At 45.6% G+C, this 72,089-nt stretch overlaps 2 protein-coding genes across 2 annotated transcripts; both read right to left on the reverse strand.

Moving 5' to 3' along the window:
- Positions 1–2,456: 2,456 nt before the first annotated feature.
- LOC134512479 (protein ELYS-like) lies at positions 2,457–20,418 on the reverse strand (the record flags this gene model as incomplete). The annotated part of the gene is made up of 24 exons (XM_063327855.1): positions 20,298–20,418; positions 19,325–19,578; positions 17,784–17,964; positions 16,768–16,975; positions 15,935–16,051; positions 14,883–14,967; positions 12,958–13,105; positions 12,175–12,307; positions 11,906–12,087; positions 11,463–11,524; positions 10,502–10,630; positions 8,663–8,753; positions 8,485–8,574; positions 8,182–8,322; positions 7,304–7,408; positions 6,439–6,532; positions 5,427–5,550; positions 5,249–5,305; positions 4,225–4,371; positions 3,946–4,133; positions 3,632–3,776; positions 3,406–3,537; positions 2,669–2,816; positions 2,457–2,581 (listed from the first exon to the last, which is right to left on the reverse strand). Coding segments are annotated over exons 1-24 (3,207 nt in total), but the record flags the coding sequence as incomplete, so codon positions are not given.
- An 11,589-nt stretch (positions 20,419–32,007) lies between these two features.
- Positions 32,008–53,452, reverse strand: LOC134513189 (protein ELYS-like; the record flags this gene model as incomplete). Its single annotated transcript, XM_063329460.1, has 24 exons — positions 53,332–53,452; positions 52,359–52,612; positions 50,550–50,730; positions 49,534–49,741; positions 48,701–48,817; positions 47,650–47,734; positions 44,499–44,646; positions 43,716–43,848; positions 43,447–43,628; positions 43,004–43,065; positions 39,984–40,112; positions 38,149–38,239; positions 37,971–38,060; positions 37,668–37,808; positions 36,790–36,894; positions 35,921–36,014; positions 34,849–34,972; positions 34,671–34,727; positions 33,743–33,889; positions 33,464–33,651; positions 33,150–33,294; positions 32,923–33,054; positions 32,220–32,367; positions 32,008–32,132 (listed from the first exon to the last, which is right to left on the reverse strand). Coding segments are annotated over exons 1-24 (3,207 nt in total), but the record flags the coding sequence as incomplete, so codon positions are not given.
- Between the last annotated feature and the right edge of the window lie 18,637 nt (positions 53,453–72,089).

The raw sequence follows: 72,089 nt of genomic DNA on the forward strand, positions 1-72,089 counted from the left end.
ATGCTGTGAACTCTCTGTTCTCCCTGAACAAGCTGGAATTCAAACTATTCAGGCAATCTATCAGAGCTGCGTTCGTGCCCCACGTCGGGCGCCAATAAATCTGTCGTGGTTTTGGCCGAATTGGCCAATGGCCGGCGACAGATGCTCCCCCCCAACCTCTCGTACACGGAGAGGAGGAGGAGAGGTAGAGAGAGATTTACGAGCTTAGGAGAAACTAAACTGCTTTCATGAAATCCTAATAATAAAATAAAAAGGGAAAGAATGAAATAGATATAGTCCATACAAAACTGGACGAAGCTCCCAGGATGACGTCACCGCACAAACCTCAAATCTCAAATTCTCCTAATTCCGAGTGTTCCTGCAGGCAGGCAGGTGACGTTACAGAAGGCCTAACATAGCCGTTTAAGACCAAATGCAAGTCTGCCATTCTGATTTGCAGTTCCAGTTCTCAACGTAAGCAGTTTGAGCAAACTCTATAAAACTGCAAGAGTAATCACGGTCTGTAAAGCCTTTAACTGGAAAAATCACTAACTACAGCCCACCTTACTCCATCAGTCCACGTGGGGTTCGAGTTCTCCTTCCTGGAAGATATTCTGCGTTCCTTTGCTCGTAGAGGAGGGCGAACTGATCATCCCGGAGATGCAGAGGGAGCTGCTAGGGGTGCGGTGCGAAGGCTGGGTCTGAGAAAGGACTCAGGAGGAAAAAAGACAAGATCCTGGGAGGGCACGTAGCCAGGACAGCTGACCCAAACTGACCAAAGGGATGTTCCATACCCTCTGCCGTCTGCTCAGCTACAAAAGCTAAGCGAGAGGAGGAGGGCTGGGGAGCATTCCTTATTACAACGCTTGTCTCTGAAAATTACTCTGAGGTGTAAAAAGCTCTCCGTCTCCTTCAGCTGCATCACATTCAACAATGTTTATTGACAGTCAAACAACATGCTGACTATGACTCTGGAGAATCCTAGCTGTACGGACGATCGCCCGATGGATGTCCTTCACTTTATCCTGGCGTTGCCGGTGCTGCTTCTGAGGTTGGTGACTTAAGCGCACTATCTTCCACCACCTACAGTTAAAAAAAAGCCTGTTAATGCAATAGTCATTACCAAACAGACTGACTTCACACTCACACAGATGAAACTGAGGACAGTGAAATGCCGCTTTTCCTTTCAGATCACTGCTGGGTGTAAAGTCAGAAACATACAGTGTACTCTCTGCTACCGATGACAGCCTCTGTGTTTAAGGGACGGAGAAGAGAGTGTTCAGTGTACGCCATCGCGTGCCCCGTTTCTGGTATTTCTGTTCCTGACTACGATTTGCCACCACTCCTGGACAAAGTGAGCAGTTTTACAATGCGAGCTGTAGCCACAACTGGCAGAAATCATCCCATTGCAGTACTTCCTGCACTGACGACAAATGCCCACACGGCGACCCACTCTGCATCTAACAGGGTAAAAGGCAACGATGAGAGAAAAGCTGAAAGTTCCAGTCGGCAACACTTTGTCAAACTGGCCAGCCCTCACATCCGACAGCTCAACCCTGCACTTCAAGGAACCGCTTGGACTGCCTGAGACAGCACAGTATATTCTAAATAGCTCCACCTCGTCTTTTCCCGTTCCCTGTGCTGAGCAAGTATTCGTTCCTTCTAGATCCACGTGAAGATACTCGGGGTTTTACGGTGAGAACAAAAGCAGTAACCGTTACTTATTTCCAGGGACTCGGATGGTCGGGATAATTGAATCCACGTGTAAAGACCTTTGCCCAGCCCTCTAAGTTGCAGTGCTAGCCAACAACGGCAGAAGGAAGCAGCCCCTCAACAGCAGTCTCCATAGAATCAGCTTATTTTCTTGCCTCCCGCCTCGTCAAAACTTGCTAAAGCGATATATTATTAGCAACACGCCATGCTTCAAAACTAAAGTCAAGAAATACTAGTCTGCGTAAACTTTCCTTTTATGCTTACAAATCTACGAACAAGAAAGCAGTAAGGAGTTTGTCCTAAATTCAGTGAGGGCCCACAAGCCAAAACCAGGCGCTTACATCTACATCAGTACCCACCAGTTATAACGAAAGCAGAAACACCTTCACTGCACTGCTACGGGAATGACTGCGGAAGCTTTGTGACCTGCTGCCTTCTTCCCAACCCAAATTTTCCATTGACTCCCATGAGGGATTTGCGTATTCCCAAGTCCAGCCCCGTCTTCTCTACAGTGTTGTCCTAAATCCCAAAGCCGAGACGAGCTGAATAAGTGAATGCATCTAAGGTCTCTTCTTGTTCCTGTCTCTAGTGAGGGACTGGCGGGTGCTGTTGAAACCCAACTGCTTGCTCTCCTGTTTGGATCTCAACAGGTCCCATTTTAGAAACATCCTCAATTTTAGAAACATCCTGCTGAAGAAACAGCACGTTTAGCAGCTATAAAAACGACAGCATCTTTAAAATCCACCTTGTGAGAAACCGGTTTTCTCCTTCATTCCTGCCCAGGATTCTTTAATTCTGGACAATATTTTCGCCAGAAAATTTGGTCTTCGACGCACATTTCCTGCTTTAGCTTGTTTTCTTACTGGAGTTAATGGCTTTGGTCTTGAGACTGGAAAGCAAGAGGGGGAAAATTTCAGCCTGGTGTCATCCAAGTGACAGGGAATTCTCCCCTCTATTTCCCCCCGCTACAAGTTACCTTCTCTTGAGGCCAGTGCAGGCAAATGGTAAAGCTTGGCTCTCTCTACGGCCAGCTGCCTTTCAATTCGTGGAAGGATCTTGCCATATTGGGCTAATAGAGAATTTCTGGCAACTGCTCTGTCGGTCAAGCGATGATCGCCGTCGTTCTGATGAAGGAAAAGCGGAAAGCAAAAGCTTAACTAATTACAAGAAGTTCCTTGCACAGACCTCTCCGTGCTATTTCGCATTAGTGAGCAGATTTCCTCTACGGGTGTGGGAAAACACCTCCACTGCACAGAACAGCGGCAAGTTCTACCCATCCGCACACACCGATTTCACCTGGTACTTTTAGCAAAGTGGAAGGAAGACTGGAATAGCAACAGAGCCTACAACTTGAAGTTAAAACAATGCTGGCACTCTGCAGAACCTTCTTCTGATACGCCTGTTATCACCTGCGATTTTCTGATATCACCTGCAATTTGCAAACGACTTACTACATAGCAGGCTTTCCCTTGTTCTTCCTGAAACGCCAGTGCCCTGAATATACGGGACAACTGGAAATTACCCTGGACAACATGATGTGAAGATTAAAACAAGCAAGAAAAAGCGACCTACGCACACCACCTGGCCGCATGACAGTTTTCAAATGCAGGACCTACGACGTCCAAACTACCTTAGAAGTTTGAGTCACTGGAAAACTATGATTCCAGAAAACAGCAAACGCGTCACAAATCCAGAACACAAGTTCACGCTTACCATAAGATTGACATTCATGGATTGATTCAGCTCTAGTGCTGCAATGTAGTTGGCACGCTGCAGATGGTAGACTAAAAGGAATTCTTGATTCTGAACACCAGCACTGGTCCTTAAAAACTTCTCCAAACACTCCTATGAGAAAAAAAAATCATTCCAAAAATCTGTTATGGCTCTGCCTTTTCTCTTTTCAAAGAGACGATGAACATTTTTCCTTGCTCCCACTTACTTGTTCGGTGTCTGTGAAAGGCAGCTTCAGCAAGTCTTCCATCAGGCCCATCTCCCGGCACATTTCGTACATGTGTTTTAAGAGGTCTTCTAAGTTTGCCTGAGCGGCATGTTGGTGCAACAGACCCCAAGCCTCCACCATGCACCTGTAATTAATGTTTCAGACGTAAAGGGATGTTAATAGCATAACCAAAGAGATGCCCCAAGAGTCTTGTACTCAAAGTTTAAAGGAAACTTAGGGGATGATGATTTCTATTCTTTGTTCTCCATTTTCACAAGATTTGCGTGACAAAATGGTGGGGTGTATTTCTTTACCTATTGGAGAGCAACACAGTGAGGAGAAGCTGCACTTCCCCGCTGCTTGCCGTGGGTGGCCTCATCAGCTGGATGTATCTGAGGGCTTGCCCATGCTCCCCTTGGCACAGGAGGGACTGAATAATTCTCTTGTGCTGCCATGACGCGGTTTTGATTGTAGCGGGATGAAAGAGCAGGGCCAGTGAATTCTGTACAAGTTAGAGATCGGGTTTTAAAATCATTTTCTAGATTATAGCTTTGTACTGCCATGTATGTCTAACTCAACTCTACCATACTTACTTCGTAATCATTGTGATCTAGAAGCCAAAAACCTTCAACAAGCTTAACAAGTCCCCAAGGCATGCCAAAGGCAGTTGGGAAGGAGTCGATTGAAGTTTCTGTCTCACTCGGAAAGGAACGCTTGATATCCAGCAGCAAGTAAATTGTCTGACATCAGGTATCTCATTAAGGCTAATCAGTTTGTAAGACCAAAACTTTATCACATTACCTTTAGAAAAACATAATGAAGTAAGAATATAAAAGTGGTAGGAAGCAGAAAATACATTCAAAACATTGGAGCATCCAACGCTCAATTATTACAGCAAATAAATTCCACAGTTGGGTTTTTCCCTCATGTCCAGCGTCTATAAAACAGTGTAAATTGTGGCATCCTTACAGTACAGCTCAGCTCCAAATGATTAAAACTGGATTTAAACCAGTATGCGGGTCACTCATTGGTAGCGTCATTTTCTCTTTCTGACGTCTGTTTCTAGAAACATCATCTAACAAGACAGCTCCAGGCTATAAGCGTTTCTAAGCCCCTTGCTCTCTAGGCTCCCCTCGCGGGTTAGGCAACAAACAGCAAAAGCAAGGCTGTGTATTTCAGCAGCTTAAAAATTAAGTTTCTGCCTGTGATTTCAGCAAAAATCCGGTACTGGTAAACCACTCTTAGAAATCCTTTTGCTCTGAAACAGAAATTGTTTTATAACCCATCATGGGTGTTTTAGAAAATTTTAAACGGTGTTTAAATTTGGAGAAAAACTAAGGACATTTTATATCTTCAACCCTTATTACTAAAACTGTTTTCTCCCTATCGGAGAAGACTTTTGCAACAAAACGTTTAAGAAAAAAGTCATCAAAAATCCACAGTACAAATAAATAAAACAGCGCTTCTGTCTACAACTTAACGCTAAACTAAATGTTTTCACTTGCATCGTCTTTGAAGCATAAATGAAAAAATGTCATGAAACAGGTCGGCGACCAACACTGAAGAACATTTATGTGCATCCCCTGGAGGTGTAATAAAAATAACTAGAAAGGATACAAATGCGTGTTTGCAGTTTTCTTCAATGCTTTCTAGCAAATAGAGATCCAGCAGTGCCTGAAATGAAAAATTAAAAGTTCTGAAAAAACGCCTGTCTTCCCTAAATCATTGGCTTTTGGGTGGGGTTTGGCGGGGAGGGCGGCCGTTTGTTGTTGTTCTCAGTGAACTGGACACTCACATGCAAACTGGCAGGCGGGTATTTCCCAGTTCCTCCTGCATCTCTCCGCCACAGCTTCTCCACTTGGTCTCCTAACTGGGAAACCATTCCATCAACCATCAAGCAGTCCGAGTCCCATTTTCCTCTGGAACAAAAGGTAGCAAGGATTTGGACAGAGTTAAACACTAATTCCGGCCTCCCGGTGTAACGGCTTTCCTCCAGTCTTCTGCTGACTGCAGCCCTGCCCTTTCATCTCCCGATGGCACAAAGCAGAAAAAGGACACTAGAGGCTCTGCGCTTCGAAGGAACACACGAGCCTGTATGTAAGTTACTTGAGAAGTAAGCCAAGGAAGATGAACTTTGAAGTCAATACCTCCTACCCTGCAGCTTCCACCTTAACTCACCTTGCAGCCTCTTGGTCACAGTGCCATCGCCGAAGCTTGGTCAGGTCTTTATTCAGTTTTCAGTACAATTTCCAAAGAAAAACCTATTATCGGCTAATCCAAGGCATGCCGCCTATGTGCTAGGCAGCTAGTCCAGGAAAGAGAGCTGACGTTAACAAGTGACTTCTATCCGACAGCCAGGAGAGTGCGAGGCGTGCCAACTCCATGTAACTCCAACCATCTTATGAAATCACACCACGTACTTGTGAGAAGGGGACTTAGGCCAATACAGTTATGACCCTCTATTGGTCATGTGGTCATAATCGGTCATATGGTCATATGGAGGTGACTGATCCTGCCCTAATCACATGGCCTTTTTCAGTAGTCAGAAATTATACACATTAGCCAATGAATAAAGTAGACTCCCGAAAAATGATGATACCAACCAGTGGTACTAAGCAGAGGTAGATAGCAACGTTTTAACACAGGAAAGTAACCTCTCTGTTCAACAGAACACACGTGTCACTGAAGTCAAGAGTATTGCTGGCAGCGGCATTACGATAGCCCATGCAACTGTTGAGATAAAAGCCATTCCCTTCCACTTCTGAATTTGCCGTGGAAGTGTTCTAGAGTCTTCCTCTAGCTCTTACCTTGATAAACGCTCAAGTTTCTGTCGCTGACCAGTATAGTAGCTCTCAATCAGAGGATAATTGTAGAAAGGTCTCGACAAACGCGTATCGTCATCTACAGGCAACAAAGTAGAAGCAAGTTAAAGCAGTCATATCACACTTGTAAACGAAAATTTTTGCCTAAAGAGACAGAAGATCGTACAAGCCAAACATCAAGAAGCCTCCAACTCTGAAAGAAGCCAATCCTCTTTCTGCCTTTGCTAAAAGAGCTCTAAGAGACAAGACTCAATTCCTTCTTGCCCCATGTGCCGTTTCAAGGTTACAGTTCACGCAGCATTCACAACATGTAGGGTAAGCTGAAGTTCACTATAAAAAAAACCACCCAGTTCTCAAAGGGAATGGTTTCTAAACATGCCGCGTGAGCATCTGTGAGACAATTAAGGCTGACAATGGAATTTCTAATCCATCCAACTAAAGAAGGATTTCCAAGGTGTACTTTCTCCTCAAGCAACTGATAGAAAGTTCAAAACATGCAGGTAATGCTCTCACTGTAAAAACAAGCATTCCGGTACTTGTTGTTTAATAGTACTTTGTTTAAAATCTCAAGTAGTTCAAGCTGTGGACACAAGCAGCGCCGTGACATCAGGGGTCCATTGCTATTCCTAAAATCCACCCAGGAAAGAAACTGCCTGCCTCATTCTACGCCGTGTACTTGACAACCAGGCAAAATCTCAACTTCACCCACAGAACTTCAGCACACCCTGCCACTGAACCAGCACGACTTCTTCCTGACGAAACCGTTACAAAAACATGGCTAAGCATGCGTTCGTGGGAGTCACTCACTGGATGGTCGCCTTGCTACAAACGTATGACAGGTCACGCTTACCTAAACCCTCTGGAAGGAGACCGGATCGACAGAACCAGATGACCACTCGTGCATACAAAGAAATGAGGCCGGTTACCGCTTGCTTATTTGTCACGTCTGCAAAACCTGAAAAAAGGCAGGAGATGATTAGCGTTATGCAATTCTGTTCATTTTCACAAAACTCCCTTCATCCTACTAAACCAAAAGTATAAAAATAGCACATTAGAAATCTTTCTCTTTGCGTTTTTCATGCTGTATCGCTTTTTATTTGAAGAAAAAACCCACTATCACCACCAAAACAAAAAGCAACCCCTATAAAGAACTAAACTCACTAAAGGCTAAAATAAAAAAAAAAAACAAAACCCCAAAGCCTGAACTACTAAATGCACGCAGGAATAAGACATCTGTTTCTCACGTAGCAGAGATTCTTCTGATAGCAAAGGGATATTCTTTTCTTTTCTCAATAGGCCAAGAACCATTTCTAAGAGAAAAAGCTGTAGAAACTCAAGTAACTTACTTTGCATGTTACTCGTTTACGCTTCCTTCGTATTGTTTAGCAATTTGCAACACGGTGTCTGCATGCAACTAGAACTTGCTAGCTAAGAACTCAAAGGAATAATTTTCAGCAATACCACATTCGGTTGCTGTAATTTCAGCCCAGTTGCCTACAAAGCTTCTCTCTGGATGTAGCCTCCCCCACCCCCTTGCATGAGCTCCACCATAAACTGTTGCCCTGAACTCCATGCGTGTTTTGTGGTGGTCCCAAGCGCTCAGCTTTAAGCCCCTTCTCCCAGCTAAATGTGACTGTCTTCCAATCCTCAAAAACAACAAAAGCCCATGTTGCCACAATTCCAAATCTTAATAAAACATACCAAAGATTTTGTAGCACTACTACAAACCTTTTCCAGTAAGCTCTTGTGCTTCTGTGAGAAAACAGTTTAAGACCGTGCTAAGGTTGCTCAAAAGCAACTGGCAGCGCTGGAGAGACCGTAATGTCTGGGGGTCAATGAAGTTGCAAGAGCCATCAAACAGCGGAACACCTTTTCAAGAATAAATATTAAATCGTTAGCCGACAGAGCAATTCCAGAGTTTCAAGGCGCACTTCAAGGACCGCGTGCAATATCCTATAGCGGCGTATTACTGAGGAAGCTCAATCAGAAAGAACGACTTTAGGTTTGCGGAATGACTACACTAGTACTCACAGATTTGGTCAAATTCTTCCTTTGTAGAGATCACTTGGTTCCATGTCCACTCAAGAACAAACCGTAAATTACCAGCAGACCTTGGCTGCTCTGTAAACAAAGAGAACAAAAAAGAAATGAATCAACAGGCTCCAACTCAAAGAGGTACCACGTAAAAAAACAACGTTCCAAGTATTACCTTCAGATATCCAATGTTTAATGCATCCAGTCAGAAGTCCCACAGAACCTGTCTGGACAGCAGCTGACAATACTGCTTCCAGCTGCTCCTCCTAAACGTAACAGACAAACTCAAATGAGAATCTTACCTACTTGCACCATGTGAACCATCAACAGTAAATGTTTCTTTCTAACTGTATACTCATTCAGACATCACAAAGTCAATCAGGACACAGGCCAGGAATGCCACGTCCTTTCTCTTAATTCCAGCCACAGGCTGGACTGCTCACTGCTCTGAGGAACACATTAACACACTTCTCCTCTGACATTTCAACTTACTGCAGCCTAATTCTAATCTTTCTTCGCATGCCTCTGCATTACAGTCTTCACGTACTGAGTTCCGACTTACTACGTCCAGAAACATCCTCTGCTAATACGCGTTACACATCTGTGCAGATAAGTTTGCCTTCAGGAACTCAGGAAGGGGACAGGACAAACACAACTGTGCAACGTTTGCATGGAAACAGTGAAGCTACGGCCAAGCAGCTTTCTAGACCATGAAGACATGAAGCAGTTCTGACACCCAAAACAGTACGTTGGAATTTTGTAACGTGACAGAAAAGAAGCAAAACATTTACATCCTAATGGCTTAAATGTTAGGCTCTTCAAATACTGTATTATAGTGTAGTGGTAATCCTTACAAGGATAAATCACAGGTATGCACAGACGCGCGATACTAAGTAGTAGCTTATCTCAGCTGGTGTTCTCGTACTTCTCTCAGGTGAGAGGACCCTTCATAAGTTTTTACTTTGGTTTTTGGGATGGGATTTGGTTGGTTGGTTGGTTGGGTTTTTTTAAACACATTCAAAAGTATCTTTCCCCTCTAGGCAAAATCATGACATTCAAAGCGACTTCTACACACGTAGAACACACATGTGATATTGCCATCTTTTTCTGAAAACTGGTTTCAGACAAGGAAACACACCATTGGCCAGCTTGCCAAGAAATGTCTTTGAGCTACCACACTGTGCAGAAGCGTTCATGTCCTAACACACGTCCACAAATGTGGTGACGAATGCAGGAGACAGGAAGAGGAGGGCAGCGGGAAGGCTGCTCTCCCCTTCCTGCTGATCGCTCCAGGGAAAGGTTGGTGCATTGCAAATGGAAAACCTATGGCAGGGGGAGTGAAGTCACTGTGGTGGCATAAAGCACATAGAAGGTAGCGAGTGTCATGAGATAAAGGTGATTAAGGTGTTGCAGCTGCAAGAGGGCAGTCTCAGAGCAGCAAATTGGGCTACTGCAGCACAAGGCAGAGGCTACAGAGGTGAAGATCCGCCCGGAGAGGATGCAGAAAAGCCTACCGATGAAGGGAAAACGAGGGCAAGCCGTGAAGAAATTGCCAGGGAGAGCTGACAGCAGTAATCCTTTACCACAGCCCACTTCCTTGGAAGCAAATGATCACGTACAGTGACAGTGCAGCAAGCCGACGTCTGCAAGAGCTCGCATCCCAGTGAGACGCCCCCATCGTCGGCTACTGCACTGAACCACTGCTTTGAGAAACTGACAGGGATGGGGGTTACTCTGGGGGACACATGCGTTATGTTGGGCATGACCAGCACTGACTGCACGCTTCCTTGTGCGCATCTGTGTGTGGCACCGAATTAAGAGAGGGGTCTCTAAAGACAGATCTCTTAGGGCTGTTCCCAGTCAAAGTCACTACTTTGGATCTAAGGATACGGTTACTTCTGCTAGCTCAGGTCAACGCCTGTATTTCAAATTGGAGTATCGTGTCTTGTAGCCCCTCCAGCCCTGTCAGACCAGATGGATGTATTTCCCCCTTGATTCCCTCATAGGCACTCACCTGACTCAAACTGGATGGCTGGACATCAACTGGTCTTGGAGACAGCAAGCCAGCTACAAGACACCTATTGTAGCTCTCCTGAATGGCTTCCCATATTGAAGGACCAGATTTCTTCAAAAAATTCAAGGTCTGAAACATCGATCGAAAACCACAGATTAAGACAGCATTGTTATTCCGTCACTACGCTTCTGGATAACCTCTAAAAGGAAGAATCTAAATGTTCACTGACACCGTCAGACAGCCTGAACCACTAAGATGCTTTAGGTTAGCAATCTGCGTAATTAAGTCTTTTCTACCTTCTCTGTCTATACACAGGCCTTGCTCTTTCCCTCAACACTGACACAAAATACATTCTATGTAAGCTAAGCTAACATGCAACTTCACGCTTTGGAAGATCCTTTCTATGCCTATTCGTATGGAAGCCAATTCATGTTGGAAACATTTAGTGAGCTGAAACTTCACTCAAAATTATCTGTCACAATCTGTGCCGTGGCTCAGAAGTTATAATTTGGCCGAGTTTGGGCGAAAACAAAATTTTCACTCCTCAAACAGTTATGTGATTTTTCATTTTCTCCATTCCCTCCTTTTTCAAGAGAATCAGGGATCAAAACTCTAACTCAAGACTATGCAGGCAGTTCGACTGAGGGGCAATAAAGAAGTAACACCTTTCCCCGCCTTCTACAGTGGTTTTGTTCTTGCTCCTGGAGCAACGTTGCATTCCTTTCTAGACGTTCAATCCCCGATCGTGCTTCAAGAGGAGACAACGGCAGTTGTACAGTCCCAAGAGGGGACCTAAAACATTACCATTTGCATACAACTGGCGACAGGATACAATTGCAACTATGCGTGTGGACGGGCAGGATGAGCATGAAACGGTCCCTAACACGGAAAGCAGTGCAACAGAAAACTTTGAAAAGCTACATCTCCTGCCACTCGCAATAAAGATACAGTAAAAGATCACCTCCTTCTGGAAGCCGGTGCAAGTCATGTGAACGACTCCGGAGGTCAGCAAGCACGTACCATCTGCAGAAACAGGGAACGTTTGACAACCTTCCGTACTCTCACAGTTATGGCATGACCACTTTACATTTTTTACACACCGGTATCTAGAAACATATAACTGAGTGCTTTGAGCTTCAGTTCACAGTCATTTCAGGCTATAACCAGCACCACTTCACCGGCTACATTACAAAAGCACCAAAACTCAGCCGGCTGTCAGATATGTTCCACAATAGTAAATACCTTGTCAGTACAACGTGATCAGAGTTGGGTTTGGGGGGGACTGGGTGTTTTTTTGGTTTGGGTTGGGTTTTGAATGACAAACAATGACTGAACAAGAGAACCAATGAATGGCATTTGACCTCATTTTAAGCTTATCACTCTCAAAAGCAGTGAAATACCTACCAAAGTTATAGTTGCCTGGATGAAAAAACCGCTCAGGTGGTGGATAAGAAGGAGGAACTCCCCGACTTAGACTCCGCTCATGGACCAGAATATCCAAAAGGAGCTTCGGAGAAGTCACGCTCACTACGGTATCCAGCGACCACAGTGCAAAATAGGGGCACTCATGAGGGAATTCTTCCGGCCTTAAAGAAAACAAGCGCGTAAGCTAAATGCCGACATTCAAATGAATTATTGGCAGGCATATGGAAAACTACTGAAGAAAAATCTACCTTAGCGAATCTGGCATTTGAGCAGAATACCAGCGATTAATGTCAAATACACCCAGGTAAGTAGATGGTTTTCCCTGACCGTACGTATTCACTTGCCAACTGAAGACTGAGACACTGGTGTCAGGAGACGTGACTGTAAAAGACAAGACGTTGTTTCGGACTTGTAGAAAATACGATAGATCCGATAGTTTTAAAACACCACTTTCTATTTTGGCTTCATTCTGTTCTGTCACTCGTGAAACACAACCCTTCCTAAGAGTGATTACAGTAATTACGGAATAGCAAACATCTCTGTGATAGGTTTCAGTCACACTGCCCCTTTTTCTTGTCCCCTCGTCCAGATCACTGGTCAAGATACTAAAGAGAAGTGGCCCCAGTGCAGTGCCCTGGGGAACAGCACTTGTGACGGGCTACCATCTGGATGCAGATGCGGACATCGGTTTGAAGAAGGGAAAAAATTCTGGTAACATTCCTAAGCAATGGAGAGTTTGAACTTCTTGTTCAAAGATGGCAGCTGGAGGAGTAAAACGACTGACCATCATCATACAAACGGCCCCACCATACATCGCGATAGCATGTCAGCAAGCATAAAATAAAACCCACTTTTTCCCTTAAAGAAGTCCCACATAACTTAAGCATCCATTTTTTCTTCGTAAATAATCCCAACAATCTAGTCTATGCAGATAGGCAAGACTTTCAGACTGTGGGGACAGAACAGCATTCGTTGCTTAGGTTCCAAAAGCACTTCTTTTAAAATCACCAAACACGGACATCAGAACAAACCTTCATTTACGCTATCCTCTCCGTCAACGTCGCTGCGGAATTTTTCGACAGTCTGGCAGCTGATTAATTTAGTACTCATCTGGCCTCTCAAGGGAAAGACTCCACCCGTGAGATCTAAACTGAACTTTTCGCCACAGTATTGCAAACCCTGGGGGAAAAATCAGAGAAGAGAGCAAAGGTCATTCTAAGATAAAAACATACATTACATACATACACTGGTCAAACTCTGATATCAAAGTAGAGAGTGTATACTCTGCCCATCCGCAAGCATTGTGCAGAACGAGGGTAAAGATGCGCTCTACGATCGTGATTTGATGCACCAGATTTAGCAACTGCTGCGACAGTACAAAAAAGGTCTTTGGAAGCATTACTTAAACATACCTTTCTGTTTAATTACTTAAGCAGACTTAAACCAGCCTTGAAGACAATGGAGACGAGAGTTTGACACGCATATAGAAAAACACAGTACCACATGTTCCATAAGTCCTATTTGTGACTCTTACCATGACACACAGTCAAAGAGGCACTGCTTCATAGCCTCAAACCTAATTCCTGGAACAAAAAGCACTGCTGTATTGAAAAAGTCTTTTGAGCTCCTATGAACTCTATCCAATGAACAAGGATCAACAGTAGATTCCTCCTTCTTTACTCAAACTTGGCCTAGCAAAGGGGAGACACTTAAATTTTCTACCCCTGAAGATGGACAAGAAACTTGACTCAGACAGCCATGCAGGCAGACAGTCATGTAGTACTAACCAATCTGTGACTACAAGGAAGTGTTCTGAGACTAAAAGTATCCGCTGTGGAGCACAGGTCCCGCACATCAACAAAGATAAAGAGATAGCATCCAGCACGCGATGAATCCCTGGAAGATCCTTCTACTTGGTCACCGTGAATGATAATGCATTTTAAAGAAACACCACCTTTTCCAAACACCTAACCTCTATCTATGCAAAAGCAACAGTGCCAAATGAGGAAGCACCTTTCCTACACATAAGCAAAACACTCAAAATCTAAATTAATCCAAAAAAATCAGCAAAAACCAGAGTACCACGATACAAGAGTCACCCCTGTTTCGTTCCATAGCTATTGAGAATATGCAAGAGAAAGTACCAAATCAGGAGGAAAGACTTGCTCTGAACTAAGATTACTGTCCCCTCAAAAAGATTTTGGAAGACTTCCAGGCGTACAACTGAATGGAATTACACATCTAACAGATGCGCCTTGTCTCTGTTAGCTATCTGAGATACAAGGATACCTCACATCTGTATTTTAAACGCATCCTCCTTGGAGCCAGATCTAACATTTAGGTACACTCTTCTGACCAAATTACATATTTTCCTGGCTTTAAGAGTAGATTGAATAGGTCACCCAGCCAAAAAGAAGAACGAGTTATCTTTACAGCTACTAAGTGTCAGGATCAACACTGAAGAGACACTGTAGGTGCATTTCATGTGAGAAGTCCGGCTGACAAAGCTCTAAGGGAAACCAAGAATATAAAACTGAAGATCAGCAAAGACTAGAGTATGACTGTATTTTAAGAAAGGGAGAGAGACAGAAGCTTATTCAAGTCCGAAGCTTGGTTAAACCAAGCGATTCAAGGCCCAATCTTCTCTTCCTACATGCCATTCGTTTGGTATTTCAGAATAATTTTATTTGCAAAAGCCGCGTCCTCTTCAGGAATTTCATTTATACGGGCTCTTTGCAGATGGATCTAGCTGGAACACACGACACTGCAGTATAAAATGGTACGCCTTCTTTCCAAAAGGTATGGACAAAGGCCGTGCCCAAGAAGACTCAGCAAAACATGATTATTTTTTCAGCCAGCTCTGAAGTTTGATGGTAAATCTCACCCCTGTAACTCAACTGATACTCCCTTAGAGAAAATTACTATTGTCTGCTTTTCCCACGCATGCACCTCTTACCTCATACATGACTTGTCCTGAGGCCACGCGTTTTCTGTCACCAAACGCTAACTGCTGCAGGTGTAAACTCACCACATCACCTTCACTGAAAAAGGGATAAATTATGAGATTTGGTTACAAAGCTGCTTGATAGTCCTCATCGTCGTGTTAGTAGACCTAGACGTTTTCTTAATAGCATGCTCCTGCTGAAAAGAACACCACCTCTTCCCAAAACATGATCATCGGCCACATTTAGCCACTGAAACATGAAGGAGGGCGTTTTGACACTAACAGCTTCAGGGGCAAAAGCCAACCGTACAATTGGAAAGCTGTAATATGTTGTATGGACTAAGAATTGTTGGAAATAGTTCTTCACAATGAAGAGTTCTCCATCAAAACTGCTTTGAAGTCAAATTTTAAAAGACTGCCACTCTACCAACAGCTGAGCTGATGGAATCGCTTGCTGATGCAGACAGAGAGATCTCTCTGCCCTTCCCTTACCACCAAAGTTCCCCTCCCCCTCTTGCACACTCTGCACCCTTCCAAGTCCGATTTGATTCAGCAGAACAGCAGGAACCCATTGGCTTTTCTGCTGAATCGTTTTCTGCCCGGGGAGCTGCACTGGCTCACCAAGGCTCCACAGACTGCTGACGCTGGCACAAGGCCATCGGCAATACTGTCACCGCCGCCTTTAGGGGCGGCAGGCTGTTGTGTGGGCACGTCTGGTGTTCTAGATCTGCAGCCTCAACTGCTCCTAGTGGTATTTTAATACCACGGTGTGACTATCAAACAAATGATGAAGCGGTCATCGAGGAACAAAAGCAAACCATTTGAGAATGCGAGCAGAAGAATATGGCCACTGTTGCTTTGCCTTCTGACAGAAGGCAGGAACTAGTAGGTCCCTCTTCACGTCTGGTAAATCCTGTAAAAATTGCATTCTAAGTTTAACACCTTCCGTACCGGAAAGAATCGCAGACACACAACAAATACACATGTTCAACTGTATGGGAACAAATATCCTTAAAAAAAAAAAAGAATTAATTCAGTGGCTGATAGTTAAAGTTTTTATTCACCTTTCCTGCGTAGACTGAACAGCCCACAAGTAGCAACAATTGCGAGGATCATTCTCAGGCTCTTGAAAAGTGACAGCATAGACAGGAATCCTCCCTCCTTCAAGCTGAGAGTGGTGCCTACAGGTTTAGGGGAAAAAAAAAGCAAAACGAAAAAGAAAAAAAAAGGTGAGCCTAGTGGCCCAAACACAGGTAGTTTCTCGTTTCTTGGACTACGTCAAGCATTGTTCTTCCTGACTTCTGAACCTTACTTGTACCTCCACACTCTACTCTTGCCACCTAATTATTCCTCCACTGTCTATTTATGCATCCAACAGCTTCTGGGGAGTCAGTGCAGATCTGCTGAAGGGAATCCCGACCAGAAGTTAGCCAAATATTTCAGGTGAGATTGCTCTTTCGGCCAAAGCTGACACGCAGGAAAGAATACATTTTTCAGGCACAGGTCAGGTATTGAGTTTTCATGTCTCACTAGTTTCACCCTGGACACTTTAGAGAATATCGGCACCAAAATCACATCACTGACATACTTCAGCCTTTCAATGGATGCCCCAGTTGCAGTAACCGGTTCTGAAAACCCCAGGAAGCATGCTTCCCACAATTCCTCAATCCACAGGCACAATAAGGAAAACAATCCTAGTCCACTGGGGAGAAGGCGGACCACTTGATCCAGGTATGACTGAAAAGTTATGTCAGAAGAGGATTTCTGAACGTGCCAAGATTATACTCATACTCATTTCACTCCCTGAAAAAGTTCTCTTTACATCCACATGCTTCCTTAAGCAACAAATCGAGAGCCCCACACCTCCAGGCATGGCCAAGTGTAAAGGCCTACTTACTCTCTCTTCAAAGTTTTCATATTCCAGAGCGACAGGTAGCCGTCTGAGAAACCCACAACGAGCTGGTTGCTTCTGCTTATGTAGCACAGGGCTGATACTGCTGTTCCGGAAGCATTTTGTAGTTGAAAACAGAGACGTCTCCCTTTGCTGGTCACAGTTTCTCTTCTTTGTGCAACTTCAGCAGGATTTTTAGTGACAACTTCTAGATCTACACACACAAATCCAAGCAATAAATGAATACGTTATGCCATTTAGGCTGCATTTTAGGCACTGACGTGACAACCCCTATCATCTAATGCTACCGTGCCAGGCAAAATAGCCATTTACGCAACACTTTTTTTTGCCATTTCCATTATGTATGTCTTTGAAAAACATAAGAACTCTCGGATCAGACAAGTATTCTCACTCACGTTTGAAAGCTGCGTAAAAGCGTAACCTTAATAACTAAGCCAAATTCTTCCTGGACTCTGAAAAGCAGGAGTTTGGGCCTCGTGATGAAATTTGAAGTGGCACCTCGTGTTTGAAGTGGCACCAATTGCTGAAGCTGCTGTTGTAATAGCCAAAACGGTGTATGCAATCTGAGTACACCTATTCGAGATTTCATTCATCCAAATGCATGCGTGTTGGTAAGTGGGGTTTATTTTAAAAAAAAAACCCAAAATTTGCCCCAAGTCAATTAACACAAGCAGAAGAGCATTCCCGGGAAACAGGGCTCCTCCAACACAACTTCCTACCAGGCGGCCGCACCGGCTCACGTGGCAAAATTCCTACACCTCTCTGGCAAGAATCATAGTGGCACAGGGATCTTGGTGGGAGGGGGCATTTACAACACTGCGAGGAGCAGTCAGACGCTCCCAGGTTTAATCAGGTCAGGACTATACGATGTCAAACTGCCACCTGTAACCAGTCGTCAGAAATGTCTGACACAAGGGTCTTCAAAGTGGGATGCATACTGTTTCGTTAGAAGACAGAAGTTTTCTTGCGTTTAAATTCATGTGGAAAAACTGCAGGCTTACCCAATGCTTCGATATCATTCTGAGTGCAGGAGCAATCATCCAAACTAAGGTCAACCAGAAGCAGATGGCCAGCATCTGTAGCCACTGCTGCCACCCCAAAGAGCCATCGCAGACTCTGATGGAGGTGCTGAGTGCTCACGCTGGGTCCTCCGTGATTCGCTATGGGTTCTATAGCGGTTACCTACAGGAAAACTACAAGTTACTATTTGAGCTCTTTGACAAGCTCAATAGAAAAAGTAAATACAGGAGCATCAAAGCATTGTTTGCAATTAGATCAAGAAAAGAGACAAAGACAAAAAAGCCCCGTACAAAAACCTGTTACTGCCTTCCATTTACTAGATTTCCTGCGGGTAAGTGACTTAACTTCAACTTACATGGGGCATTCTATTAGTACAGCTTAGCAATTTCCATTTCCTACTTCGCAGTAATTAACTGGAGGAAAACACAGAAAATCAGTTATACGCAAGAAACTTTATCGTATTCAAGGGGCTTAAGACAGACAAACACAACTACATCGAGGTCTCCCACCGCTCACAGCCCACCAGCACCGCGATACAGTCTATGCCTTCTTTGACAAACGGGCGTTAGGATAAATCAGGGCTCCAGAGTCAGACGAGGCAGCGGCCAAGTTGCATGGGAGACACACCATTTCCATGGGAGCGAAACGTATTTAGAAAGCGTTGAAGGGAGAGACCAGCTTAGTAAAATTCACACTAGTCCGCATTTAGAAGAAAAGTAACAACCACATAAAGGAAAAGAAGCTTTAAATGCACACCAGCGCTTTCACGAATGTTGAGAAAAATGTTAAAAACCAGCCTAAAGCAGCAGCTTCTCAGATAAAAAGGTGACTCCACCTAAAGGAGGAAGCGCACACTGCTCTTTCACGTGCCCAGCAGTCTGCACGCAACTGTCTCACAAGGCGAAGACAGACCTTTCAGCACACGTTGCAGCACATCCCAGGACAACACTGACTGCTAGAGCAGAGACACGAGCACACAAAGACTCCTGCGCTAAAGCTGCACGTATTTCTCTCTCTCAGTCACCCCAATACGAATGCTTACTACTAGTCATCACACTGTAGCATTACAAACAAACAAAACTCCACCTGTATTCTAGCAAGTCAAACCAAAGCAGCTGATGGAAAGCTGGCTAAGAAGTTAGTTAGTTAGTTGTTGCAGATTCTAAGATGATAAAAATGAATCTTGATGTTCTATTGACTGCCACCGATTCTTGTTTACATTAAGATAATGAGGCTAGGGGACACACATCATTTGAGTTTCTGGGTTACAGAAGACAGAAAACATCAGCAACATTACACCAGTGTGGAGTTTTACTCTCAGTAAACTCCAACAATAATGGCACATTAAGCCCAAGATTTTACAGCAACACCGTCTTGACTGGATACTCTCAAGTGACAGGATGTTAACGCGCGATAGAAAAAATACCTCCTACAAAGAGACGCTCCAAAGCTTGTCCTAAAACAGGCCTACGCAGCACCTAACAACATCAAAGCTTCGTTTCTCCAATTAAAAAGTACCTACCCTCCCGGGAAGAACAACTGCTTTAACCACTCTTGAGAGTCCAAGGTCGTACAGACAGAGAACACTTCCCTCTGCGTCTTCCAACCCAACCAGCAGTCCAGTTCTCTTCTCCCAGGAAAACTCCTTCACCACACGAACAGTGGGAGGCTGTTCATTGACTCCACTGAAACGGTACGCAGAGAGCCGCTCTCCTGTCACACAGTTCACCACCTCAAGGTGAGGACCACGTGCCAACCACGCCAGGCCGTTTCTCCCTGTGAGAGAAAAGAAAGAGGACTGAAGCAAATGTCCAACGGAAGACTGAAAACAGCTGAAAAAAAATCACAGTGCCTGCCCCTTTCCTTCAATAAACGTACCTAGCAGAGGAAGACCGACCTACCTCATTCTAGTCAATGATTCAAAATCACCCGTTGAAATCCCCAAGCAATCCCTCCTAAAATTAACCACCTTGTTATTTTGCATTTGTACTTGTCATTCCCGCACCGAAGAATCTGGGTTGTTTGCGATAAAGATGACAAGGTCCTGATCGACAGCCTTTATACCATATTCGCCTTGGTTTTGCTAGAAATGATCTAAACGCATATGGGAATACAAGTCTTAGACCGTAGAGGAAGAATCGGAGGCATTTTGTTTCACTGAACTACTGCCAGCCCAAAGGAAGTATGAGCTCAATTCCTGCATTTACACTCAGGTAGATAGATTCCACCTGGTCTTAACAGAAGCCTAGACCTCCAGATAGGCACCCAGCTCTACTGTCACATCACCTGGAAAGTCCACTTCAAAGTTTAACTATACTCACGTTTTAATATTAGCATTTGTCATCGCTGAAGCACCCTTTTTGTTCTCTCTCTCTAAACAGGATGCCTCTTAACAGCACCAACCTGACGCAGCTGATACGATGACCTGAGGCTTCAGGTAGCCTCCAGGCAAGAACAGCTTTGTACCGAGACCAAATTTAAAGGAAAATGCTCACCTCCAGAAAACCTCCCGCACAGCACAGAGCCGAGGGTTCCCTCATCTTCCCCAAGTGCCTGAAGAGTCACCTCTGGAAACTGCAGCAGATTGCTCGTTACCTCAGCTGTTAGGTCTTGCATTCTTCACTGTAAATACAGGAAAAAATTGCACAACTAGACTCACGTCAGCCAGAACTATTCTTGAGAGTGACAGAAGTTTCATCAGTATGCAGTGAAAAATCCCCTAGACATCACCTCTAGCTCTTTTCCTTGCAAATAATGGCACTCGGGAGACTTTTTGCTCTCCCGGCAGAGCAGAAGGAGAATCCTTTGCTTTTCTGATGCCTGTGAGATCACCAACAAAAAGCGACCCAGACGTATCCACAGAGAAATAACAGGAAAAAGCCCAATACACTGAGTTCAAGTCTACTCACACAGGTTCGGAAGATGGGAGCTGAGAAAAATCAGATTTTAAAAAGCTTCTCAGTAACAGGTACAACTTTCCATTTGTCCTTTCCCTTGATTTCGTACTTTACCCTTTGTTACTTATTGTCAGTTGTCTTCTAGCAGCCAAAATTACCATTGGTCTTCACCTTAGGTACTTATGACTTCCAAACTATTTCCAAAGAAAGGAGCGTACCACGAGTCACAGGCTGAGGATAGATTTTTGCATTAAAAAGCTCCAAGAAGAATAAACATGGAGAAATTACATGTTCAAGCAGAATCACATTCAGCCAAGTCAGGGTTCAGGGACGTCAGTTTTGACTGACGGTAGTACCTGAAAATCCGTTTCAAGGGCCAACAATGCAATGGGCTTACTGACGAAAAAGCTAAAAATATGGCCAGCCGCAGCTGAAGAGATGGTTTCACAAAACATGCTGACTTCCCTGCCACCAAAAGAGAGGACTTGCCGCCGCCTCCCATCTCTCCATCTGCTCCTTTGTTCTACTACCGTACTCCTGTGGCTCACCTCGCACTGCCTTAACAGTGCCTTAGAGCACTTTAGGAGCCAAGTTCACTCCCTGAGCAGGCAGGAAACTCACCCAGAAAAGCAGGTGGTGTTCCACCAGCTTCGAGAGCTCAACTGCCTTGCAGAGACAACCAGCAAGCATAAGAGGTGGCACAAGGAAGGAGGCAGGACCACGCATCGGGAAGAAGGAGAGGGAATTTGTCCATCTCCTTTTTGTGGCAGTCAGCCCGGGCTGCTAGCTCATACCCGGGTGAAACGGCACACTCAGTTTGCAGGGAGGGCTAAAAACCCCTTCACTTTTAGAAAGGACACCACCCAGGACACAGTCAGGCATCTTTTAAGGCAACTTTTAACTCCCTCTTGCACGGAGAGACTCCCTAGCTCTCTGGGAAAGGCTGCAGCTGACAGGCGTCGTTCTTTCATTCCGCCAGAGGTGGAAGCTAAAGTGATTTCAGGGAAGGGTTATAAAAGGGTTTATAAAAGTTATACCAATTTTTGAATTGTTGTTCATGACTGGTTCCATGACATTTTCCCCAGAGAAACAGGAAGCAACTCACAAGCACTGGAGGAGCAGCAGATGGAAAAGTCACTTTCTGCACTCTCGTAGTCGTCAGGTTCAGTGAATTTGCACTTTGCCGGATTTTACTCCTGCAGAAAGAGGATTTAGCGAGTGAGTGAGCAGGTGATTTAGGGAGTACCACCGGGTCAGTTCTTTCCCGCTTAGGCAGAAAGCCTCCCCGCTCCCGGTGGTTTAGGCAAAAACCCTACATTTCATCCAAGCCCTAAGCTGTAGTCTAAAAAGCCACCAGCGTGACAGAGACGGTCTGTACCAGAATCCTACAATCGGCCTTATTTCACTCAAGTGCAGCCTACAGATTGTCTTGCCGAGTTTGTGCAGATGCTCCACAAGCACAAAGCTACAGCAGAAGGTGAGACGAGGAAAGCATTTCAGCTCTCTACCCCAACAGCCCCCAACAGCGAAGACCCTGTGTCTGATGCAGACCACAGATGTGACATCCCTCTCCATGAAAAAACAAACAAAACCAACACAGATCAGAACTTGACGCTGGAGCCACTTTACCCAGCTACCTCCTGCGGTTATTCCCCAACACGACTATACTTCCCTTCAAGAGTTGCAGTCCCCGTCTACCGTGGCGAAGCTCGCAGCAGTTCCCAAAGGCACTTCTGACCTTACGCTCTTTTTTACCTTGCTCGGTGCACCTGGACAGACAGACGTAGGCGCTGAGTGTCTCAGGACAGAACATACACGCAGCCTTCCCAGCACAGGGAGACAGTGGTGAGCAAGGCACTCCCAGCACACCACACCGCTCGCCTCTCCCAGCACGAATTCCAGAATCCCAGCACGAATTCCAGAATCCCAGCATCACAATGAAGAGAAAGGCCTTCCAGAATCACTGGAGGTCCTCTGGTCCAGCCCCCCTGCTCAGGCAGGGTCACCTACAGCAGGCTGCCCACGACCGTGTCCAGGCGGCTTTTGCGTATCTCATTCTGAAACATACTTTGACAAAGAGCAACCTGACAAGCCCAACTGCAAATGCATTTGCAACACGTGCAACAGGCCCGGCTTGTTGGTGACTCTCTCCTGCCAATTTAAGGCTTCTCTCCACCACACAAGTCAAGCAATACCACACCAGCAAAGCCTTGTCACCATTAGTTCTCTAAAACTGTATCCGACAGCTTCCTAGGTAGAAGGCACAAAATTAACAGAAGCCTGATTATGTTCGTTTCACTGTCTTAACAAAGCAAACCCCAGGCAGATCAATGCAGGAAAACCAGTTGATGCAGCAGGTGAACAAGAAGCTGTCCTCAGCAGAACAGGGTACGGTACTGTGTGCCCAAACGCCTGTGCCAGCTGCCAGCCAAGACCGATACAACCATCCAGAGGGAGCACCTGAACGACCCCGGTTAGCCATACACCCCACACAGGGCTCAGCATTCCCGACAGAATTAAGTCCCTAATTTTTATCAAACCCCCATCATTTTATCAAACATGATCAGGAAGCAATTATTAGATCTGAAAGACTGACGCCACGCTTCCTTTCTATTGGCAGAAGTTCCAGACCTGGAGTCACGGTTTATTAAGGAAGGGCAGAGAGGGGCGTGAGTAACAAATCTTAAAGATGACAAAAAGGGGAAAACATCAGACTCAGAAGACCAGAGGTTCATGGATCTGGCCGCAATGCCCGTTACTGGGAAACTCGCCTGAGCCACAGCAATGTGCTGGTGCTCCCACTCCTTCCAGGCTTCCTCCGGACGGGACTCCCACGTGGCCTGTGTGCTCCGGATCCGCCACTCATTCCCAGCCAGCAGAAACTCTTCTCCCTCCTGCCTGCAATAGCCTTACTTACACTGGGTTTGGGCTTTTGTCTTGATCAGCACTTGATAAGGGAACTGACTCTGAGCAACTGGATGTGCCCACGCCAGTGCTGCACATGAGGACAGGGACCATTTCTCAAAGGCAGAGCTGTCTTCTTTTCTTCTCAAGTTTTTAAAAGCAATGTGTCTGTGGAGAAAAAAACCAAACAGAACACCTTTGAAAAAAAATCCCAAGTCACAGATATTAAGTACTACTCCTGTATCGCCAGGCAGAAATGCAGCGGTGCTGCTAAGATGCCTTAATAGAGCAGAGCACCAGCTGGCCAGCAGGCAGTAAGGGGAGAGCAGCCGCTGTCAGGGAGCGCCCACCCCAGACAAGGCTTCTGGGGGTCTTGGTTCACATGGGCCTCATCTCCGGGTCAGATGGAGTCCTAATTCAGACACAACAAGGGGGCTGCGTTCATCGGCACGTGAAAGCAATTCAGCTCTTTGCAGGACTGAACTGGTGCGGGAAACGTTCAATCTTCTGCTCCTGGTATCTCCTCGTAGCCAGGCAGCTGCAGCCACGCGGTCACGGAGCCATGAACCGCGTTGGGACAGCAGACATCTAAGTGCCTGAGCTCTTTTCAGGGGAGCTGGAATAAGAAGGAATAATTAGTGCTGGAGTCCCAGCGAAAGCCTGTCTGGAAGGACTGCAAAGAGGGCCGTTTTCAGTTCTGAGCCCCAGAAAGGCCAGGAGGAGAGAGGGAACCTCCTCTTGCAGAAGGAGACGAGGGACTGGGGAAGTGGCCGGGAAGCAAACTGCTCCTGGGCAGGAAGGAATAGCTCTGTGTGGCACTGTCGCTGGGATCCGGCATCGGGAAGCAGAGACAACCAACGCCTGGCAGCAGGGGTCATCTGTACGCTCTACGTTTCAACTCTGTGCTGCATTGCCGGGAGAGAAAGGGAAGGAAAGAAGCTGAAGTAAGTCACGCACACGAGAGAGACCCAGAATTCTCAGGAAAAAGAGCTACCTCCGTCACATAACTTAGCTGTCAAAATATACGCCGTGCGTTAATAAGAATACAGAATAAGCTCTTAATATGCTGCCCTCCCTTATTGGCACATTCACCCTTTCCTTCCTCCTCAGCTGTCAGTCACTTTGAGCTGGTATCTCTTCTCATTTTGCCCAGCACCTGACCGCAATTGGCACCGAGACCAGAGCGGGAAAAACTATGAAAGTGTGCCTTTCAGCGTATCGTCAGGTTGACAGAGTTCCTTCGTAACAGAGGTCTGCTGGAGTCTCGGCTGCAGTCTGTGAGCGTATCAAACGTATTACCTGCCATTGGGTTTTGAAGGAGGTTTTTAAAATTAGTTTTAAACCCTACCAAAAATGAGATAGGGATTAACATGGAAAAGATGACCATAAAGTCCTTAAATGTAAAAGAAGAATCCTAGTGTCTTAGCAATCTGGCTATAAACTAACTCTTTTTAGCAGGTTAGCAATTTAGGAGAAAGAGAGACAGACAGATGAGAAGACAGAGGTGGGTTTTGTCAAAGTGAATACTGAAGGTGCTCAAATCCTGGTAACTCTGCCTTACGCTAGCACCAACGTAAAAAAACCCCTCAAAACCACGTCGATGGTATTGGTACAAGTAACAGTTGAAGAATCTGTCCTTAAATTTGTTCAAAACAGTAAGAAAGTTAGCATTTGAAGAAACTCAGGTAAGCTGTTTGAAGACTGTCAGCATTTACAGTCAACATTTTCACACGTGCACGTTTTCTATTTGTATTCTTCCATCTTTCATTTGATAGTACTTGCTTTAAGAAAAAATACCTCTTCAAAGGTGCTGGAGTATACAGTTAATTCACCCGAGACAAAGAGGACCCTGTGGGGGTTTCATCTTATTTAGGAATGCAACATCTGGTGCACAGGACCAACAGTAATCGCGGATTACAGGAAACAAAACTACTTGTTTTATAATACTGCCTCGCTTTATGTAAAGAACACGGCGTTTATATAAAACAGGTGCTTATAGTTTTATAGCTGCATTTATCTCTATTTAGTTAAATTTTTCCAAATATGCAGAGAACTCTTGCAAAAGAAGCGGGGTTTCAATCTCTAACGTAGAAAGCGAGAGATCGATTTTGTGTCAGCCACGTTTCTGTTCTGAAAACAGAAATGGTCTCCATTTGAGTGATGCATTAATAGTGCTACGAATCTTTTAGAATCATAGAATGGTTTGGGTTGGAAGGGACCTTAAAGATCATGTAGTTCCAACCCCCCTGCCCTGGGCAGGGACACCTCCCACTAGGCCAGGCTGCTCAAAGCCCCATCCAGCCTGGCCTTGAACGCTTCCAGGGAAGGGGCATCCACAGCTTCCCTGGGCAACCTGTTCCGGTGCCTCACCACCCTGACAGTAAAGAATTTCTGCCTGATATCTAATCTAAATCTACCCTCCTTCAGCTGTAAACCGTTACCCCTCATCCTATCGCTACACTCCCTGATAAAGAGTCCCTCCCCATCCTTCCTGTAGGCCCCCTTTAGGTACTGGAAGGCTGCTATAAGATCTCCCCAGAGCCTTCTCTTCTGCAGGCTGAAGAACCCCAACTCTCTCAGCCTGTCTTCATAGGAGAGGTGCTCCAGCCCTCGGATCTTCCTTCTTAACCCCCTTTTTTCTTCAAAAAAGGAGGACAACCCAGAAAAGAGAAAGAAGGAATGTACTACAAGAGATGAAACAGCTTGGCCAGTGTTACGGCAGAGCAGCCGGGTGGCTCAAGCAGCAAAACGATGCTCTTAGGTCCAGGCAGCACCCACACACTTCAGCCAACATGCCCAGAAGGGTCACGTTAAGAGAGCATAAAGGATGATTTTCAAATTACAATGAGCAAAAAAGAAATCAATGTACACAGAAAACTAAGATTTGTTAATACGGAAGCAAAGTGACCTCATTACCTGGTCATTATAGATTTCCAGCACGTTGAAAGTGTTCTGTAAAGACAAGAAGTAATTAGAAGGTAAAACAGACAGGCAACAAACAGCAAAAGCTAGGCTCTGTATTTCAGCAGCTTAAACATTAAGTTTCTGCCCCATGACTTTTCTCTTCTCCCTGTTGCTTATTCCGTGTGCCTGCACTTTCCACAGAACCAAAGCAAGCACCGTGAGCTGCGCTGGAAAACCCGTGATTTCAGCAAAAATCCGGTACTGGTAAACCACTCTTAGAAATCCTTTTGCTCTGAAACAGGATATTTCACCACATCATTCTAGTAAGAAGCCATTTGCTACAGATAGGAGGGTTTTAAAAAATTTAAAACGGTGTTTAAATTTTAAGAGAAACTAAGGGATTTTATATCTTCAACATTTCCTACTAAAACTGTTTTCTCTTATCAGAGAAGACTTTCTAAACTCCATCGTAACATACGTTTCAATACACCATTTTATTGTATTTTTGTTGTATTTTCCCCTAGCCAAATGTGCACGAGGAAACCGCTAGCAGACCTCAGGGTGGGCTAGCCAGTGAGCAGGAGGAAAAGCCATCTCTGGAAAGATGCGGTGTCTCAGCCAGAGGTCAGAGACGGAGCCCAGAGTTGGGGCACAGACGACAGCTGGGCTCAAGGCTCTGCTGATCCTCTGGGGCTCTGCAAATGTGGCTGCGTGGGGGAACCTGCAGAGTGACAGCATGCCTCTGGTGTCACTCGTGAGCTTCAACTGCAACAAGCCAGAGAGGCGGCTTTCTGTGAGCTGCCCCAGTGCAAGATGGCAGGCGGTAAAGGCACGGCCCCGTCTCTGGCAGCCTGCGTAGCCAGCCGCGTTGCTGTCGTGCATGTGTGTGGTGCACCCTCAGCCTTGCTACTGGCCTGACCTGCAAACGGGAAAGCAGCAGCCGCATCCAAGGGTCTGGGACAGAGACACCCCCAGGTCTGGGGTGCACCAGGCCGGGCTCCTGCCGCCAGGAAGGACGAAGCCCCGGCTCAGCAGATTTGTAACAACCCTTCGCTACTTGGCAGACACCGGCATCAAGCTTTAAGCTTCGCAGTATTAAGTTCACCAACGCCAAAAAGAAACCTGTTCTGTACCAGGAAGACTACGGAGAAGAAGTAAATGACTCGTGAGACCCTATGGATTGGTTTCTGCCCGTAGCTTGTTTTCCCCACCAGAAATCAACAACAAAGCTATTTACGAGTGGTTACATGGGAACTGATGAAATTGCAGCAAACAATTTTATTGAAATAACAAGCCTGAGAGTAGTGTTCCACGAGGGGAAGTTCTGATGGGGGATTAAACTGCTCGGTTATCCTCAGACATATTTGCACACCGGGCATATTCTTGCAATACGATGCATGGCTTTATCCAGTGCACTTCCAAAAGGAGAGACGAATTTTATTTCCACCGGTGGAGGTGACCAAGAGCCTCCTTTTCTTGTGGTCCTGAAAAGAAAGAGAAGTATCAAATTGATTTTTTGATTACCAACAGTATTCAGTAGAGGAAAACGTTTTGCAATGTTGGAATTACAAAATCGATGCCAAAGAATTATTTATGGGCTTCTTTGAAGATAGGGTCAAGGCAGAAAACATACAGAAACAAGCTTCCTTTTGCTTTCGTTCCTTACCAGACTGTCCCAAGCATTCTCACTCAGTATTCGCGTGAGCTTTTTGAGCGCCCCCACGCCCTGATTTTAAGAGGCAACTCTCCCCAGACGGTTTTCCAGAAGGAACCGGAAAACACGGCCAGAAACAAGACGTTCTCTTTACTCGTCGTCTGACCCACTCCTGCCTTCTATGGGGAACTAAAGACCGTAAGAGCGTGGTTTCGTAAGGTGGAATGACAGGAGAGCACGCCATCATTGCAAAGAGTAGCACCCACTTGGCCTTTCCTAGCCCCTCCCTCTTCTGGTTCCAATAGAAAACTGAACCGTGAAGTGGGGAAAACGGTGCCCAGGAGACCAGCAAGCTGGACAGGCTCGCAAAGTCAGAGCAGAACTGTACCGCCAAGGGAGGAAGAGCAAGTGAGGTGGCCAAAAGCTGAATCGCTACCGTTGTTTCTTAATGACTGCAAGCTGGCTCTGTTCAGGGGAAGAGTGGGATTCTTTCCCCTTCTCAGACACATTTTCTCCACCGCCTCCGGGCCGGAGCCGTGGCGTTTGCCGGGGCCCGTGTGGGGGCAGCCCATGCCGCTGGCGGCGGTGTCCCTACGGCCGGGCCGTGGCTTTGGCCTGTATGGGCGGAGGCGTGGCTTTCGCCGGGGCCTCTGGGCGGCGCAGCCGCCGTGGGCCTGGCCGATGCCGGGGCCGGTGGGGGGCAGCCGATGCCGCTCGGGCTGGTGTCGGGGCCGGTGGCGTTGTTTGTGCCTGTGTTGCGGCTTGGGCAGTCACCTGAGTTGTTTGAGTTTCTGCTGTAGCTTTCCGTGGGGGGGTTGTCTGAATTCCTACTGCAGCTTTCGGTGGCAGGGCTGCCCGAGTTTCTGCTGTCTTCGGCTTTGGCCCCGGGGTCTGAGTAGCAACATCACATGTCACATCATACTCACTCCTGCACCGATATTTAACAATAAACCAGCCCTGCAACACACTCGGGAAAACCGACAACAGGATCACGTACGAATGAAAGTAACCTTCACTCTCGAAACGGCCCGAAGGTTTCTCATCCCGATTCTGTTACTGTCGCTTTGGCATCATCACCGAAGGGCAAAGTCAACTTTCCCCAGGTACGACCAAGAGCGTAATGAGGAAAAGAATCCATCCCGAAAGTGTAATTAGGAAAAGCCTCCATCACGAGATGCCCAAGATAGGCAGGCAGAACCGTTATCCAAGCAATTATTTTATACCTCTGAAGGCAAACCCACGCCAACGTGGCACGCTTAGACCACCGCGTCCAAACACAAACGAGAAACAGGCCATGCAATATATTTGACCGCTTAAACCCCACTGCATCCATTAACTTCATACAAAGCTCTCTAAAGGCACGATACCAGATTTCACGTAAGACCGACATGCTGTGAACTCTCTGTTCTCCCTGAACAAGCTGGAATTCAAACTATTCAGGCAATCTATCAGAGCTGCGTTCGTGCCCCACGTCGGGCGCCAATAAATCTGTCGTGGTTTTGGCCGAATTGGCCAATGGCCGGCGACAGATGCTCCCCCCCAACCTCTCGTACACGGAGAGGAGGAGGAGAGGTAGAGAGAGATTTACGAGCTTAGGAGAAACTAAACTGCTTTCATGAAATCCTAATAATAAAATAAAAAGGGAAAGAATGAAATAGATACAGTCCATACAAAACTGGACGAAGCTCCCAGGATGACGTCACCGCACAAACCTCAAATCTCAAATTCTCCTAATTCCGAGTGTTCCTGCAGGCAGGCAGGTGACGTTACAGAAGGCCTAACATAGCCGTTTAAGACCAAATGCAAGTCTGCCATTCTGATTTGCAGTTCCAGTTCTCAACGTAAGCAGTTTGAGCAAACTCTATAAAACTGCAAGTGTAATCACGGTCTGTAAAGCCTTTAACTGGAAAAATCACTAACTACAGCCCACCTTACTCCATCAGTCCACGTGGGGTTCCAGTTCTCCTTCCTGGAAGATATTCTGGGTTCCTTTGCTCGTAGAGGAGGGCGAACTGATCATCCCGGAGATGCAGAGGCGAGCTGCTAGGGGTGCGGTGCGAAGGCTGGGTCTGAGAAAGGACTCAGGAGGAAAAAAGACAAGATCCTGGGAGGGCATGTAGCCAGGACAGCTGACCCAAACTGACCAAAGGGATGTTCCATACCCTCTGCCGTCTGCTCAGCTACAAAAGCTAAGCGAGAGGAGGAGGGCTGGGGGGGCATTCCTTATTACAACGCTTGTCTCTGAAAATTACTCTGAGGTGTAAAAAGCTCTCCGTCTCCTTCAGCTGCATCACATTCAACAATGTTTATTGACAGTCAAACAACATGCTGACTATGACTCTGGAGAATCCTAGCTGTATGGACGATCGCCCGATGGATGTCCTTCACTTTATCCTGGCGTTGCCGGTGCTGCTTCTGAGGTTGGTGACTTAAGCGCACTATCTTCCACCACCTACAGTTAAAAAAAAGCCTGTTAATGCAATAGTCATTACCAAACAGACTGACTTCACACTCACACAGATGAAACTGAGGACAGTGAAATGCCGCTTTTCCTTTCAGATCACTGCTGGGTGTAAAGTCAGAAACATACAGTGTACTCTCTGCTACCGATGACAGCCTCTGTGTTTAAGGGACGGAGAAGAGAGTGTTCAGTGTACGCCATCGCGTGCCCCGTTTCTGGTATTTCTGTTCCTGACTACGATTTGCCACCACTCCTGGACAAAGTGAGCAGTTTTACAATGCGAGCTGTAGCCACAACTGGCAGAAATCATCCCATTGCAGTACTTCCTGCACTGACGACAAATGCCCACACGGCGACCCACTCTGCATCTAACAGGGTAAAAGGCAACGATGAGAGAAAAGCTGAAAGTTCCAGTCGGCAACACTTTGTCAAACTGGCCAGCCCTCACATCCGACAGCTCAACCCTGCACTTCAAGGAACCGCTTGGACTGCCTGAGACAGCACAGTATATTCTAAATAGCTCCACCTCGTCTTTTCCCGTTCCCTGTGCTGAGCAAGTATTCGTTCCTTCTAGATCCACGTGAAGATACTCGGGGTTTTACGGTGAGAACAAAAGCAGTAACCGTTACTTATTTCCAGGGACTCGGATGGTCGGGATAATTGAATCCACGTGTAAAGACCTTTGCCCAGCCCTCTAAGTTGCAGTGCTAGCCAACAACGGCAGAAGGAAGCAGCCCCTCAACAGCAGTCTCCATAGAATCAGCTTATTTTCTTGCCTCCCGCCTCGTCAAAACTTGCTAAAGCGATATATTATTAGCAACACGCCATGCTTCAAAACTAAAGTCAAGAAATACTAGTCTGCGTAAACTTTCCTTTTATGCTTACAAATCTACGAACAAGAAAGCAGTAAGCAGTTTGTCCTAAATTCAGTGAGGGCCCACAAGCCAAAACCAGGCGCTTACATCTACATCAGTACCCACCAGTTATAACGAAAGCAGAAACACCTTCACTGCACTGCTACGGGAATGACTGCGGAAGCTTTGTGACCTGCTGCCTTCTTCCCAACCCAAATTTTCCATTGACTCCCATGAGGGATTTGCGTATTCCCAAGTCCAGCCCCGTCTTCTCTACAGTGTTGTCCTAAATCCCAAAGCCGAGACGAGCTGAATAAGTGAATGCATCTAAGGTCTCTTCTTGTTCCTGTCTCTAGTGAGGGACTGGCGGGTGCTGTTGAAACCCAACTGCTTGCTCTCCTGTTTGGATCTCAACAGGTCCCATTTTAGAAACATCCTCAATTTTAGAAACATCCTGCTGAAGAAACAGCACGTTTAGCAGCTATAAAAACGACAGCATCTTTAAAATCCACCTTGTGAGAAACCGGTTTTCTCCTTCATTCCTGCCCAGGATTCTTTAATTCTGGACAATATTTTCGCCAGAAAATTTGGTCTTCGACGCACATTTCCTGCTTTAGCTTGTTTTCTTACTGGAGTTAATGGCTTTGGTCTTGAGACTGGAAAGCAAGAGGGGGAAAATTTCAGCCTGGTGTCATCCAAGTGACAGGGAATTCTCCCCTCTATTTCCCCCCGCTACAAGTTACCTTCTCTTGAGGCCAGTGCAGGCAAATGGTAAAGCTTGGCTCTCTCTACGGCCAGCTGCCTTTCAATTCGTGGAAGGATCTTGCCATATTGGGCTAATAGAGAATTTCTGGCAACTGCTCTGTCGGTCAAGCGATGATCGCCGTCGTTCTGATGAAGGAAAAGCGGAAAGCAAAACTTTAACTAATTACAAGAAGTTCCTTGCACAGACCTCTCCGTGCTATTTCGCATTAGTGAGCGGATTTCCTCTACGGAAATCCTCTACCCATCCGCACACACCGATTTCACCTGGTACTTTTAGCAAAGTGGAAGGAAGACTGGAATAGCAACAGAGCCTACAACTTGAAGTTAAAACAATGCTGGCACTCTGCAGAACCTTCTTCTGATACGCCTGTTATCACCTGCAATTTTCTGATATCACCTGCAATTTGCAAACGACTTACTACATAGCAGGCTTTCCCTTGTTCTTCCTGAAACGCCAGTGCCCTGAATATACGGGACAACTGGAAATTACCCTGGACAACATGATGTGAAGATTAAAACAAGCAAGAAAAAGCGACCTACGCACACCACCTGGCCGCATGACAGTTTTCAAATGCGGGACCTACGACTTCCAAACCACCTTAGAAGTTTGAGTCACTGGAAAACTATGATTCCAGAAAACAGCAAACGCGTCACAAATCCAGAACACAAGTTCACGCTTACCATAAGATTGACATTCATGGATTGATTCAGCTCTAGTGCTGCAATGTAGTTGGCACGCTGCAGATGGTAGACTAAAAGGAATTCTTGATTCTGAACACCAGCACTGGTCCTTAAAAACTTCTCCAAACACTCCTATGAGAAAAAAAAAATCATTCCAAAAATCTGTTATGGCTCTGCCTTTTCTCTTTTCAAAGAGACGATGAACATTTTTCCTTGCTCCCACTTACTTGTTCGGTGTCTGTGAAAGGCAGCTTCAGCAAGTCTTCCATCAGGCCCATCTCCCGGCACATTTCGTACATGTGTTTTAAGAGGTCTTCTAAGTTTGCCTGAGCGGCATGTTGGTGCAACAGACCCCAAGCCTCCACCATGCACCTGTAATTAATGTTTCACACGTAAAGGCATGTTAACAGCATAACCAAAGAGATGCCCCAAGAGTCTTGTACTCAAAGTTTAAAGGAAACTTAGGGGATGATGATTTCTATTCTTTGTTCTCCATTTTCACAAGATTTGCGTGACAAAATGGTGGGGTGTATTTCTTTACCTATTGGAGAGCAACACAGTGAGGAGAAGCTGCACTTCCCCGCTGCTTGCCGTGGGTGGCCTCATCAGCTGGATGTATCTGAGGGCTTGCCCATGCTCCCCTTGGCACAGGAGGGACTGAATAATTCTCTTGTGCTGCCATGACGCCGTTTTGATTGTAGCGGGATGAAAGAGCAGGGCCAGTGAATTCTGTACAAGTTAGAGATCGGGTTTTAAAATCATTTTCTAGATTATAGCTTTGTACTGCCATGTATCTCTAACTCAACTCTACCAGACTTACTTCGTAATCATTGTGATCTAGAAGCCAAAAACCTTCAACAAGCTTAACAAGTCCCCAAGGCATGCCAAAGGCAGTTGCAAAGGAGTCGACTGAAGTTTCTGTCTCACTCGGAAAGGAACGCTTGATATCCAGCAGCAAGTAAATTGTCTGACATCAGGTATCTCATTAAGGCTAATCAGTTTGTAAGACCAAAACTTTATCACATTACCTTTAGAAAAACATAATGAAGTAAGAATATAAAAGTGGTAGGAAGCAGAAAATACATTCAAAACATTGGAGCATCCAACGCTCAATTATTACAGCAAATAAATTCCACAGTTGGGTTTTTCCCTCATGTCCAGCGTCTATAAAACAGTGTAAATTGTGGCATCCTTACAGTACAGCTCAGCTCCGAATGATTAAAACTGGATTTAAACCAGTATGCGGGTCACTCATTGGTAGCGTCATTTTCTCTTTCTGACGTCCGTTTTTAGGGACATCATCTAACGAGACAGCTCTGGGCTATAAGCGTTTCTAAGCCCCTTGCTCTCTAGGCTCCCCTCGCGGGTTAGGCAACAAACAGCAAAAGCAAGGCTGTGTATTTCAGCAGCTTAAAAATTAAGTTTCTGCCCCATGACTTTTCTCTTCTCCCTGTTGCTTATTCCGTGTGCCTGCACTTTCAACGGAACCAAAGCAAGCACCGTGAGCTGCGCTGCAAAACCCGTGATTTCAGCAAAAATCCGGTACTGGTAAACCACTCTTAGAAATCCTTTTGCTCTGAAACAGAAATTGTTTTATAACCCATCATGGGTGTTTTAGAAAATTTTAAACGGTGTTTAAATTTGGAGAAAAACTAAGGACAAATGTTACGAAACAGGTCGGCGACCAACACTTAAGAACATTTATGTGCATCCCCTGGAGGTGTAATAAAAATAACTAGAAAGGATACAATTGCGTGTTTGCAGTTTTCTTCAATGTTTTCTAGCAAATAGAGATCCAGCAGTGCCTGAAATGAAAAATTAAAAGTTCTGAAAAAACGCCTGTCTTCCCTAAATCATTGGCTTTTGGGTGGGGTTTGGCGGGGAGGGCGGCCGTTTGTTGTTGTTCTCAGTGAACAGGACACTCACATGCAAACTGGCAGGCGGGTATTTCCCAGTTCCTCCTGCATCTCTCCGCCACAGCTTCTCCACTTGGTCTCCTAACTGGGAAACCATTCCATCAACCATCAAGCAGTCCGAGTCCCATTTTCCTCTGGAACAAAAGGTAGCAAGGATTTGGACAGAGTTAAACACTAATTCCAGCCTCCCGGTGTAACGGCTTTCCTCCAGTCTTCTGCCGACTGCAGCCCTGCCCTTTCATCTCCCGATGGCACAAAGCAGAAAAAGGACACTAGAGGCTCTGTGCTTCGAAGGAACACACGAGCCTGTATGTAAGTTACTTGAGAAGTAAGCCAAGGAAGATGAACTTTGAAGTCAATACCTCTTACCCTGCAGCTTCCACCTTAACTCACCTTGCAGCCTCTTGGTCACAGTGCCATCGCCGAAGCTTGGTCAGGTCTTTATTCAGTTTTCAGTACAATTTCCAAAGAAAAACCTATTATCGGCTAATCCAAGGCATGCCGCCTATGTGCTAGGCAGCTAGTCCAGGAAAGAGAGCTGACGTTAGCAAGTGACTTCTATCCGACAGCCAGCAGAGTGCGAGGCGTGCCAACTCCATGTAACTCCAACCATCTTACGAAATCACACCACGTACTTGGGAGAAGGGGACTTAGGCCAATACAGTTATGACCCTCTATTACCAGTCAAGGACGGAGATGATTGTTTGTTAAAAAACACGCTTTCTTCTGCTTCCAAAACAATTGTTCTGTGAACACCCTGCTTTGCTGAACTGGAGGTGACTGATCCTGTCCTAATCACATGGCCTTTTTCAGTAGTCAGAAATTATACACATTAGCCAATGAATAAAGTAGACTCCCGAAAAATGATGATACCAACCAGTGGTACTAAGCAGAGGTAGATAGCAACGTTTTAACACAGGAAAGTAACCTCTCTGTTCAACAGAACACACGTGTCACTGAAGTCAAGAGTATTGCTGGCAGCGGCATTACGCATAGCCCATGCAACTGTTGAGATAAAAGCCATTCCCTTCCACTTCTGAATTTGCCATGGAAGTGTTCTAGAGTCTTCCTCTAGCTCTTACCTTGATAAACGCTCAAGTTTCTGTTGCTGACCAGTATAGTAGCTCTCAATCAGAGGATAATTGTAGAAAGGTCTTGACAAACGCGTATCGTCATCTACAGGCAACAAAGTAGAAGCAAGTTAAAGCAGTCATATCACACTTGTAAACGAAATTTTTTGCCTAAAGAGACAGAAGATCGTACAAGCTAAGCATCAAGAAGCCTCCAACTCTGAAAGAAGCCAATCCTCTTTCTGCCTTTGCTAAAAGAACTCTAAGAGACAAGACTCAATTCCTTCTTGCCCCAAGTGCCGTTTCAAGGTTACAGTTCACGCAGCATTCACAACATGTAGGGTAAGCTGAAGTTCACTATAAAAAAAACCACCCAGTTCTCAAAGGGAATGGTTTTAAAACCATTGTTTAAAACAATTGTTTGTGAGACAATTAAGGCTGGCAATGGAATTTCTAATCCATCCAACTAAAGAAGGATTTCCAAGGTGTACTTTCTCCTCAAGCAACTGATAGAAAGTTCAAAACATGCAGGTAATGCTCTCACTGTAAAAACAAGCATTCCGGTACTTGTTGTTTAATAGTACTTTGTTTAAAATCTCAAGTAGTTCAAGCTGTGGACACAAGCAGCGCCGTGACGTCAGGGGTCCATTGCTATTCCTAAAATCCACCCAGGAAAGAAACTGCCTGCCTCATTCTACGCCGTGTACTTGACAACCAGGCAAAATCTCAACTTCACCCACAGAACTTCAGCACACCCTGCCACTGAACCAGCACGACTTCTTCCTGACGAAACCGTTACAAAAACATGGCTAAGCATGCGTTCGTGGGAGTCACTCACTGGATGGTCGCCTTGCTACAAACGTATGACAGGTCACGCTTACCTAAACCCTCTGGAAGGAGACCGGATCGACAGAACCAGATGACCACTCGTGCATACAAAGAAATGAGGCCGGTTACCGCTTGCTTATTTGTCACGTCTGCAAAACCTGAAAAAAGGCAGGAGATGATTAGCGTTATGCAATTCTGTTCATTTTCACAAAACTCCCTTCATCCTACTAAACCAAAAGTATAAAAATAGCACATTACAAATCTTTGTCTTTGCGTTTTTCATGCTGTATCGCTTTCTAATTTGAAGAAAAAAACCACTATCACCACCAAAACAAAAAGCAACCCCTATAAAGAACTAAACTCACTAAAGGCTAAAATAAAAAAAAAAACAAAACCCCAAAGCCTGAACTACTAAATGCACGCAGGAATAAGACATCTGTTTCTCACGTAGCAGAGATTCTTCTGATAGCAAAGGGATAGTCTTTTCTTTTCTCAATAGGCCAAGAACCATTTCTAAGAGAAAAAGCTGTAGAAACTCAAGTAACTTACTTTGCATGTTACTCGTTTACGCTTCCTTCGTATTGTTTAGCAATTTGCAACACGGTGTCTGCATGCAACTAGAACTTGCTAGCTAAGAACTCAAAGGAATAATTTTCAGCAATACCACATTCGGTTGCTGTAATTTCAGCCCAGTTGCCTACAAAGCTTCTCTCTGGATGTAGCCTCCCCCACCCCCTTGCATGAGCTCCACCATAAACTGTTGCCCTGAACTCCATGCGTGTTTTGTGGTGGTCCCAAGCGCTCAGCTTTAAGCCCCTTCTCCCAGCTAAATGTGACTGTCTTCCAATCCTCAAAAACAACAAAAGCCCATGTTGCCACAATTCCAAATCTTAATAAAACATACCAAAGATTTTGTAGCACTACTACAAACCTTTTCCAGTAAGCTCTTGTGCTTCTGTGAGAAAACAGTTTAAGACCGTGCTAAGGTTGCTCAAAAGCAACTGGCAGCGCTGGAGAGACCGTAATGTCTGGGGGTCAATGAAGTTGCAAGAGCCATCAAACAGCGGAACACCTTTTCAAGAATAAATATTAAATCGTTAGCCGACAGAGCAATTCCAGAGTTTCAAGGCGCACTTCAAGGACCGCGTGCAATATCCTATAGCGGCGTATTACTGAGGAAGCTCAATCAGAAAGAACGACTTTAGGTTTGCAGAATGACTACACTAGTACTCACAGATTTGGTCAAATTCTTCCTTTGTAGAGATCACTTGGTTCCATGTCCACTCAAGAACAAACCGTAAATTACCAGCAGACCTTGGCTGCTCTTTAAACAAAGAGAACAAAAAAGAAATGAATCAACAGGCTCCAACTCAAAGAGGTACCACGTAAAAAAACAACGTTCCAAGTATTACCTTCAGATATCCAATGTTTAATGCATCCAGTCAGAAGTCCCACAGAACCTGTCTGGACAGCAGCTGACAATACTGCTTCCAGCTGCTCCTCCTAAACGTAACAGACAAACTCAAATGAGAATCTTACCTACTTGCACCATGTGAACCATCAACAGTAAATGTTTCTTTCTAACTGTATACTCATTCAGACATCACAAAGTCAATCAGGACACAGGCCAGGAATGCCACGTCCTTTCTCTTAATTCCAGCCACAGGCTGGACTGCTCACTGCTCTGAGGAACACATTAACACACTTCTCCTCTGACATTTCAACTTACTGCAGCCTAATTCTAATCTTTCTTCGCATGCCTCTGCATTACAGTCTTCACGTACTGAGTTCCAGCTTACTACGTCCAGAAACATCCTCTGCTAATACGCGTTACACATCTGTGCAGATAAGTTTGCCATCAGGAACGCAGGAAGGGGACAGGACAAACACAACTGTGCAACGTTTGCATGGAAACAGTGAAGCTACGGCCAAGCAGCTTTCTAGACCATGAAGACATGAAGCAGTTCTGACACCCAAAACAGTACATTGGAATTTTGTAACGTGACAGAAAAGAAGCGAAACATTTACATCCTAATGGCTTAAATGTTAGGCTCTTCAAATACTGTATTATAGTGTAGTGGTAATCCTTACAAGGATAAATCACAGGTATGCACAGACGCGCGATACTAAGTAGTAGCTTATCTCAGCTGGTGTTCTCGTACTTCTCTCAGGTGAGAGGACCCTTCATAAGTTTTTACTTTGGTTTTTGGGATGGGATTTGGTTGGTTGGTTGGGTTTTTTTAAACACATTCAAAAGTATCTTTCCCCTCTAGGCAAAATCATGACATTCAAAGCGACTTCTACACATGTAGAACACACATGTGATATTGCCATCTTTTTCTGAAAACTGGTTTCAGACAAGGAAACACACCATTGGCCAGCTTGCCAAGAAATGTCTTTGAGCTACCACACTGTGCAGAAGCGTTCATGTCCTAACACACGTCCACAAATGTGGTGACGAATGCAGGAGACAGGAAGAGGAGGGCAGCGGGAAGGCTGCTCTCCCCTTCCTGCTGATCGCTCCAGGGAAAGGTTGGTGCATTGCAAATGGAAAACCTATGGCAGGGGGAGTGAAGTCACTGTGGTGGCATAAAGCACAGAGAAGGTAGCGAGTGTCATGAGATAAAGGTGATTAAGGTGTTGCAGCTGCAAGAGGGCAGTCTCAGAGCAGCAAATTGGGCTACTGCAGCACAAGGCAGAGGCTACAGAGGTGAAGATCCGCCCGGAGAGGATGCAGAAAAGCCTACCGATGAAGGGAAAACGAGGGCAAGCCGTGAAGAAATTGCCAGGGAGAGCTGACAGCAGTAATCCTTTACCACAGCCCACTTCCTTGGAAGCAAATGATCACGTACAGTGACAGTGCAGCAAGCCGACGTCTGCAAGAGCTCGCATCCCAGTGAGACGCCCCCATCGTCGGCTACTGCACTGAACCACTGCTTTGAGAAACTGACAGGGATGGGGGTTACTCTGGGGGACACATGCGTTATGTTGGGCATGACCAGCACTGACTGCACGCTTCCTTGTGCGCATCTGTGTGTGGCACCGAATTAAGAGAGGGGTCTCTAAAGACAGATCTCTTAGGGCTGTTCCCAGTCAAAGTCACTACTTTGGATCTAAGGATACGGTTACTTCTGCTAGCTCAGGTCAACACCTGTATTTCAAATTGGAGTATCGTGTCTTGTAGCCCCTCCAGCCCTGTCAGACCAGATGGATGTATTTCCCCCTTGATTCCCTCATAGGCACTCACCTGACTCAAACTGGATGGCTGGACATCAACTGGTCTTGGAGACAGCAAGCCAGCTACAAGACACCTATTGTAGCTCTCCTGAATGGCTTCCCATATTGAAGGACCAGATTTCTTCAAAAAATTCAAGGTCTGAAACATCGATCGAAAACCACAGATTAAGACAGCATTGTTATTCCGTCACTACGCTTCTGGATAACCTCTAAAAGGAAGAATCTAAATGTTCACTGACACCGTCAGACAGCCTGAACCACTAAGATGCTTTAGGTTAGCAATCTGCGTAATTAAGTCTTTTCTACCTTCTCTGTCTATACACAGGCCTTGCTCTTTCCCTCAACACTGACACAAAATACATTCTATATAAGCTAAGCTAACATGCAACTTCACGCTTTGGAAGATCCTTTCTATGCCTATTCGTATGGAAGCCGATTCATGTTGGAAACATTTAGTGAGCTGAAACTTCACTCAAAATTATCTGTCACAATCTGTGCTGCGGCTCGGAAGTTATAATTTGGCCGAGTTTTGGGAGAAAACAAAATTTTCATTCCTCAAACAGTTATGTGATTTTTCATTTTCTCCATTCCCTCCTTTTTCAAGAGAATTGGGGATCAAAACTCTAACTCAAGACTATGCAGGCAGTTCGACTGAGGGGCAATAAAGAAGTAACACCTTTCCCCGCCTTCTGCAGTGGTTTTGATCTTGCTCCTGGAGCAACGTTGCATTCCTTTCTAGACATTCAATCCCCGATCGTGCTTCAAGAGGAGACAATGCGCAGGAGCAGGCTGTCCCCATGTGCCAGAAGACAAGCCGTTGGGGAAAAAGGCCGGCCTGGCTAAACAGGGAGCTAGTGTTGCAACTTCGGGAAAAAAAGAGGATCTATGGCCTCTGGAAGGAAGGGCAGGCCACTCAAGACGACTACAAAGAGGTAGTTAAGCTATGTAGGGAAAAAATCAGGAGGGCCAAAGCCCAGCTGGAGCTAAACCTGGCTTCTGTTGTCAAGGACAACAAAAAAAGCTTCTATAAATATATTAGCAGTAGGAAGAGGACTAAGGATTATCTCTGTCCTCTAGTAGATGGGGCCGGCAACATAGTGACCAAGCATGAGGAAAAGGCTGAGGTACTTATTGAAGTCTTTGCCTCAGTCTTCAGCAGTAGGACCAGTTGTTCCCTGAGCACCCAGACCCCTGAACTAGAAGACAGGGATTGGGAGCAGAATGAAGCCCCTCTAATCCAAAGGGAAATGGTGAGGGACCTGCTTCAGCACCTGGAGGTGCACAAATCTATGGGGCCGGATGGGATCCACCCAAGGGTATTGAAAGAGCTGGCGGAGGTGCTCGCCAGGCCACTTGGTATCATTTATGAGCAGTCCTGTACAACCGGGGAGGTCCCAGATGACTGGAGGTTAGCAAATGTGACACCCATCCACAAGAAGGGCCGGAAGGAGGATCCGGGGAACTACAGGCCAGTCAGTCTGACCTCGGTGCCTGGGAAGGTCATGGAACAGATCCTCCTCAGTGCCATTACACGGTACATGCAGGAGAACAGGGTGATCAGGCCCAGTCAGCATGGGTTTGTGAAGGGCAGGTCATGCCTATCAAACCTAATATCCTTCTATGATAAGGTGACCCACTTAGTGGATGAGGGAAAAGCTGTGGATGTTATCTACTTGGATTTTTGCAAAGCTTTTGATACTGTTTCCCACAGCATTCTCCTGGAGAAACTGGCTGCTCATGGCCTGGACAGGTGTACTCTTCGCTGGGTAAAAAACTGGCTGGATGGCCGTGCCCAGAGAGTGGTGGTAAATGGAGTTAAATCCAGTTGGTGTCCAGTCACAAGTGGTGTCCCCCAGGGTTCGGTGCTGGGGCCGTTTCTCTTTAATATCTTTATCAATGATCTGGATGAAGGGATTGAATGCACCCTCAGTAAGTTCGCAGATGACACTAAACTGGGCGGGCGTGTTGATCTGCTTGAGGGTAGGTTGGCTCTGCAGAGGGATCTGGACAGGCTGGACCGATGGGCTGTGACCAATGGTATGAGGTTCAACAAGGCCAAGTGCCGGGTCCTGCACTTGGGACACAACAACCCCATGCAGCGCTACAGGATTGGGGCAGAATGGCTTGAAAGCAGCTCGACAGAAAAGGACTTGGGAGTGTTGGTTGACAGCCGGCTGAATATGAGCCAGCACTGTGCCCAGGTGGCCAAGAAGGACAACAGCATCCTAGCCTGTATCAGGAATAGTGTGGTGAGCCGGACTAGGGAAGTGATCATCCCCCTGTACTCGGCACTGGTGAGGCCCCACCTCGAGTACTGCGTTCAGTTTTGGGCCCCTCGCTACAAGAGGGCCATTGAGGTGTTGGAGTGTGTCCAGAGAAGGGCTACAAAGCTGGTGAGGGGCCTGGAGGACAAACCTTATGAAGAACGACTGAGGGAGCTGGGGTTGTTTAGCCTGGAAAAGAGGAGGCTGAGGGGAGACCTTATCACCCTCTACAACTACCTGAAAGGAGGTTGTAGAGAGATGGGGGCTGACCTCTTCTCCCTGGTGACAAGTGATAGGACGAGGGGAAACGGGTTCAAGTTACGTCAGGGGAGGTTTAGATTAGATATTAGGAGACATTTTTTCACTGAAAGGGTTATTAAACATTGGAATAGGCTGCCCAGGGAGGTGGTGGATTCACCATCTCTGGAGGTGTTTAAAAAAAGGGTAGATGGGGCACTGAGGGACATGGTTTAGAAGTGGCTCTTGTCAGGGTAGGCTAAAGGTTGGACTCGATGATCTTAAAGGTCCCTTCCAACCTCAACAATTCTATGATTCTATGATTCTATGAATGGCAGTTGTACAGTCCCAAGAGGGGACCTAAAACATTACCATTTGCATACAACTGGCGACAGGATACAATTGCAACTATGCGTGTGGACGGGCAGGATGAGCATGAAACGGTCCCTAACACGGAAAGCAGTGCAACAGAAAACTTAGAAAAGCTACATCTCCTGCCACTCGCAATAAAGATACAGTAAAAGATCACCTCCTTCTGGAAGCCGGTGCAAGTCATGTGAACGACTCCGGAGGTCAGCAAGCACGTACCATCTGCAGAAACAGGGAACGTTTGACAACCTTCCGTACTCTCACAGTTATGGCATGACCACTTTACATTTTTTACACACCGGTATCTAGAAACATATAACTGAGTGCTTTGAGCTTCAGTTCACAGTCATTTCAGGCTATAACCAGCACCACTTCACCGGCTACATTACAAAAGCACCAAAACTCAGCCGGCTGTCAGATATGTTCCACAATAGTAAATACCTTGTCAGTACAACGTGATCAGAGTTGGGTTTGGGGGGGACTGGGTGTTTTTTTGGTTTGGGTTGGGTTTTGAATGACAAACAATGACTGAACAAGAGAACCAATGAATGGCATTTGACCTCATTTTAAGCTTATCACTCTCAAAAGCAGTGAAATACCTACCAAAGTTATAGTTGCCCGGATGAAAAAACCGCTCAGGTGGTGGATAAGAAGGAGGAACTCCCCGACTTAGACTCCGCTCATGGACCAGAATATCCAAAAGGAGCTTCGGAGAAGTCACGCTCACTACGGTATCCAGCGACCACAGTGCAAAATAGGGGCACTCATGAGGGAATTCTTCCGGCCTTAAAGAAAACAAGCGCGTAAGCTAAATGCCGACATTCAAATGAATTATTGGCAGGCATATGGAAAACTACTGAAGAAAAATCTACCTTAGCGAATCTGGCATTTGAGCAGAATACCAGCGATTAATGTCAAATACACCCAGGTAAGTAGATGGTTTTCCCTGACCGTACGTATTCACTTGCCAACTGAAGACTGAGACACTGGTGTCAGGAGACGTGACTGTAAAAGACAAGACGTTGTTTCTGACTTGTAGAAAATACGATAGATCCGATAGTTTTAAAACACCACTTTCTATTTTGGCTTCATTCTGTTCTGTCACTCGTGAAACACAACACTTCCTAAGAGTGATTACAGTACTTACGGAATAGCAAACATCTCTGTGATAGGTTTCAGTCACACTGCCCCTTTTTCTTGTCCCCTCGTCCAGATCACTGGTCAAGATACTAAAGAGAAGTGGCCCCAGTGCAGTGCCCTGGGGAACAGCACTTGTGACGGGCTACCATCTGGATGCAGAGGCGGACATCGGTTTGAAGAAGGGAAAAAATTCCGGTAACATTCCTAAGCAATGGAGAGTTTGAACTTCTTGTTCAAAGATGGCAGCTGGAGGAGTAAAACGACTGACCGTCATCATACAAACGGCCCCACCATACATCGCGATAGCATGTCAGCAAGCATAAAATAAAACCCACTTTTTCCCTTAAAGAAGTCCCACATAACTTAAGCATCCATTTTTTCTTCGTAAATAATCCCAACAATCTAGTCTATGCAGATAGGCAAGACTTTCAGACTGTGGGGACAGAACAGCATTCGTTGCTTAGGTTCCAAAAGCACTTCTTTTAAAATCACCAAACACGGACATCAGAACAAACCTTCATTTACGCTATCCTCTCCGTCAACGTCGCTGCGGAATTTTTCGACAGTCTGGCAGCTGATTAATTTAGTACTCATCTGGCCTCTCAAGGGAAAGACTCCACCCGTGAGATCTAAACTGAACTTTTCGCCACAGTATTGCAAACCCTGGGGGAAAAATCAGAGAAGAGAGCAAAGGTCATTCTAAGATAAAAACATACATTATGGCTAAACATGAAAGACAGTCTAACAGAATAGGCTTATTATACTGTGTATTTCGCATGAGCCTATTTCTGATGGTAAATAGAAACTACGCCTGACATGCAAGAGAATGCAGTGTCAAATCGTAACGGGTAAGTTTGGCTGTAAAGGCTTTGCACTTTTTCAAAATTTAGAATTTCCCTAACATTCTTCAGATCTAAACATGTTTTGCAGAATTCCTTGCGACATCCAAGAATGTTCTTTATAAAAATAAATATATCGCTACAAAGAGATATCTAAAATGATGCAACACACATGCATGCAAAGCTCTTTGCTCCATGTCTTGATTGCAGAACTGATGAAGTTAGAGAAGCCCCAGCAGCTAAAGCTGTCAAGAGGTATTTTCTATGGGCACACCACCAGAGTGACCGTGCACCCCTCTCTAGTTACTGTGAGAACTTCATACTGATTAGCAATCTTCTTTCAAGCCACGTAAGCTATGACAGCTCCTCCTCTCATCTTGTCAGAGACTAACGGGTGAAATATCCCTCAGCTCCTTCACCAAGCACAGCCAACAGCAAAAGGGAAAACCAGAAAGGACACGGGGTGCACGTGGCCAAGGCTTTTAGCATCACGAATTACTACACAGTAAACAAACTAATTTTGAGATACACAGAAACCCCGGCACGATTGTGTTGAACCTCTGATAGTGCCATTTTTTAAGTAAGCATGAAGTGAAATACTGTCTTTCCAAATACAGCATTCATTCAAACTGTCTACCATACAACACATGAATGGGTGTACTGGGGACAAATAGCAGCTCTATAATTAAAAAAAAAAGAGGGAAAAAGAAACCCAACCCACACAACCCATAAACTGATAACGCCACATTCTACCCAGGTTTCCTAAACTTGCAGAGCTCTGAAACGAACTGGCATGAGACCACACATTCCCGTATGATCTCATAGGATACATCTAATTCACCTAATCTGAGAAGAGGCGAGCTTTCTCTTAATGATTCCAGGAAGTGTTACAAATAAATATGAAGGTTGTCTAAAAAGAAAAATTAAATAATTAAAAAAAGTCTTTCATAACTAAAAAGAAAATGCTTCTGAAGCAAAGCAGTGCATTTTAAACTTTCCACGCCGGGCAAAGTCATTCTAAGGAACTCCATTGTATGGGAGATGTTAAGTAATGACTCCATTGACTAGCAAAACACAAAAACAAGTTTTCAAACGAGATGCACTGCTCAAACTCTGATATCAAAGTAGAGAGTGTATACTCTGCCCATCCGCAAGCATTGTGCAGAACGAGGGTAAAGATGCGCTCTACGATCGTGATTTGATGCACCAGATTTAGCAACTGCTGCGACAGTACAAAAAAGGTCTTTGGAAGCATTACTTAAACATACCTTTCTGTTTAATTACTTAAGCAGACTTAAACCAGCCTTGAAGGCAATGGAGACGAGAGTTTGACACGCATATAGAAAAACACAGTACCACATGTTCCATAAGTCCTATTTGTGACTCTTACCATGACACACAGTCAAAGAGGCACTGCTTCATAGCCTCAAACCTAATTCCTGGAACAAAAAGCACTGCTGTATTGAAAAAGTCTTTTGAGCTCCTGTGAACTCTATCCAATGAACAAGGATCAACAGTAGATTCCTCCTTCTTTACTCAAACTTGGCCTAGCAAAAGGGAGACACTTAAATTTTCTACCCCTGAAGATGGACAAGAAACTTGACTCAGACAGCCATGCAGGCAGACAGTCATGTAGTACTAACCAATCTGTGACTACAAGGAAGTGTTCTGAGACTAAAAGTATCCGCTGTGGAGCACAGGTCCCGCACATCAACAAAGATAAAGAGATAGCATCCAGCACGCGATGAATCCCTGGAAGATCCTTCTACTTGGTCACCGTGATAGATAATGCATTTTAAAGAAACACCACCTTTTCCAAACACCTAACCTCTATCTATGCAAAAGCAACAGTGCCAAATGAGGAAGCACCTTTCCTACACATAAGCAAAACACTCAAAATCTCAATTAATCCAAAAAAATCAAAAGGCACAGTCCCTACAAAAACCAGAGTACCACGATACAAGAGTCACCCCTGTTTCGTTCCATAGCTATTGAGAATATGCAAGAGAAAGTACCAAATCAGGAGGAAAGACTTGCTCTGAACTAAGATTACTGTCCCCTCAAAAAGATTTTGGAAGACTTCCAGGCGTACAACTGAATGGAATTACACATCTAACAGATGCGCCTTGTCTCTGTTAGCTATCTGAGATACAAGGATACCTCACATCTGTATTTTAAACGCATCCTCCTTGGAGCCAGATCTAACATTTAGGTACACTCTTCTGACCAAATTACATATTTTCCTGGCTTTAAGAGTAGATTGAATAGGTCACCCAGCCAAAAAGAAGAACGAGTTATCTTTACAGCTACTAAGTGTCAGGATCAACACTGAAGAGACACTGTAGGTGCATTTCATGTGAAAAGTCCGGCTGACAAAGCTCTAAGGGAAACCAAGAATATAAAACTGAAGATCAGCAAAGACTAGAGTATGACTGTATTTTAAGAAAGGGAGAGAGACAGAAGCTTATTCAAGTCCGAAGCTTGGTTAAACCAAGCGATTCAAGGCCCAATCTTCTCTTCCTACATGCCATTCGTTTGGTATTTCAGAATAATTTTATTTGCAAAAGCCGCGTCCTCTTCAGGAATTTCATTTATACGGGCTCTTTGCAGATGGATCTAGCTGGAACACACGACACTGCAGTATAAAATGGTACGCCTTCTTTCCAAAAGGTATGGACAAAGGCCGTGCCCAAGAAGACTCAGCAAAACATGATTATTTTTTCAGCCAGCTCTGAAGTTTGATGGTAAATCTCACCCCTGTAACTCAACTGATACTCCCTTAGAGAAAATTACTATTGTCTGCTTTTCCCACGCATGCACCTCTTACCTCATACATGACTTGTCCTGAGGCCACGCGTTTTCTGTCACCAAACGCTAACTGCTGCAGGTGTAAACTCACCACATCACCTTCACTGAAAAAGGGATAAATTATGAGATTTGGTTACAAAGCTGCTTGATAGTCCTCATCGTCGTGTTAGTAGACCTAGACGTTTTCTTAATAGCATGCTCCTGCTGAAAAGAACACCACCTCTTCCCAAAACATGATCATCGGCCACATTTAGCCACTGAAACATGAAGGAGGGCGTTTTGACACTAACAGCTTCAGGGGCAAAAGCCAACCGTACAATTGGAAAGCTGTAATATGTTGTATGGACTAAGAATTGTTGGAAATAGTTCTTCACAATGAAGAGTTCTCCATCAAAACTGCTTTGAAGTCAAATTTTAAAAGACTGCCACTCTACCAACAGCTGAGCTGATGGAATCGCTTGCTGATGCAGAGAGAGAGATCTCTCTGCCCTTCCCTTACCACCAAAGTTCCCCTCCCCCTCTTGCACACTCTGCACCCTTCCAAGTCCGATTTGATTCAGCAGAACAGCAGGAACCCATTGGCTTTTCTGCTGAATCGTTTTCAGCCCGGGGAGCTGCACTGCCTCACCAAGGCTCCACAGACTGCTGACGCTGGCACAAGGCCATCGGCAATACTGTCACCGCCGCCTTTAGGGGCGGCAGGCTGTTGTGTGGGCACGTCTGGTGTTCTAGATCTGCAGCCTCAACTGCTCCTAGTGGTATTTTAATACCACGGTGTGACTATCAAACAAATGATGAAGCGGTCATCGAGGAACAAAAGCAAACCATTTGAGAATGCGAGCAGAAGAATATGGCCACTGTTGCTGTGCCTTCCGACAGAAGGCAGGAACTAGTAGGTCCCTCTTCACGTCTGGTAAATCCTGTAAAAATTGCATTCTAAGTTTAAACACCCTCCGTACCGGAAAGAATCGCAGACACACAACAAATACACATGTTCAACTGTATGGGAACAAATATCCTTAAAAAAAAAAGAATTAATTCAGTGGCTGATAGTTAAAGTTTTTATTCACCTTTCCTGCGTAGACTGAACAGCCCACAAGTAGCAACAATTGCGAGGATCATTCTCAGGCTCTTGAAAAGTGACAGCATAGACAGGAATCCTCCCTCCTTCAAGCTGAGAGTGGTGCCTACAGGTTTAGGGGAAAAAAAAAGCAAAACGAAAAAGAAAACAAAAGGTGAGCCTAGTGGCCCAAACACAGGTAGTTTCTCGTTTCTTGGACTACGTCAAGCATTGTTCTTCCTGACTTCTGAACCTTACTTGTACCTCCACACTCTACTCTTGCCACCTAATTATTCCTCCACTGTCTATTTATGCATCCAACAGCTTCTGGGGAGTCAGTGCAGATCTGCTGAAGGGAATCCCGACCAGAAGTTAGCCAAATATTTCAGGTGAGATTGCTCTTTCGGCCAAAGCTGACACGCAGGAAAGAATACATTTTTCAGGCACAGGTCAGCTATTGAGTTTTCATGTCTCACTAGTTTCACCCTGGACACTTTAGAGAATATCGGCACCAAAATCACATCACTGACATACTTCAGCCTTTCAATGGATGCCCCAGTTGCAGTAACCGGTTCTGAAAACCCCAGGAAGCATGCTTCCCACAATTCCTCAATCCACAGGCACAATAAGGAAAACAATCCTAGTCCACTGGGGAGAAGGCGGACCACTTGATCCAGGTATGACTGAAAAGTTATGTCAGAAGAGGATTTCTGAACGTGCCAAGATTATACTCATACTCATTTCACTCCCTGAAAAAGTTCTCTTTACATCCACATACTTCCTTAAGCAACAAATCGAGAGCCCCACACCTCCAGGCATGGCCAAGTGTAAAGGCCTACTTACTCTCTCTTCAAAGTTTTCATATTCCAGAGCGACAGGTAGCCGTCTGAGAAACCCACAACGAGCTGGTTGCTTCTGCTTATGTAGCACAGGGCTGATACTGCTGTTCCGGAAGCATTTTGTAGTTGAAAACAGAGACGTCTCCCTTCGCTGGTCACAGTTTCTCTTCTTTGTGCAACTTCAGCAGGATTTTTAGTGACAACTTCTAGATCTACACACACAAAACCAAGCAATAAATGAATACGTTATGCCATTTAGGCTGCATTTTAGGCACTGACGTGACAACCCCTATCATCTAATGCTACCGTGCCAGGCAAAATAGCCATTTACGCAACACTTTTTTTTGCCATTTCCATTATGTATGTCTTTGAAAAACATAAGAACTCTCGGATCAGACAAGTATTCTCACTCACGTTTGAAAGCTGCGTAAAAGCGTAACCTTAATAACTAAGCCAAATTCTTCCTGGACTCTGAAAAGCAGGAGTTTGGGCCTCGTGATGAAATTTGAAGTGGCACCTCGTGTTTGAAGTGGCACCAATTGCTGAAGCTGCTGTTGTAATAGCCAAAACGGTGTATGCAATCTGAGTACACCTATTCGAGATTTCATTCATCCAAATGCATGGGTGTTGGTAAGTGGGGTTTATTTTAAAAAACAAGCCCAAAATTTGCCCCAAGTCAATTAACACAAGCAGAAGAGCATTCCCGGGAAACAGGGCTCCTCCAACACAACTTCCTACCAGGCGGCCGCACCGGCTCACGTGGCAAAATTCCTACACCTCTCTGGCAAGAATCATAGTGGCACAGGGATCTTGGTGGGAGGGGGCATTTACAACACTGCGAGGAGCAGTCAGACACTCCCAGGTTTAATCAGGTCAGGACTATACGATGTCAAACTGCCACCTGTAACCAGTCGTCAGAAATGTCTGACACAAGGGTCTTCAAAGTGGGATGCATACTGTTTCGTTAGAAGACAGAAGTTTTCTTGCGTTTAAATTCATGTGGAAAAACTGCAGGCTTACCCAATGCTTCGATATCATTCTGAGTGCAGGAGCAATCATCCAAACTAAGGTCAACCAGAAGCAGATGGCCAGCATCTGTAGCCACTGCTGCCACCCCAAAGAGCCATCGCAGACTCTGATGGAGGTGCTGAGTGCTCACGCTGGGTCCTCCGTGATTCGCTATGGGTTCTATAGCGGTTACCTACAGGAAAACTACAAGTTACTATTTGAGCTCTTTGACAAGCTCAATAGAAAAAGTAAATACAGGAGCATCAAAGCATTGTTTGCAATTAGATCAAGAAAAGAGACAAAGACAAAAAAGCCCCGTACAAAAACCTGTTACTGCCTTCCATTTACTAGATTTCCTGCGGGTAAGTGACTTAACTTCAACTTACATGGGGCATTCTATTAGTACAGCTTAGCAATTTCCATTTCCTACTTCGCAGTAATTAACTGGAGGAAAACACAGAAAATCAGTTATACGCAAGAAACTTTATCGTATTCAAGGGGCTTAAGACAGACAAACACAACTACATCGAGGTCTCCCACCGCTCACAGCCCACCAGCACCGCGATACAGTCTATGCCTTCTTTGACAAACGGGCGTTAGGATAAATCAGGGCTCCAGAGTCAGACGAGGCAGCGGCCAAGTTGCATGGGAGACACACCATTTCCATGGGAGCGAAACGTATTTAGAAAGCGTTGAAGGGAGAGACCAGCTTAGTAAAATTCACACTAGTCCGCATTTAGAAGAAAAGTAACAACCACATAAAGGAAAAGAAGCTTTAAATGCACACCAGCGCTTTCACGAATGTTGAGAAAAATGTTAAAAGCCAGCCTAAAGCAGCAGCTTCTCAGATAAAAAGGTGACTCCACCTAAAGGAGGAAGCGCACACTGCTCTTTCACGTGCCCAGCAGTCTGCACGCAACTGTCTCACAAGGCGAAGACAGACCTTTCAGCACACGTTGCAGCACATCCCAGGACAACACTGACTGCTAGAGCAGAGACACGAGCGCACAAAGACTCCTGCGCTAAAGCTGCACGTATTTCTCTCTCTCAGTGACCCCAACACGAATGCTTACTACTAGTCATCACACTGTAGCATTACAAACAAACAAAACTCCACCTGTATTCTAGCAAGTCAACCAAAGCAGCTGATGGAAAGCTGGCTAAGAAGTTAGTTAGTTAGTTGTTGCAGATTCTAAGATGATAAAAATGAATCTTGATCTTCTATTGACTGCCACCGATTCTTGTTTACATTAAGATAATGAGGCTAGGGGACACACATCATTTGAGTTTCTGGGTTACAGAAGACAGAAAACATCAGCAACATTACACCAGTGTGTCCCATCTACACAAACACACTAGTCAGAGAGCAGAGATTCAAGGACTGCAGGCTGAAAGGTGACCTCCCAACAATCTGTCAGATAACTCACTAGAGGCTCTTTTTTCCTCTCCTAAGTCAACAGAAAAATGTGTTCTCCTCAGCCTGCTTGCTAGGCTGAGATTCAAGGCAATGTGTCGAAGCCACTTACAGCACAACTATGGAATTCTGAGCCATTTTAAAGACGGTATTTCTGATGGAAATCAAGCAATTAGGGCCAAACAAAGGTGCTTTTCAATGCCTTTTTGCGGAAGGAGAGAATCAGGTAACTCTGTGCTCTACAATAAAACCAGAAAACTTGACTGGATACTCTCAAGTGACAGGATGTTAACGCGCGATAGAAAAAATACCTCCTACAAAGAGACGCTCCAAAGCTTGTCCTAAAACAGGCCTACGCAGCACCTAACAACATCAAAGCTTCGTTTCTCCAATTAAAAGGTACCTACCCTCCCGGGAAGAACAACTGCTTTAACCACTCTTGAGAGTCCAAGGTCGTACAGACAGAGAACACTTCCCTCTGCGTCTTCCAACCCAACCAGCAGTCCAGTTCTCTTCTCCCAGGAAAACTCCTTCACCACACGAACAGTGGGAGGCTGTTCATTGACTCCACTGAAACGGTACGCAGAGAGCCGCTCTCCTGTCACACAGTTCACCACCTCAAGGTGAGGACCACGTGCCAACCAGGCCAGGCCGTTTCTCCCTGTGAGAGAAAAGAAAGAGGACTGAAGCAAATGTCCAACGGAAGACTGAAAACAGCTGAAAAAAAATCACAGTGCCTGCCCCTTTCCTTCAATAAACGTACCTAGCAGAGGAAGACCGACCTACCTCATTCTAGTCAATGATTCAAAATCACCCGTTGAAATCCCCAAGCAATCCCTCCTAAAATTAACCACCTTGTTATTTTGCATTTCTACTTGTCATTCCCGCACGGAAGAATCTGGGTTGTTTGGGATAAAGATGACAAGGTCCTGATCGACAGCCTTTATACCATATTCGCCTTGGTTTTGCTAGAAATGATCTAAACGCATATGGGAATACAAGTCTTAGAGCGTAGAGGAAGAATCGAAGGCATTTTGTTTCACTGAACTACTGCCAGCCCAAAGGAAGTATGAGCTCAATTCCTGCATTTACACTCAGGTAGATAGATTCCACCTGGTCTTAACAGAAGCCTAGACCTCCAGATAGGCACCCAGCTCTACTGTCACATCACCTGGAAAGTCCACTTCAAAGTTTAACTATACTCACGTTTTAATATTAGCATTTGTCATCGCTGAAGCACCCTTTTTGTTCTCTCTCTCTAAACAGGATGCCTCTTAACAGCACCAACCTGACACAGCTGATACGATGACCTGAGGCTTCAGGTAGCCTCCAGGCAAGAACAGCTTTGTACCGAGACCAAATTTAAAGGAAAATGCTCACCTCCAGAAAACCTCCCGCACAGCACAGAGCCGAGGGTTCCCTCATCTTCCCCAAGTGCCTGAAGAGTCACCTCTGGAAACTGCAGCAGACTGCTCGTTACCTCAGCTGTTAGGTCTCGCATTCTTCGCTGTAAATACAGGAAAAAATTGCACAACTAGACTCACGTCAGCCAGAACTATTCTTGAGAGTGACAGAAGTTTCATCAGTATGCAGTGAAAAATCCCCTAGACATCACCTCTAGCTCTTTTCCTTGCAAATAATGGCACTCGGGAGACTTTTTGCTCTCCCAGCAGAGCAAAAGGAGAATCCTTTGCTTTTCTGATGCCTGTGAGATCACCAACAAAAAGTGACCCAGACGTATCCACAGAGAAATAACAGGAAAAAGCCCAATACACTGAGTTCAAGTCTACTCACACAGGTTCGGAAGATGGGAGCTGAGAAAAATCAGATTTTAAAAAGCTTCTCAGTAACAGGTACAACTTTCCATTTGTCCTTTCCCTTGATTTCGTACTTTACCCTTTGTTACTTATTGTCAGTTGTCTTCTAGCAGCCAAAATTACCATTGGCCTTCACCTTAGGTACTTATGACTTCCAAACTATTTCCAAAGAAAGGAGCGTACCACGAGTCACAGGCTGAGGATAGATTTTTGCATTAAAAAGCTCCAAGAAGAATAAACATGGAGAAATTACATGTTCAAGCAGAATCACATTCAGCCAAGTCAGGGTTCAGGGACGTCAGTTTTGACTGACGGCAGTACCTGAAAATCCGTTTCAAGGGCCAACAATGCAATGGGCTTACTGACGAAAAAGCTAAAAATATGGCCAGCCGCAGCTGAAGAGATGGTTTCACAAAACATGCTGACTTCCCTGCCACCAAAAGAGAGGACTTGCCGCCGCCTCCCATCTCTCCATCTGCTCCTTTGTTCTACTACCGTACTCCTGTGGCTCACCTCGCACTGCCTTAACAGTGCCTTAGAGCACTTTAGGAGCCAAGTTCACTCCCTGAGCAGGCAGGAAACTCACCCAGAAAAGCAGGTGGTGTTCCACCAGCTTCGAGAGCTCAACTGCCTTGCAGAGACAACCAGCAAGCATAAGAGGTGGCACAAGGAAGGAGGCAGGACCACGCATCGGGAAGAAGGAGAGGGAATTTGTCCATCTCCTTTTTGTGGCAGTCAGCCCGGGCTGCTAGCTCATACCCGGGTGAAACGGCACACTCAGTTTGCAGGGAGGGCTAAAAACCCCTTCACTTTTAGAAAGGACACCACCCAGGACACAGTCAGGCATCTTTTAAGGCAACTTTTAACTCCCTCTTGCACAGAGAGACTCCCTAGCTCTCTGGGAAAGGCTGCAGCTGACAGGCGTCGTTCTTTCATTCCGCCAGAGGTGGAAGCTAAAGTGATTTCAGGGAAGGGTTATAAAAGGGTTTATAAAAGTTATACCAATTTTTGAATTGTTGTTCGTGACTGGTTCCATGACATTTTCCCCAGAGAAACAGGAAGCAACTCACAAGCACTGGAGGAGCAGCAGATGGAAAAGTCACTTTCTGCACTCTCGTAGTCGTAAGGTTCAGTGAATTTGCACTTTGCCGGATTTTACTCCTGCAGAAAGAGGATTTAGCGAGTGAGTGAGCAGGTGATTTAGGGAGTACCACCGGGTCAGGTCTTTCCCGCTTAGGCAGAAAGCCTCCCCGCTCCCGGCGGTTTAGGCAAAAACCCTACATTTCATCCAAGCCCTAAGCTGTAGTCTAAAAAGCCACCAGCGTGACAGAGACGGTCTGTACCAGAATCCTACAATCGGCCTTTTTTCACTCAAGTGCAGCCTACAGATTGTCTTGCCGAGTTTGTGCAGATGCTCCACAAGCACAAAGCTACAGCAGAAGGTGAGACGAGGAAAGAATTTCAGCTCTCTACCCCAACAGCCCCCAACAGCGAAGACCCTGTGTCTGATGCAGACCACAGATGTGACATCCCTCTCCATGAAAAAACAAACAAAACCAACACAGATCAGAACTTGACGCTGGAGCCACTTTACCCAGCTACCTCCTGCGGTTATTCCCCAACACGACTATACTTCCCTTCAAGAGTTGCAGTCCCCGTCTACCGTGGCGAAGCTCGCAGCAGTTCCCAAAGGCACTTCTGACCTTACGCTCTTTTTTACCTTGCTCGGTGCACCTGGACAGACAGACGTAGGCGCTGAGTGTCTCAGGACAGAACATACACGCAGCCTTCCCAGCACAGGGAGACAGTGGTGAGCAAGGCACTCCCAGCACACCACACCGCTCGCCTCTCCCAGCACGAATTCCAGAATCCCAGCACGAATTCCAGAATCCCAGCATCACAATGAAGAGAAAGGCCTTCCAGAATCACTGGAGGTCCTCTGGTCCAGCCCCCCTGCTCAGGCAGGGTCACCTACAGCAGGCTGCCCAGGACCGTGTCCAGGCGGCTTTTGTGTATCTCATTCTGAAACATACTTTGACAAAGAGCAACCTGACAAGCCCAACTGCAAATGCATTTGCAACACGTGCAACAGGCCCGGCTTGTTGGTGACTCTCTCCTGCCAATTTAAGGCTTCTCTCCACCACACAAGTCAAGCAATACCACACCAGCAAAGCCTTGTCACCATTAGTTCTCTAAAACTGTATCCGACAGCTTCCTAGGTAGAAGGCACAAAATTAACAGAAGCCTGATTATGTTCGTTTCACTGTCTTAACAAAGCAAACCCCAGGCAGATCAATGCAGGAAAACCAGTTGATGCAGCAGGTGAACAAGAAGCTGTCCTCAGCAGAACAGGGTACGGTACTGTGTGCCCAAACGCCTGTGCCAGCTGCCAGCCAAGACCGATACAACCATCCAGAGGGAGCACCTGAACGACCCCGGTTAGCCATACACCCCACACAGGGCTCAGCATTCCCGACAGAATTAAGTCCCTAATTTTTATCAAACCCCCATCATTTTATCAAACATGATCAGGAAGCAATTATTAGATCTGAAAGACTGACGCCACGCTTCCTTTCTATTGGCAGAAGTTCCAGACCTGGAGTCACGGTTTATTAAGGAAGGGCAGAGAGGGGCGTGAGTAACAAATCTTAAAGATGACAAAAAGGGGAAAACATCAGACTCAGAAGACCAGAGGTTCATGGATCTGGCCGCAATGCCCGTTACTGGGAAACTCGCCTGAGCCACAGCAATGTGCTGGTGCTCCCACTCCTTCCAGGCTTCCTCCGGACGGGACTCCCACGTGGCCTGTGTGCTCCGGATCCGCCACTCATTCCCAGCCAGCAGAAACTCTTCTCCCTCCTGCCTGCAATAGCCTTACTTACACTGGGTTTGGGCTTTTGTCTTGATCAGCACTTGATAAGGGAACTGACTCTGAGCAACTGGATGTGCCCACGCCAGTGCTGCAGATGAGGACAGGGACCATTTCTCAAAGGCAGAGCTGTCTTCTTTTCTTCTCAAGTTTTTAAAAGCAATGTGTCTGTGGAGAAAAAAACCAAACAGAACACCTTTGAAAAAAAATCCCAAGTCACAGATATTAAGTACTACTCCTGTATCGCCAGGCAGAAATGCAGCGGTGCTGCTAAGATGCCTTAATAGAGCAGAGCACCAGCTGGCCAGCAGGCAGTAAGGGGAGAGCAGCCGCTGTCAGGGAGCGCCCACCCCAGACAGGGCTTCTGGGGGTCTTGGTTCACATGGGCCTCATCTCCGGGTCAGATGGAGTCCTAATTCAGACACAACAAGGGGGCTGCGTTCATCGGCACGTGAAAGCAATTCAGCTCTTTGCAGGACTGAACTGGTGCGGGAAACGTTCAATCTTCTGCTCCTGATATCTCCTCGTAGCCAGGCAGCTGCAGCCACGCGGTCACTGAGCCATGAACCGCGTTGGGACAGCAGACATCTAAGTGCCTGAGCTCTTTTCAGGGGAGCTGGAATAAGAAGGAATAATTAGTGCTGGAGTCCCAGCGAAAGCCTGTCTGGAAGGACTGCAAAGAGGGCCGTTTTCAGTTCTGAGCCCCAGAAAGGCCAGGAGGAGAGAGGGAACCTCCTCTTGCAGAAGGAGACGAGGGACTGGGGAAGTGGCCGGGAAGCAAACTGCTCCTGGGCAGGAAGGAATAGCTCTGTGTGGCACTGTCGCTGGGATCCGGCATCGGGAAGCAGAGACAACCAACGCCTGGCAGCAGGGGTCATCTGTACGCTCTACGTTTCAACTCTGTGCTGCATTGCCGGGAGAGAAAGGGAAGGAAAGAAGCTGAATTAAGTCACGCACACGAGAGAGACCCAGAATTCTCAGGAAAAAGAGCTACCTCCGTCACATAACTTAGCTGTCAAAATATACGCCGTGCGTTAATAAGAATACAGAATAAGCTCTTAATATGCTGCCCTCCCTTATTGGCACATTCACCCTTTCCTTCCTCCTCAGCTGTCAGTCACTTTGAGCTGGTATCTCTTCTCATTTTGCCCAGCACCTGACCGCAATTGGCACCGAGACCAGAGCGGGAAAAACTATGAAAGTGTGCCTTTCAGCGTATCGTCAGGTTGACAGAGTTCCTTCGTAACAGAGGTCTGCTGGAGTCTCGGCTGCAGTCTGTGAGCGTATCAAACGTATTACCTGCCATTGGGTTTTGAAGGAGGTTTATAAAATTAGTTTTAAACCCTACCAAAAATGAGATAGGGATTAAGATGGAAAAGATGACCATAAAGTCCTTAAACGTAAAAGAAGAATCCTAGTGTCTTAGCAATCTGGCTATAAACTAACTCTTTTTAGCAGGTTAGCAATTTAGGAGAAAGAGAGACAGACAGATGAGAAGACAGAGGTGGGTTTTGTCAAAGTGAATACTGAAGGTGCTCAAATCCTGGTAACTCTGCCTTACGCTAGCACCAACGTAAAAAAACCCCTCAAAACCACGTCGATGGTATTGGTACAAGTAACAGTTGAAGAATCTGTCCTTAAATTTGTTCAAAACAGTAAGAAAGTTAGCATTTGAAGAAACTCAGGTAAGCTGTTTGAAGACTGTCAGCATTTACAGTCAACATTTTCACATGTGCACGTTTTCTATTTGTATTCTTCCATCTTTCATTTGATAGTACTTGCTTTAAGAAGAAATACCTCTTCAAAGGTGCTGGAGTATACAGTTAATTCACCCGAGACAAAGAGGACCCTGTGGGGGTTTCATCTTATTTAGGAATGCAACATCTGGTGCACAGGACCAACAGTAATCGCGGATTACAGGAAACAAAACTACTTGTTTTATAATACTGCCTCGCTTTATGTAAAGAACACGGCGTTTATATAAAACAGGTGCTTATAGTTTTATAGCTGCATTTATCTCTATTTAGTTAAATTTTTCCAAATATGCAGAGAACTCTTGCAAAAGAAGCGGGGTTTCAATCTCTAACGTAGAAAGCGAGAGATCGATTTTGTGTCAGCCACGTTTCTGTTCTGAAAACAGAAATGGTCTCCATTTGAGTGATGCATTAATAGTGCTACGAATCTTTTAGAATCATAGAATGGTTTGGGTTGGAAGGGACCTTAAAGATCATGTAGTTCCAACCCCCCTGCCCTGGGCAGGGACACCTCCCACTAGGCCAGGCTGCTCAAAGCCCCATCCAGCCTGGCCTTGAACGCTTCCAGGGAAGGGGCATCCACAGCTTCCCTGGGCAACCTGTTCCAGTGCCTCACCACCCTGACAGTAAAGAATTTCTGCCTGATATCTAATCTAAATCTACCCTCCTTCAGCTGTAAACCGTTACCCCTCATCCTATCGCTACACTCCCTGATAAAGAGTCCCTCCCCATCCTTCCTGTAGGCCCCCTTTAGGTACTGGAAGGCTGCTATAAGATCTCCCCAGAGCCTTCTCTTCTGCAGGCTGAAGAACCCCAACTCTCTCAGCCTGTCTTCATAGGAGAGGTGCTCCAGCCCTCGGATCTTCCTTCTTAACCCCCTTTTTTCTTCAAAAAAGGAGGACAACCCAGAAAAGAGAAAGAAGGAATGTACTACAAGAGATGAAACAGCTTGGCCAGTGTTACGGCAGAGCAGCCGGGTGGCTCAAGCAGCAACACGATGCTCTTAGGTCCAGGCAGCACCCACACACTTCAGCCAACATGCCCAGAAGGGTCACGTTAAGAGAGCATAAAGGATGATTTTCAAATTACAATGAGCAAAAAAGAAATCAATGTACACAGAAAACTAAGATTTGTTAATACGGAAGCAAAGCGACCTCATTACCTGGTCATTATAGATTTCCAGCACGTTGAAAGTGTTCTGTAAAGACAAGAAGTAATTAGAAGGTAAAACAGACAGGCAACAAACAGCAAAAGCTAGGCTCTGTATTTCAGCAGCTTAAACATTAAGTTTCTGCCCCATGACTTTTCTCTTCTCCCTGTTGCTTATTCCGTGTGCCTGCACTTTCCACAGAACCAAAGCAAGCACCGTGAGCTGCGCTGGAAAACCCGTGATTTCAGCAAAAATCCGGTACTGGTAAACCACTCTTAGAAATCCTTTTGCTCTGAAACAGGATATTTCACCACATCATTCTAGTAAGAAGCCATTTGCTACAGATAGGAGGGTTTTAAAAAATTTAAAACGGTGTTTAAACTTTGAGAGAAACTAAGGGATATTTTCAACATTTCCTACTAAAACTGTTTTCTCTTATCAGAGAAGACTTTCTAAACTCCATCGTAACATACGTTTCAATACACCATTTTATTGTATTTTTGTTGTATTTTCCCCTAGCCAAATGTGCACGAGGAAACCGCTAGCAGACCTCAGGGTGGGCTAGCCAGTGAGCAGGAGGAAAAGCCATCTCTGGAAAGATGCGGTGTCTCAGCCAGAGGTCAGAGACGGAGCCCAGAGTTGGGGCACAGACGACAGCTGGGCTCAAGGCTCTGCTGATCCTCTGGGGCTCTGCAAATGTGGCTGCGTGGGGGAACCTGCAGAGTGACAGCATGCCTCTGGTGTCACTCGTGAGCTTCAACTGCAACAAGCCAGAGAGGCGGCTTTCTGTGAGCTGCCCCAGTGCAAGATGGCAGGTGGTAAAGGCACGGCCCCGTCTCTGGCAGCCTGCGTAGCCAGCCGCGTTGCTGTCGTGCATGTGTGTGGTGCACCCTCAGCCTTGCTACTGGCCTGACCTGCAAACGGGAAAGCAGCAGCCGCATCCAAGGGTCTGGGACAGAGACACCCCCAGGTCTGGGGTGCACCAGGCCGGGCTCCTGCCGCCAGCAAGGACGAAGCCCCGGCTCAGCAGATTTGTAACAACCCTTCGCTACTTGGCAGACACCGGCATCAAGCTTTAAGCTTCGCAGTATTAAGTTCACCAACGCCAAAAAGAAACCTGTTCTGTACCAGGAAGACTACGGAGAAGAAGTAAACGACTCGTGAGACCCTATGGATTGGTTTCTGCCCGTAGCTTGTTTTCCCCACCAGAAATCAACAACAAAGCTATTTACGAGTGGTTACATGGGAACTGATGAAATTGCAGCAAACAATTTTATTGAAATAACAAGCCTGAGAGTAGCGTTCCACGAGGGGAAGTTCTGATGGGGGATTAAACTGCTCGGTTATCCTCAGACATATTTGCACACCGGGCATATTCTTGCAATACGATGCATGGCTTTATCCAGTGCACTTCCAAAAGGAGAGACGAATTTTATTTCCACCGGTGGAGGTGACCAAGAGCCTCCTTTTCTTGTGGTCCTGAAAAGAAAGAGAAGTATCAAATTGATTTTTTGATTACCAACAGTATTCAGTAGAGGAAAACGTTTTGCAATGTTGGAATTACAAAATCGATGCCAAAGAATTATTTATGGGCTTCTTTGAAGATAGGGTCAAGGCAGAAAACATACAGAAACAAGCTTCCTTTTGCTTTCGTTCCTTAACAGACTGTCCCAAGCATTCTCACTCAGTATTCGCGTGAGCTTTTTGAGCGCCCCCACACCCTGATTTTAAGAGGCAACTCTCCCCAGACGGTTTTCCAGAAGGAACCGGAAAACACGGCCAGAAACAAGACGTTCTCTTTACTCGTCGTCTGACCCACTCCTGCCTTCTATGGGGAACTAAAGACCGTAAGAGCGTGGTTTCGTAAGGTGGAATGACAGGAGAGCACGCCATCATTGCAAAGAGTAGCACCCACTTGGCCTTTCCTAGCCCCTCCCTCTTCTGGTTCCAATAGAAAACTGAACCGTGAAGTGGGGAAAACGGTGCCCAGGAGACCAGCAAGCTGGACAGGCTCGCAAAGTCAGAGCAGAACTGTACCGCCAAGTGAGGAAGAGCAAGTGAGGTGGCCAAAAGCTGAATCGCTACCGTTGTTTCTTAATGACTGCAAGCTGGCTCTGTTCAGGGGAAGAGTGGGATTCTTTCCCCTTCTCAGACACTTTTTCAAGCATTTCATGAAGAAGTTTCGCACTTTTCTCATTTTGCTCAGCTATTGTCTTAGTCATTTTCTCCACCGCCTCCGGGCCGGAGCCGTGGCGTTTGCCGGGGCCCGTGTGGGGGCAGCCCATGCCGCTGGCGGCGGTGTCCCTACGGCCGGGCCGTGGCTTTGGCCTGTATGGGCGGAGGCGTGGCTTTCGCCGGGGCCTCTGGGCGGCGCAGCCGCCGTGGGCCTGGCCGATGCCGGGGCCGGTGGGGGGCAGCCGATGCCGCTCGGGCTGGTGTCGGGGCCGGTGGTGTTGTTTGTGCCTGTGTTGCGGCTTGGGCAGTCACCTGAGTTGTTTGAGTTTCTGCTGTAGCTTTCCGTGGGGGGGTTGTCTGAATTCCTACTGCAGCTTTCGGTGGCAGGGCTGCCCGAGTTTCTGCTGTCTTCGGCTTTGGCCCCGGGGTCTGAGTAGCAACATCACATGTCACATCATACTCACTCCTGCACCGATATTTAACAATAAACCAGCCCTGCAACACACTCGGGAAAACCGACAACAGGATCACGTACGAATGAAAGTAACCTTCACTCTCGAAACGGCCCGAAGGTTTCTCATCCCGATTCTGTTACTGTCGCTTTGGCATCATCACCGAAGGGCAAAGTCAACTTTCCCCAGGTACGACCAAGAGCGTAATGAGGAAAAGAATCCATCCCGAAAGTGTAATTAGGAAAAGCCTCCATCACGAGATGCCCAAGATAGGCAGGCAGAACCGTTATCCAAGCAATTATTTTATACCTCTGAAGGCAAACCCACGCCAACGTGGCACGCTTAGACCACCGCGTCCAAACACAAACGAGAAACAGGCCATGCAATATATTTGACCGCTTAAACCCCACTGCATCCATTAACTTCATACAAAGCTCTCTAAAGGCACGATACCAGATTTCACGTAAGACCGACATGCTGTGAACTCTCTGTTCTCCCTGAACAAGCTGGAATTCAAACTATTCAGGCAATCTATCAGAGCTGCGTTCGTGCCCCACGTCGGGCGCCAATAAATCTGTCGTGGTTTTGGCCGAATTGGCCAATGGCCGGCGACAGATGCTCCCCCCCAACCTCTCGTACACGGAGAGGAGGAGGAGAGGTAGAGAGAGATTTACGAGCTTATGAGAAACTAAACTGCTTTCATGAAATCCTAATAATAAAATAAAAAGGGAAAGAATGAAATAGATACAGTCCATACAAAACTGGACGAAGCTCCCAGGATGACGTCACCGCACAAACCTCAAATCTCAAATTCTCCTAATTCCGAGTGTTCCTGCAGGCAGGCAGGTGACGTTACAGAAGGCCTAACATAGCCGTTTAAGACCAAATGCAAGTCTGCCATTCTGATTTGCAGTTCCAGTTCTCAACGTAAGCAGTTTGAGCAAACTCTATAAAACTGCAAGTGTAATCACGGTCTGTAAAGCCTTTAACTGGAAAAATCACTAACTACAGCCCACCTTACTCCATCAGTCCACGTGGGGTTCCAGTTCTCCTTCCTGGAAGATATTCTGGGTTCCTTTGCTCGTAGAGGAGGGCGAACTGATCATCCCGGAGATGCAGAGGGAGCTGCTAGGGGTGCGGTGCGAAGGCTGGGTCTGAGAAAGGACTCAGGAGGAAAAAAGACAAGATCCTGGGAGGGCACGTAGCCAGGACAGCTGACCCAAACTGACCAAAGGGATGTTCCATACCCTCTGCCGTCTGCTCAGCTACAAAAGCTAAGCGAGAGGAGGAGGGCTGGGGAGCATTCCTTATTACAACGCTTGTCTCTGAAAATTACTCTGAGGTGTAAAAAGCTCTCCGTCTCCTTCAGCTGCATCACATTCAACAATGTTTATTGACAGTCAAACAACATGCTGACTATGACTCTGGAGAATCCTAGCTGTATGGACGATCGCCCGACGGATGTCCTTCACTTTATCCTGGCGTTGCCGGTGCTGCTTCTGAGGTTGGTGACTTAAGCGCACTATCTTCCACCACCTACAGTTAAAAAAAAGCCTGTTAATGCAATAGTCATTACCAAACAGACTGACTTCACACTCACACAGATGAAACTGAGGACAGTGAAATGCCGCTTTTCCTTTCAGATCACTGCTGGGTGTAAAGTCAGAAACATACAGTGTACTCTCTGCTACCGATGACAGCCTCTGTGTTTAAGGGACGGAGAAGAGAGTGTTCAGTGTACGCCATCGCGTGCCCCGTTTCTGGTATTTCTGTTCCTGACTACGATTTGCCACCACTCCTGGACAAAGTGAGCAGTTTTACAATGCGAGCTGTAGCCACAACTGGCAGAAATCATCCCATTGCAGTACTTCCTGCACTGACGACAAATGCCCACACGGCGACCCACTCTGCATCTAACAGGGTAAAAGGCAGCGATGAGAGAAAAGCTGAAAGTTCCAGTCGGCAACACTTTGTCAAACTGGCCAGCCCTCACATCCGACAGCTCAACCCTGCACTTCAAGGAACCGCTTGGACTGCCTGAGACAACACAGTATATTCTAAATAGCTCCACCTCGTCTTTTCCCGTTCCCTGTGCTGAGCAAGTATTCGTTCCTTCTAGATCCACGTGAAGATACTCGGGGTTTTACGGTGAGAACAAAAGCAGTAACCGTTACTTATTTCCAGGGACTCGGATGGTCGGGATAATTGAATCCACGTGTAAAGACCTTTGCCCAGCCCTCTAAGTTGCAGTGCTAGCCAACAACGGCAGAAGGAAGCAGCCCCTCAACAGCAGTCTCCATAGAATCAGCTTATTTTCTTGCCTCCCGCCTCGTCAAAACTTGCTAAAGCGATATATTATTAGCAACACGCCATGCTTCAAAACTAAAGTCAAGAAATACTAGTCTGCGTAAACTTTCCTTTTATGCTTACAAATCTACGAACAAGAAAGCAGTAAGCAGTTTGTCCTAAATTCAGTGAGGGCCCACAAGCCAAAACCAGGCGCTTACATCTACATCAGTACCCACCAGTTATAACGAAAGCAGAAACACCTTCACTGCACTGCTACGGGAATGACTGCGGAAGCTTTGTGACCTGCTGCCTTCTTCCCAACCCAAATTTTCCATTGACTCCCATGAGGGATTTGCGTATTCCCAAGTCCAGCCCCGTCTTCTCTACAGTGTTGTCCTAAATCCCAAAGCCGAGACGAGCTGAATAAGTGAATGCATCTAAGGTCTCTTCTTGTTCCTGTCTCTAGTGAGGGACTGGCGGGTGCTGTTGAAACCCAACTGCTTGCTCTCCTGTTTGGATCTCAACAGGTCCCATTTTAGAAACATCCTCAATTTTAGAAACATCCTGCTGAAGAAACAGCACGTTTAGCAGCTATAAAAACGACAGCATCTTTAAAATCCACCTTGTGAGAAACCGGTTTTCTCCTTCATTCCTGCCCAGGATTCTTTAATTCTGGACAATATTTTCGCCAGAAAATTTGGTCTTCGACGCACATTTCCTGCTTTAGCTTGTTTTCTTACTGGAGTTAATGGCTTTGGTCTTGAGACAGGAAAGCAAGAGGGGGAAAATTTCAGCCTGGTGTCATCCAAGTGACAGGGAATTCTCCCCTCTATTTCCCCCCGCTAAAAGTTACCTTCTCTTGAGGCCAGTGCAGGCAAATGGTAAAGCTTGGCTCTCTCTACGGCCAGCTGCCTTTCAATTCGTGGAAGGATCTTGCCATATTGGGCTAATAGAGAATTTCTGGCAACTGCTCTGTCGGTCAAGCGATGATCGCCGTCGTTCTGATGAAGGAAAAGCGGAAAGCAAAAGCTTAACTAATTACAAGAAGTTCCTTGCACAGACCTCTCCGTGCTATTTCGCATTAGTGAGCAGATTTCCTCTACGGGTGTGGGAAAACACCTCCACTGCACAGAACAGCGGCAAGTTCTACCCATCCGCACACACCGATTTCACCTGGTACTTTTAGCAAAGTGGAAGGAAGACTGGAATAGCAACAGAGCCTACAACTTGAAGTTAAAACAATGCTGGCACTCTGCAGAACCTTCTTCTGATACGCCTGTTATCACCTGCAATTTTCTGATATCACCTGCAATTTGCAAACGACTTACTACATAGCAGGCTTTCCCTTGTTCTTCCTGAAACGCCAGTGCCCTGAATATACGGGACAACTGGAAATTACCCTGGACAACATGATGTGAAGATTAAAACAAGCAAGAAAAAGCGACCTACGCACACCACCTGGCCGCATGACAGTTTTCAAATGCGGGACCTACGACTTCCAAACCACCTTAGAAGTTTGAGTCACTGGAAAACTATGATTCCAGAAAACAGCAAACGCGTCACAAATCCAGAACACAAGTTCACGCTTACCATAAGATTGACATTCATGGATTGATTCAGCTCTAGTGCTGCAATGTAGTTGGCACGCTGCAGATGGTAGACTAAAAGGAATTCTTGATTCTGAACACCAGCACTGGTCCTTAAAAACTTCTCCAAACACTCCTATGAGAAAAAAAAAATCATTCCAAAAATCTGTTATGGCTCTGCCTTTTCTCTTTTCAAAGAGACGATGAACATTTTTCCTTGCTCCCACTTACTTGTTCGGTGTCTGTGAAAGGCAGCTTCAGCAAGTCTTCCATCAGGCCCATCTCCCGGCACATTTCGTACATGTGTTTTAAGAGGTCTTCTAAGTTTGCCTGAGCGGCATGTTGGTGCAACAGACCCCAAGCCTCCACCATGCACCTGTAATTAATGTTTCACACGTAAAGGCATGTTAACAGCATAACCAAAGAGATGCCCCAAGAGTCTTGTACTCAAAGTTTAAAGGAAACTTAGGGGATGATGATTTCTATTCTTTGTTCTCCATTTTCACAAGATTTGCGTGACAAAATGGTGGGGTGTATTTCTTTACCTATTGGAGAGCAACACAGTGAGGAGAAGCTGCACTTCCCCGCTGCTTGCCGTGGGTGGCCTCATCAGCTGGATGTATCTGAGGGCTTGCCCATGCTCCCCTTGGCACAGGAGGGACTGAATAATTCTCTTGTGCTGCCATGACGCCGTTTTGATTGTAGCGGGATGAAAGAGCAGGGCCAGTGAATTCTGTACAAGTTAGAGATCGGGTTTTAAAATCATTTTCTAGATTATAGCTTTGTACTGCCATGTATCTCTAACTCAACTCTACCAGACTTACTTCGTAATCATTGTGATCTAGAAGCCAAAAACCTTCAACAAGCTTAACAAGTCCCCAAGGCATGCCAAAGGCAGTTGCAAAGGAGTCGACTGAAGTTTCTGTCTCACTCGGAAAGGAACGCTTGATATCCAGCAGCAAGTAAATTGTCTGACATCAGGTATCTCATTAAGGCTAATCAGTTTGTAAGACCAAAAGTTTATCGCATTACCTTTAGAAAAACATAATGAAGTAAGAATATAAAAGTGGTAGGAAGCAGAAAATACATTCAAAACATTGGAGCATCCAACGCTCAATTATTACAGCAAATAAATTCCACAGTTGGGTTTTTCCCTCATGTCCAGCGTCTATAAAACAGTGTAAATTGTGGCATCCTTACAGTACAGCTCAGCTCCGAATGATTAAAACTGGATTTAAACCAGTATGCGGGTCACTCATTGGTAGCGTCATTTTCTCTTTCTGACGTCCGTTTTTAGGGACATCATCTAACGAGACAGCTCTGGGCTATAAGCGTTTCTAAGCCCCTTGCTCTCTAGGCTCCCCTCGCGGGTTAGGCAACAAACAGCAAAAGCAAGGCTGTGTATTTCAGCAGCTTAAAAATTAAGTTTCTGCCCCATGACTTTTCTCTTCTCCCTGTTGCTTATTCCGTGTGCCTGCACTTTCAACGGAACCAAAGCAAGCACTGTGAGCTGCGCTGGAAAACCCGTGATTTCAGCAAAAATCCGGTACTGGGAAACCACTCTTAGAAATCCTTTGGCTCTGAAACAGAAATTGTTTTATAACCCATCATGGGTGTTTTAGAAAATTTTAAACGGTGTTTAAATTTGGAGAAAAACTAAGGACATTTTATATCTTCAACCCGTATTACTAAAACTGTTTTCTCCCTATCGGAGAAGACTTTTGCAACAAAACGTTTAAGAAAAAAGTCATCAAAAATCCACAGTACAAAGAAATAAAACAGCGCTTCTGTCTACAACTTAACGCTAAACTAAATGTTTTCCCTTGCATCGTCTTTGAAGCATAAATGAAAAAATGTCATGAAACAGGTCGGCGACCAACACTGAAGAACATTTATGTGCATCCCCTGGAGGTGTAATAAAAATAACTAGAAAGGATACAATTGCGTGTTTGCAGTTTTCTTCAATGTTTTCTAGCAAATAGAGATCCAGCAGTGCCTGAAATGAAAAATTAAAAGTTCTGAAAAACGCCTGTCTTCCCTAAATCATTGGCTTTTGGGTGGGGTTTGGCGGGGAGGGCGGCCGTTTGTTGTTGTTCTCAGTGAACAGGACACTCACATGCAAACTGGCAGGCGGGTATTTCCCAGTTCCTCCTGCATCTCTCCGCCACAGCTTCTCCACTTGGTCTCCTAACTGGGAAACCATTCCATCAACCATCAAGCAGTCCGAGTCCCATTTTCCTCTGGAACAAAAGGTAGCAAGGATTTGGACAGAGTTAAACACTAATTCCAGCCTCCCGGTGTAACGGCTTTCCTCCAGTCTTCTGCTGACTGCAGCCCTGCCCTTTCATCTCCCGATGGCACAAAGCAGAAAAAGGACACTAGAGGCTCTGTGCTTCGAAGGAACACACGAGCCTGTATGTAAGTTACTTGAGAAGTAAGCCAAGGAAGATGAACTTTGAAGTCAATACCTCCTACCCTGCAGCTTCCACCTTAACTCACCTTGCAGCCTCTTGGTCACAGTGCCATCGCCGAAGCTTGGTCAGCTCTTTATTCAGTTTTCAGTACAATTTCCAAAGAAAAACCTATTATCGGCTAATCCAAGGCATGCCGCCTATGTGTTAGGCAGCTAGTCCAGGAAAGAGAGCTGACGTTAGCAAGTGACTTCTATCCGACAGCCAGCAGAGTGCGAGGCGTGCCAACTCCATGTAACTCCAACCATCTTACGAAATCACACCACGTACTTGGGAGAAGGGGACTTAGGCCAATACAGTTATGACCCTCTATTACCAGTCAAGGACGGAGATGATTGTTTGTTAAAAAACACGCTTTCTTCTGCTTCCAAAACAATTGTTCTGTGAACACCCTGCTTTGCTGAACTGGAGGTGACTGATCCTGTCCTAATCACATGGCCTTTTTCAGTAGTCAGAAATTATACACATTAGCCAATGAATAAAGTAGACTCCCGAAAAATGATGATACCAACCAGTGGTACTAAGCAGAGGTAGATAGCACCGTTTTAACACAGGAAAGTAACCTCTCTGTTCAACAGAACACACGTGTCACTCAAGTCAAGAGTATTGCTGGCAGCGGCATTACGCATAGCCCATGCAACTGTTGAGATAAAAGCCATTCCCTTCCACTTCTGAATTTGCCGTGGAAGTGTTCTAGAGTCTTCCTCTAGCTCTTACCTTGATAAACGCTCAAGTTTCTGTCGCTGACCAGTATAGTAGCTCTCAATCAGAGGATAATTGTAGAAAGGTCTTGACAAACGCGTATCGTCATCTACAGGCAACAAAGTAGAAGCAAGTTAAAGCAGTCATATCACACTTGTAAACGAAAATTTTTGCCTAAAGAGACAGAAGATCGTACAAGCTAAGCATCAAGAAGCCTCCAACTCTGAAAGAAGCCAATCCTCTTTCTGCCTTTGCTAAAAGAACTCTAAGAGACAAGACTCAATTCCTTCTTGCCCCAAGTGCCGTTTCAAGGTTACAGTTCACGCAGCATTCACAACGTGTAGGGTAAGCTGAAGTTCACTATAAAAAAAAACACCCAGTTCTCAAAGGGAATGGTTTCTAAACGTGCCGCGTGAGCATCTGTGAGACAATTAAGGCTGGCAATGGAATTTCTAATCCATCCAACTAAAGAAGGATTTCCAAGGTGTAATTTCTCCTCAAGCAACTGATAGAAAGTTCAAAACATGCAGGTAATGCTCTCACTGTAAAAACAAGCATTCCGGTACTTGTTGTTTAATAGTACTTTGTTTAAAATCTCAAGTAGTTCAAGCTGTGGACACAAGCAGTGCCTTGACATCAGGGGTCCATTGCTATTCCTAAAATCCACCCAGGAAAGAAACTGCCTGCCTCATTCTACGCCGTGTACTTGACAACCCAGCAAAATCTCAACTTCACCCACAGAACTTCAGCACACCCTGCCACTGAACCAGCACGACTTCTTCCTGACGAAACCGTTACAAAAACATGGCTAAGCATGCGTTCGTGGGAGTCACTCACTGGATGGTCGCCTTGCTACAAACGTATGACAGGTCACGCTTACCTAAACCCTCTGGAAGGAGACCGGATCGACAGAACAAGATGACCACTCGTGCATACAAAGAAATGAGGCCGGTTACCGCTTGCTTATTTGTCACGTCTGCAAAACCTGAAAAAAGGCAGGAGATGATTAGCGTTATGCAATTCTGTTCATTTTCACAAAACTCCCTTCATCCTACTAAACCAAAAGTATAAAAATAGCACATTAGAAATCTTTCTCTTTGCGTTTTTCATGCTGTATCGCTTTCTTATTTGAAGAAAAAAACCACTATCACCACCAAAACAAAAAGCAACCCCTATAAAGAACTAAACTCACTAAAGGCTAAAATAAAAAAAAAAAACAAAAACCCCAAAGCCTGAACTACTAAATGCATGCAGGAATAAGACATCTGTTTCTCACGTAGCAGAGATTCTTCTGATAGCAAAGGGATAGTCTTTTCTTTTCTCAATAGGCCAAGAACCATTTCTAAGAGAAAAAGCTGTAGAAACTCAAGTAACTTACTTTGCATGTTACTCGTTTACGCTTCCTTCGTATTGTTTAGCAATTTGCAACACGGTGTCTGCATGCAACTAGAACTTGCTAGCTAAGAACTCAAAGGAATAATTTTCAGCAATACCACATTCGGTTGCTGTAATTTCAGCCCAGTTGCCTACTAAGCTTCTCTCTGAATGTAGCCTCCCCCACCCCCTTGCATGAGCTCCACCATAAACTGTTGCCCTGAACTCCATGCGTGTTTTGTGGTGGTCCCAAGCGCTCAGCTTTAAGCCCCTTCTCCCAGCTAAATGTGACTGTCTTCCAATCCTCAAAAACAACAAAAGCCCATGTTGCCACAATTCCAAATCTTAATAAAACATACCAAAGATTTTGTAGCACTACTACAAACCTTTTTCAGTAAGCTCTTGTGCTTCTGTGAGAAAACAGTTTAAGACCGTGCTAAGGTTGCTCAAAAGCAACTGGCAGCGCTGGAGAGACCGTAATGTCTGGGGGTCAATGAAGTTGCAAGAGCCATCAAACAGCGGAACACCTTTTCAAGAATAAATATTAAATCGTTAGCCGACAGAGCAATTCCAGAGTTTCAAGGCGCACTTCAAGGACCGCGTGCAATATCCTATAGCGGCGTATTACTGAGGAAGCTCAATCAGAAAGAACGACTTTAGGTTTGCAGAATGACTACACTAGTACTCACAGATTTGGTCAAATTCTTCCTTTGTAGAGATCACTTGGTTCCATGTCCACTCAAGAACAAACCGTAAATTACCAGCAGACCTTGGCTGCTCTTTAAACAAAGAGAACAAAAAAGAAATGAATCAACAGGCTCCAACTCAAAGAGGTACCACGTAAAAAAACAACGTTCCAAGTATTACCTTCAGATATCCAATGTTTAATGCATCCAGTCAGAAGTCCCACAGAACCTGTCTGGACAGCAGCTGACAATACTGCTTCCAGCTGCTCCTCCTAAACGTAACAGACAAACTCAAATGAGAACCTTACCTACTTGCACCATGTGAACCATCAACAGTAAATGTTTCTTTCTAACTGTATACTCATTCAGACATCACAAAGTCAATCAGGACACAGGCCAGGAATGCCACGTCCTTTCTCTTAATTCCAGCCACAGGCTGGACTGCTCACTGCTCTGAGGAACACATTAACACACTTCTCCTCTGACATTTCAACTTACTGCAGCCTAATTCTAATCTTTCTTCACATGCCTCTGCATTACAGTCTTCACGTACTGAGTTCCAGCTTACTACGTCCAGAAACATCCTCTGCTAATACGCGTTACACATCTGTGCAGATAAGTTTGCCATCAGGAACGCAGGAAGGGGACAGGACAAACACAACTGTGCAACGTTTGCATGGAAACAGTGAAGCTACGGCCAAGCAGCTTTCTAGACCATGAAGACATGAAGCAGTTCTGACACCCAAAACAGTACGTTGGAATTTTGTAACGTGACAGAAAAGAAGCAAAACATTTACATCCTAATGTTTTAAA

This window comes from Chroicocephalus ridibundus, chromosome 3 (genome assembly GCF_963924245.1).
Source record: "Chroicocephalus ridibundus chromosome 3, bChrRid1.1, whole genome shotgun sequence".
NCBI classification, from domain to species: Eukaryota; Metazoa; Chordata; class Aves; order Charadriiformes; family Laridae; genus Chroicocephalus; species Chroicocephalus ridibundus.